General features: G+C 51.2%; 2 protein-coding genes across 7 annotated transcripts in view; one reads left to right on the top strand and one right to left on the bottom strand.

The window, feature by feature from the left end:
- The first annotated feature begins 12,002 nt into the window (after positions 1-12,002).
- LOC133344640 (xin actin-binding repeat-containing protein 2-like) lies at positions 12,003-61,573 on the top strand. 6 transcript variants are annotated; one of them, XM_061554664.1, is made up of 9 exons: positions 12,003-12,120; positions 40,731-40,920; positions 43,393-43,473; positions 44,517-44,630; positions 46,407-46,479; positions 47,070-47,155; positions 48,449-57,560; positions 60,614-60,747; positions 61,401-61,573. In XM_061554664.1, exons 2-8 carry the CDS (start codon positions 40,813-40,815, stop codon positions 60,706-60,708), a joined length of 9,669 nt encoding a protein of 3,222 aa, XP_061410648.1. In that variant the 5' UTR covers positions 12,003-12,120; positions 40,731-40,812; the 3' UTR covers positions 60,709-60,747; positions 61,401-61,573. The 6 variants fall into 6 exon arrangements, with proteins under 6 accessions (XP_061410648.1, XP_061410650.1, XP_061410649.1 ...); XM_061554666.1 differs by lacking the exon at positions 12,003-12,120 and adding an exon at positions 32,150-32,585 and having other exon boundaries at positions 47,070-47,137; XM_061554665.1 differs by lacking the exon at positions 12,003-12,120 and adding an exon at positions 32,150-32,585 and having other exon boundaries at positions 60,617-60,747.
- Positions 61,574-65,825: 4,252 nt separating this feature from the next.
- The window catches only part of LOC133344470 (solute carrier family 22 member 13-like), a 14,026-nt gene continuing 9,338 nt past the window's right edge, over positions 65,826-70,513 (bottom strand). The window contains exons 6-10 of the mRNA XM_061554448.1: positions 69,743-69,837; positions 68,255-68,469; positions 67,816-67,924; positions 66,958-67,170; positions 65,826-66,569 (exon numbers count right to left, since the gene is read on the bottom strand). Coding sequence (XP_061410432.1) covers positions 66,491-66,569; positions 66,958-67,170; positions 67,816-67,924; positions 68,255-68,469; positions 69,743-69,837 — 711 coding nt within the window. The 3' untranslated portion in view covers positions 65,826-66,490. The remainder of the gene's footprint in view (positions 66,570-66,957; positions 67,171-67,815; positions 67,925-68,254; positions 68,470-69,742; positions 69,838-70,513) is intronic.

The following is a 70,513-nucleotide window of genomic DNA, read 5'->3' as shown; positions in this document are numbered from 1 at the left end:
ACAAAACGCCAATCGGTCGGCAAGGAAGAGCGCTATTCAAGTTGTAAGGGAGAAGATGCGTCACATTGTAGCATGCGGTCAGTGTTCGCAGTGCAAATGAGCAGCGTTCAATTTTTATTTTTTCAGGAAGCGATTTCTCCGCGCGGCGCAGACGAGTCCAACACGGCGTCAGGTAAAAAGCGTCGCATCGATCACTAAAACGCACGAGGGCACAAGTTGTTTGATGCGATGTGTTGTGTTGCAGTTCCATGTCGCAAGCTCCCCCGTGTTGTCGGTCGTAACAGTTGTTGGATCATAACTTCGCCACTTTGATCGGTGCCGGTTGGCGAAGAGTCGATTAATTATATTTACGGTATACGGTAATTTTGGCTCGAATTTTGTCACCTGAAGTTCATTCACTGCTTTTTAATGCCTCCTCTGTAAGCCTGATTGCATCGGTCGGATACGTTTTTTTTAAGGACATACAATAATGTGTTTCTATCGATTTTGCAAGGTCATTGCCACACCCTATGACCCGTGACATTTTCTTGTAACGAAGTAATTAGGCTGTGAATTACATCTCCACCCAAGTCGATGCTTTTATTATTTTGTAACTTTTCTTTCACAAAAGCACTGCTAATACGCTCCCGTATTGCGTTAAGTGCGAATTTGGGTGTGCATGTGATTCATGTTGGCCATGCCTCCACAGACAAAGAGCCACGTGGAGTGCACGCGACAGTTCCATGCTGGGGTTTAATGTTGACAGTTCTGCTGTGCAAGTCTCTTCTTCTCATTCACTGCGTCCTAAATATATTTAACGTATAATAACAAGGTCATGTCATCACAGTGCAGCATTTGCCTTATTCTTAAATGGTATCTTTTTTAAATTATAGTATGCGGTATGTTTTTATCAATCTGTAAGGTTGTTAAACATTTTCACGGTTAAACAACACTTCGTTGTGAGAAAACTAAAACGCCTATGGGAAAATCGGTGATGGTTGCACAAATTGCTCATGGAAAGTTTGCATTGAATGGGTGTGCTTTGCGGTGCACAATTTTCGCATCCCCAATGCACCGTGTGTTTATTTTGTCAATGTTCCAACTCGGTAACCAATGAATGCGAAGTTGGCATGTGTCCACACGTTACGCGAAGGCGGGTGGCGTGGGGCTGATTCAAAGAACTCATCCACCTCCAGTTTCTGTATTTTGTCTAAAACATGAAAAACACCGAATCTAATTCATGAATCGTTGATTAACTATCAAAACTGGGAGGGCGATTACATACATGTTAACCCATATGGTTTACCCGTAATTCTTGTACAGAGAAATTGAGTAAACATTTTTTGTTTGTTTGTGTTTCACCCTTGTGATGGGACTTTGTAGGATGAACGTTGAGATTTATAAGGGCACGGTGGGGTGACCAATAAGTTCTGAATTGGTCTGTAATAAGGTAGGCATTAATAAGGAGCTTGACAGGTCTGCGATGATTTGGGCCAAGATCATTGTAGTGCATACACACACACACTAACTCGGACCCCAAAGTCGTCTGGTTTTTTCACGACCAAAGACTCCCAATGTTAGATGCTCCGCAGCACTCAACAAGTGCACTGTACTGAGGACACACAACTCTCGTGGTTCTCACTCATTTCACCCGCTAATGCCCCCCAAAAACCTGGAAATTCATCACTGACAAAAATGTTTATGGTTACGTTCCCATCATTAATTTCTTTATGACAACTTCACTTGCAGTTGAATTTAACTCGCATCCTTGTCGGTTTACATATTTGTACAACGGTCACCCTATGTCTCGTTAATGTTTCTCTAACTTCATTGCATACCCTATGAGCAGTCTAAACATAATCTGCCCGAGGCGATTTGTGCTACAGATAATGTATTGCTTAACATAGATTCATGTTTGTGTAATATCTTCGATTTCTCACCTGACCGTTGTTTTTGCTGCGATTTCTATTTGCTTCATTGATCTACCTTCTTTTATTTATTTTGCTTTGAATATTATTGTGACTTGATGTCATTAAAAAATGAAACTATCTCGCTCCCTTGAGTTCTCACCCCAGTGAAACAAATGAACTTGATTTGACTTGTGGTCATATATTTGCATACGACCAAAGTGCCCGCAATGTGCCCAATCTTGTCATGTGTCGGCAACTAAGCTGGCTTGACCCTGAATAGTGTTTGGATGGGTGACTACCATACACAAACAGGTTGTCATAGTATTTTCGGGGCTGTCAGGGGGACATCAAAGGGCACTGGAGCAAAATGTTTTACTGCCAGACATATGCGCCTCCGCCTTCGACAGCCCACATTGACTGGTACGGTGAAATATGGTCAAGCAACCCCTACGACCCGCACCGCATGGGAATGCGTAATCCAGCAGTGAATTGGTGGAACGACAAAGGGCTATACTTGTACATGTGTTTACCTTTTTAAACGATCATTTGAGAGGTGGCATCAGACCTCCGTTCGCAGCCGCAGCTTAGAAAGCACCACTGGGAGGGTTGTAAGCGAGTGGCAGAGAGTGGGTATCCTCTAACCACGGCCACACAATCACCTGCCACCCGATCAGGTTATAGCTCCTTGCCTTCATTCGCCTACACTCGTGCACGCGCACACACACCCACTCGGCTTTAATGGCATCCGTCCACATGAAACCGTGAGTCATGAGTTGGCGGAAACCCTATCCGCTGGGGCCTCGAGCATTCACCGCCTCCTCGTGTGACCTGCACGGGTCACTGGAGCGAGGCCTGTCTCTCTCCGTGCCGTGCTTGATTTGCTGGCCACGTGAACATGGCCCAAGCCATGAGCCTGTAGAAATGGTGACTACATCCGCAAAACCATGGGGGGGGGGGGGGGGGCTAGAGAGGAAAACGCATGATAGGGTGACATTTCTTGTTCATGAAAAGAGGAACCGTTGCTTGAAATGTCGCACATTGTTACTCATTCTGTTTCAACTTTTAACGGTTTCACGTTGACTGTCGTGCCCCCCCAAAACCACCCATCCACCCCCTCCTGAGTTTTTGGTATGCCCCCCTTGAAACAAGGTCAAGCTACAGAGCTGAAACCATGGCTCTTCAGGTTGAATTCTCATTTCACCCTCGGGTTATTGCCGTGATGTAACGGTCAGCAAACTGGACTTGAACTCCAGAGGTCGCCGGTTGGACCTCCTGGCGCGGTATTTGAAACGATGGGCACGTTTTAGAAAACGCCTCGGCTCGGTCTGCCCAGTAAAATAAATGGATGCACCACAGTCAACCTTGGTGGGATAAAGTGTGGGTACTCCTAAAACTTCAATTACAACTGGTCAGCGTTGAAGAGTGCTCCATGTTGAACTTTTGCCCCGTACGTAGCCTGCCGACACGTGGCAAATGACTACCGTACTGTCGACATTGTGTACACTCTCAAGCTGTGAAACCAGATTGGTCAGGTTGCCAGCAACAATAAGTCGTATACCAAAACGAGAGGTTTGAAAACGGAGATTGTTGATGGTGGTTTACAAGCTCGAAAAATATATATATTTGTTTTAACCTTTGTCATGAGCGTGGCTTTATGACATGAAATACGTAACCGTGTATACTATAGAGCAGGGGTCGGGAACCTTTTTGACTGGGAGAGCCATAAAAGCCAAATATTTCTAAATATATTTCAATGAGAGCCATATAGTATTTTTAACGTATAATAAATTAAATGTCTTACTTTTAATGCGACTTCTGGTCACGGGACCCGTGACCCGAGAAATGTTATCTTTAAAACTAATTTCTGTTTACTTTAAAATGACACAGTATTATTAAGCAATATCACAAGTATTTTAAAATCAGTTCCAAACTGATTTTATTTTTATTTTTTTATTATTATTATTTTTTTCAACTCAAAATTGTCTGGGAGCCATATGCCGTCACCGGAAGAGCCATATATGGCTCGCGAGCCATAGGTTCCCGACCGCTGCTATAGAATAATAGGGCCCTTTGCCTAGGAAAGCATGCATTGGTGTTGATAATTTTTCAGGAAGGAACCTGCATTTGGATGTTTGGCCACTTCTAATAATGAGGCAAACAGAATGCCCAAAGGAATCCCACACACGCATCGAAGGATAACCCAAAGCTCTGAACAGACAGCTTCGAGCATCTCTTGCTGTGCTGCCATCTGGCACCCTAGCCGAGGCCGGAGAACGCCTGCAATTTCCAGGCAGCCTCCCATCCAAGTATTAAGCAGGCGGCTCAAACCTGCTTATCTGCTAAGATCTGATTGTATATTGGATGCATTCAGGTCTATTTGGTATTGGGCAACCATTAGCTCAGTGTTCTTCATTAACTTTCAGAGGGCGGCCACTTTTGCCGATAAGCCATGGGTGCGAGGGCCATCACACATGACACAAACCATTGGGTTTCACAGTACGATGATGGGGGTGTTTTCACATTTGTGTATTGTCGGGGACTGCACTAAGGGCCACCAGGGCCGCCAGTGGTCATTGGGCCTTGCAATGAAGCACACTGCATTAGCCTATCGCTGTGGGGTAGTAAGAGGAAAAGCATTGCTTCTTATGGTTTACGTCGAAGCCTCTTTTATAGATGATGGCAAAGGTGTTTACTTGGCATTTAATTACTCTTTGATCCCTTACAAGCTACGTGAAGTTTGGCCTGAGGATAAGGAAATGAAACGCACCTGCCACGTGTGTTACTCTGTGTGAATGTGCTGAAGCAAATTCTTGGCCGGGTGGCTCGGATGTCGGAGTGGGCCGAGCTTGGCAACCGCTGAGATCCTGGGGTTTGAAATCGGCAAGCCGTTTGCGTTAAACAAAAAAGAAACAGGTTCTCAAGCGCAGCGAGTCGATGGTCTCAGCCTGGTCAAACAGTGTGCTGACTGACATGCGACAAACATTTACTGCCTGTAAAGCTGGTGGGATAGAAAGGTGCTGCTCCCCTCCCCCCCCTACTGTGTGGATTGGAGGGTCACCTGAAGGGCTCTGAGTAGCATTGTATAGTGGTTCTGTGATATCCGCTTCTGCGGGCCGTCCTCTAACACAAAGGGTTACTACATGTATGTTGTGCGAGAGTTTTGAATGGATCATTCGTGTCGGGGCGTAGTTCTGATTGGCACAATCAGGGTCAAATTTAGGATGAAGACGTAAGAAATCTTAAGCTCCCCCCCCCCCCCCCCCAAAGCTTGTGCAGACCTCTGCAGAAACACAGACATTACAATCGTGCATTAACTTGATGAAGCTTGTGACTAAGCCACTGCCCCCCCCCGTCGTGACATGAGGACTGGTGCCAGTGGCTGTGTTGGCTCAGTGGTTAATCTGTCCCCGGCTGCACTCATTCTTTGTGCAGGCGGCTTAGCTGGAAATGACCGCGATTCAGGGGCAGTGGCCGATTCTCATCGGCTCTTCTGCAGGGATGAGAATTTCAAAGCGTCGCGATGCGATAACCTTTTCCTGCCGCTTCTGCTGCTGGGTTAGGCCTGCAAGGCTGCGTCACTCGTGTGAATGTCAGCACCGGCGAATTCCGTTAATGTCTTTGCATGAACTTTGCAAGTGGGATGGTCTGGCAAAGGTGTCATCCATTTTACTTAAGGTTTTATAATTATCGGTTTGAGCTCGGTCGCTACAACTACAACCCACTTGGCAGTGCAACGTCAACATTTAATCGTCTCGAGTCTCGTGTCTCTGCACATCCACGCGCCGTCGGTCATGGCGTTGGCGATGCACATCGCTGCCGTGGCTAGATGTTAACTCCCTCGCCAGGTATGCAGGGGGTCGTGGGTTCAAACCCAACCCTGACATCTGTATAGTTGGAGTTGGCGTGTTCTCCCTGTGGTCGCGTGATTTTTTTTTTCCGGGTGCTCCGGTTTTTCCCTCCACATTTAGAAACGTGCGTTTAGAGTATTGGGCTGCTGTAAATTTTCATATGATAAGCCACTTCGTTTTAGCTCATTTTTGTGGCCAGGTCGCTTCTGAAAAGAGCTATTTAGCTCGGTGGGCCTGATCTGGTAAAATGCAATGTTTAGGTGTTACTCGAACGCTCAACAAAGAAATGTTTTTCTATCCCAATGATTGTTTCGTGTAAACACTTTTGCTGTTGTGTTTTACGGCTCTCATCGTTTGCTCGTCCCCGCCCCGCAATGCCCTCCTTGACCGCCGTCACCTGCCGACGGTCTTGGGCTGCCATCGTCCTTGCAGCAGAGCTGATACAATAACGTCTTGAATCCGAGTGCAGGCACACTGATCCCCTATTCACAGTCCACGCGACTGGGACACGTACATCCACAGAACATCCTCTCTCTCTCCGTGTTCCCCCAAAGTGCTATGTAACTTATTGACCCCAGAGGGTCGAGAGAGGCACAGTCCCGACTCCCAGTCCAGAGTTAGAACCTGCGAGTCGGCACGCGATTGTACTTGGCAAGGTCTTATTTTTTTATCGTCGTCAAAATCAGCCCATGGTCAATCCACTGCTGGATGAAGGCCTCCCCAATTCGTTGGCATCCCTCACGATCCTGCGGTGTAGTAATTTGCCGACCTAGCACCTGCTTACGAGCTGATTTCATCGTTCCATCTCCTTGGTTGTAAATCCTCTCGTGCACGTTCCGTCCCCTTAGCGCAGCCATCGTTAACCCCGTCTCACGTGGTGCCTTGCCCAAGTCCGCTTACTTTTTGTAACGGCTTGAATGATGTCATTAACCGAATTGTTTCTCTCGTCCATGTGTTCCTCTTGCTGTCTCTCGGGGTAATCTCAAGCGTGCACCGATCCGTGCTCGTTTGTGCACTCGCTGGGTTTTTCCATTTCCTTGCTTTGATGATGACGCTTCTGAAAATGGAACAACCAAAAAACTGAGATGTGCACTTTGGTTTTCGTCTCTTCTCGAGTGCAGATGCTCTCGGGTAAGATGCACGAAAACTGAACACCTCGAGACAAAGAGCGTCATAGCTCATCGGATTTCTCCAGGATAAGTGAAGATTTTTGCTTCTGAAAATGCGACGTTTCCATCCCAAAGTGTCGACTTCCCCAAGTGTAGACTTCCCCCCCCCTCCTTCCCTGCCTCGCCTCCCACCACCACCAGATGATGTCACTGCTTCTGCATCTGGATTCCTCGTTGTTGAATGAATTGAACCGAATGTGTAGAATGTGCTCTGCGGAGGGAGGCGGTTTAATTTACAGAGAACGCTTGTTTGCCTTGAAGCATGACAGAAACGCGTGTGTGTGCGCGTGTATGTGCGTGTATTTGCGCGTGTATCTGCAAAGGTGCTCGCTCACAGCACATTCCCCAAAAGTTGATTAAGGCTACATGGGGGGGATCTTTGTGTGCAGTAGCGAAGCAGTTGACACACCGCGCTACGAACCTGTTCATTCCCGCACACGGCCACCAACACCAGTGATGATTATCAGAACCAGTCCAGGGGCCTGCCCTAGGTCGACTCGGCCTCTAAAATGAGTACCTGGTGTGGTGCGTGAACGTCGTCGGGTGTGGTGCTGGCCACCCCCCCCCCCCCCCCCTCGTGTGCCGTGTCGGCCTTCATAGGTGCTCACTAACAGCACTTGCCCCAAAAATGCGTTGAGGCTATGGGCGGGGGGGGGGTAATCTTTGTCTTTGTAATGCGTTGGGGCACTTCGTGAGTTCGAGGTGCACGCCCCGCTTCTGCGTTGCAGGCAAAACACGTGACCCGTGACAGATTAGCAAAAGCGTGACCCAGCAGAGAGATGGCGTTCACTACATATTTGCCTCATAAGCACGTTTTGCAATGTACCGGCCCGTTACTGCGCTAGTTATTGCCTTGGTTCAAGTCGTGACGCCCACGTGAATCTCTGCACAACAAGAGTCTGTTCCTTCAGAGTCTGAAAATAAAATGTCACCCTTCGAACCTCCGTGGCTTTTTATATCCACGTGTTTTTTTTGCAGCAGTGGAATGAGCATGACTGCTGCTGCTGCTGATAATTCATTTGATCCTACGGAATGGTTCCCCCACTGCATTTGAAACAAATTTCAGAATTATCTTCTTGGTTCTTTCGGTAAAGTCACGTAGAAGGGAAGTAATAAAATAATAAAAATAAAACATAATAGTGAGAATTGTTTTATTATGTTTTATTTTTATTATTTTATTACTTCCCTTCTACGTGACTTTACCGAAAGAACCAAGAAGATGAATCCCTGCAGTCACGAAAGCTTTAAATCGAAATTTCAGAATGCTTAAATACAGTAGCGTAAGAACGCTTAGAAGGACGGTTTACTGGATTCACTTTTATGGCCATAAGCAATGCTCTTCCCAGGCCATAAAAGACGCGTGCATATATGTCAGCCCTGTATCCTCGCTGACCTCTGAAGTCCATTTTAAGAATCCATACGGCTGCATTTTCAATTAAATATTACCAGCAAAACTGCTGGTGCAGCACACGAGGGGCGGATGGTTCCCAGTACCTGCAATCTCTCGTGGAAACAATAACCCACCAACCCCGCCCCCCCCTGGTTCTGTGTAGAGAACGTATGCATGTATGTGTGTTGGACTTCTTTCGCGCCGTACGTTGCCAACCGTGCTCACCGGAGGCGCTGGGTAACCCATCCACTGCCATAGTTGTTTCCTTTATGGTTACCGAATGTAAGTCGCCGTCAATGCATTTCAGTAACCGTGGCATTATTAATAATAATAAAGAATAATTATTAACATTTTGTAAGGTGCACTTCATCCGTAGATTTCCAATTCCATTGTAAAACAGTGTACCTAAAGATGATAAACTTTTATTAGTTTAATTTTTTTTTTACTGTCAGTTCGCTTCAGTCGGTCTACTCGCCACCGATCTTTTGGCATCCACGGTCACGTTTCAAATGAGACCATATCCTGGCCTCTTCAGTTCTCACCTGGTTAAACAAGACTCCTGAATTAACTCCATGTCGGACGGTCTCCCGAAGATGGTGTCGGTGGTTATGGAGGTTGTGTGACCATGCTTCACCACGCTGGTTTGGCGCGCGTGTTCGTGAAGTTGGGAGTAGGGTGGGCCAGGAGTCCAGGACCGGTTTCAATATATCACTCGACACAGATGTGTCCGCCTTGCCCCGGAACCATACTCCGGTTGCCGGCTTCGTAGTGCAGTGTGTGTGAATCACTGCGCCGTGATAAGACAATTGCATCGTGATGAAATAAAATAATCTTCCCCGAGGCTATCATGTCTGTTTTATTCTACCGCACATGGAAAATCGAGTACTGTTCCGTAAAATTCCCAGTGCGCCTTTCCACGAAGACTCCGGTGAAACTCTCCTTGTCTGAATCAAGATAGGCAGTTCCCGGGGGCACTAGCTGATCCTATTATCTGCAAAAATATCTCCTAATGCTGCATCTGAGTGGATATCTGTGGATAGAATAATGAATGTTCCACTGCTTCCATGGGCTTATTTGAACATACATCAGCACACTGGTGGTGAAGGTGGGGGGGGGGACAGATCCGCTTGTGACACCACTAGCCACTGATGTTGCGCATGTATGTTGAACTTCCTTCGCTCCGCACGTAGCCAACTGTGTTGATCGGTGGTGCGGCCGGTAATCGGACCCGGCTTGCGGAGTTCTTGGCGCAGCCGCTAGCTGCTTGTGCCCACCGGTCCACCCATATTGTGTTATCCGTGAAATCGGCGCGCAGATGACAAGAATAATCCGGCAGCGGGATAAGACGCTGTTGCGTTTCAGTTTTTAAGTTTTTTTCAGTTTAACATTTATTTGGTATAGCCCTGTGAGCCATTCGGCTCTTGAATCGGGTGCAACCGCAACAAACAAATACATGAACAAGAAAACATCTTAAAGTGACTACGCGCAAACAGAAAAATCCAGCAAAGTCTTCCATAAAAAGCGCCGTATATCAATGCTGTGTGCAGAAATCCCAGTGGGATGCAAGTCAAACAACAACAACCATAAGACAATTTAGATGATCAATTAGGGCCGCGTCGAAGAGTCGCCGCTGGTAACAGGGCTGCGGATAACAACACTTTTGCCTATTTCATCGCGGACCGCGAAGTTTGATCCTGGTGACTCCTCCACAGCAGCGGAAGCAGCTGGCGAGGTGTTTGTCAACCGTGGGGGCACCTTCCGTGAGCGCGTGCGGCGATTAATTTGCAATCGCTGGCTTTGCAGAAGGTACGATGCGCTGCACTGTACTGGCGTCGCCAAACTCGCTTGCATCATTTTGTTCCTTCCTCGAGGCCAGAGGCATTTGGTTGAGGCATAAATAAAAAGTTCCTAATTAATGTGTTCGTTAAACCGGTTTGTAGGGGCTCAGGTGTGGCCGCACGTGCCCTAGCTTCGACTTGTCAAAATCCAAAATCGCAGAGCTCCAACTCTGACCACAATACCTTGCTATCTCGTCAAGGAGTGTAAACCATCATGCCAACTTCGGTCATTCTCACAGTAGTGGCTTTTGGCTCGCCATCGAACAAAGACGGCCACCACATCGCGCACTTTCAGATGCGCGTCTGCGGCCGTCTGGAATGCTCCTCCTTCCAATGTTAGGAAACCACTGGAGCTATGCACTTTTAAACCTGGATTGAAAACTCACTTCTTCACAACTGATTTTTTCGTATTTAGTTTGTTCTTTCCCCGCACACCGGGCACGGTTGGCGCTGCACGGTGAGAATTAAGTTCTACGTACGTACATGCACATATCAACCATATTTCACCAACCGCGCGCACCGTGAAAGCGGCTTTAACGCGTGTGGCCTAGCGAGTCCACGGATGACGACGACGACGACATTCCCTCCGCTGGCGCTGCTGCTAACGAGAGGCCCCGGAACGCCGCGTCGCGCTCGCCGTTTGGGAGGAGGCCGCGTCGACAGTCGTGGAAGCTATGAAGGGCTGCGCTCTCGACGCTTCCCTAACAACACGACTGAGCGTGGTGTGGAAATTTACAGGCGTGTGTTTGGATGTTGGCGAGGGGGGAGCATGTAACGCTGTTTTTATTTTATTTACTGTGGTTTATGAGCTTGGGTAGAGAACATGAGGTCGGTGCTTAACTGCGAAATAATAAGCGGCCGTTGCAGACGGACACTTTGGGGGGGCTCCCACGGAATTTCCATGGGAGCCCCCCAAAGTGTTCGTCGAGTAAAGGTATTGTAGTGAAGCGACTATCAGGGCCATCGTTGCATGCTTGTGAAAATATAAATTAGACGGAGCCTCGGCGCATTGTTGCTAAAACTAATAAAGGATATCGTTATTGACATCCGCGCACTATGGAAACCTTATCTGCTGTTCGTGGCTTGAGTGTTGGCTAGAAGATGTAGTTCTTTCTCGGAGGGTGTTTTATTTTTAAAATTAACTGCAAAATGTAAATCAATATCATTATTTATTCATTACTTTTACCATTTAAAACACGTGTGGTGCGGTCTCATTTCGATTTCTTTGACACTTGTGTGGCCGATAATGGCTTTTAAAAACACGGTGCAGGTAATCTGCTAAATACGTGCTTTTCAGAATCTGAATATTTAAACTGGAGGAATCCAATGGGCTATAAAGCTCTTTATCACCGGTAGACTGCACTGCATTACACACGTCCGCTTGTATTATTTAACCGCTCAAAAAATTCATAGCATACTGGGTAAAACGCAACGGTAACTTCTTATAACGCCTAAATTTTTTAAAGAAATAAAAGTTGTACCCCCCCCCCACATCCCCTGCGGGTGTTAAAGTACAAAATGTTTGCAAGTGCCTGTGTCCCAAGGCTCTGCGGTCTGCAAGTCTGCAACGCGCTGGCCCAACACTGCTGACAAGTGACTCATTTCCTGCCTGCTGCCACCCTCCGATAACCGGGGCGGGTTCGAGCCGCTCCCGCTCCTAGCCGACTTTGCTGCTGCTGCTGCCTCTTGCCCCGTGGCGTCCAATGAGAGAGAGAGAGAGGGCAGCAGCAGCAGCATCTCAGCAGGAAGAAGCCGTGGCCACGGTGGGGGAGAAGGGGATGTGTGGTGTGGGGGGAGAGAGAGGGGAGGGAGGGAGGCGGCCCCGGTGGGTCGGGCTCGCTAGCAGGAGGTGGGTGTGGGGCGTTCCCGGCTGCCCGTGTATTTCTCGTTCAACACGCGGGGGGCCAGTGGCTTTTAAGACGTGACCGTGGTGGCGTGAGCACCTCCGACGCACGCGCTGGCCGACAAAGCAAAGGGAGTGTAAAGGTAAGGTGGCCAGTAGGAGTAAACGAATCATCGTCAACGACCCGCAGAGTATTTGACGGACATCGGCGAGCCATGCGCGGGTGATGACAAGGGAGGAGGGGGGGACAGCCGTGCATCCTTCGCTCGCACGCTTTTTGGGACTCTTTTTGTGGGGTTTTCTGTGTCTTTTTTTTTTAAAGAGCCGCTGTTCGTAGATGCAGAATTCCTCGTTTCCCGCCCCCCCCCCCCCCCATTTTTTTTCCAGCTCCGAGCAGCGGCAGCAGCAGTTAGTTCATTGAAGCCAGTAAAGCCCTCCAGGCAGCTGTGTAAAGCTGGACCCGATTAAGCCGACAGGAAGATGTAATTCGCGGAAAAAGGGGGGTGGGTGGTGGTGGTGGAGATTATTGTTGTGAGCCACCACTCGGAAACATTTGGGGGGGGGGCGGGCGACGTTGCTCACTCGGCTCTGTGCAGACTTCTACTTCTCCACACTGCGGGGGGCTTGCAGCTTCAACTTTGCATTTCCTCGCCGAGATAAAAGTTACCCCCCCAAACACGTTTCGTGTGGGGGGGGGGGGGTGAAATGTGTCGACGTTCCAATTTGCCATATAGGAAAATTCTCGTCGTTGGCAAGCGTGCGAGGAAGTAGCGTGCGTTATTTGTTCTTTTTCCTTCCCAGCCCCCCCTCCCCACTACGCTTTCGTGTGCCCGTTCGCTCATCCGCACGCGGTTTTTGTCGTTCTCGCCGGTCGCTCGCTCGCTCTTGCGGCGCAGCGTAGGAATGTCTCGCCTGCAGCATCTGCCGGGCAGACCCGACCGGAATGCGGCGTTGAGACCTCGACAGATTTGGCCAGACGTGTGGGGGTTGGTTTTTTTAGTTTGCGCCTGGGAATGAGAGAATGACTCCGCGGTCTGCGGCTCGCGTCTCGCGGGTCGGTCTTCTCGTTTCGCGCACGGAACGAGAGAGGATTCCGCAGAAGTGCCCATCATTTTTGCGTGACACCGCAGCCGCGGCTCGTAAATGGGGGGGGTCCCACTGTTGGTCACTTGAAAGGGCCCCCCACTGTGGCACGCGTCGCTCGACGATAGAATCACAGCAGCGGCGGCGGTGGCGAGAGGCTCCCTCGCGTAAAAATTATTCTCGTTTTGTCTGCACGCCGTCGTTCCGCGGAACGGGACGCGGTGGTGCGGGCGGGAGGGGGGTGGGTGGCCGATTCGCTCGAGGCGCTTTCGCAGCGGGAATCCGCGACCGCTCTGCGGAGTTGAAAATTGCCAGACGGGCTTTTGCGCGTGCACGCACATGTCGATATGAACACCGCGGATTTGTGAACGGCAGTGACGGTGGGGGTGGGGATGGGCCCGGTTGGTTTCTTTTTTGTTGTCGCGCGGCTGAAACCCGAGTGAATTAATGACGTTGTTTTGAAATTGAAAGCCGCAACACGACCGGGTCGTGTTTTTTAATGACGTGCGCGGATTTATTTTCCTCCCTCTTCTCGGAAGAGGAGGGGGGGGGGGACTGTTCGACTGCTCGCTCTGTAAGTGGAGCGAGCGGTGGCGCAGTGGTTAGCGCGTTGAACCTGGCCGTCCGAGTTCGATTCCTGGCCCCGGATAACATCTGTGGCGAGTGACATCTCCGCCAGCCCACACGGACGAGCGTGGCGAAGTATGGTCCAACAAAACCCCCATGCTCGACACGGCGCAGGGAGACGTACATCCAGCAATTGGGTTGACAACGGGCGGTAGATTATGAATTGTAAGTTGACACCCTTGCAATCTTGTTATCCGGGTGTGGTGGTGCTCAGCTGTGCTGGATTGCGAAAATCTTTAGAACTCTCGATTGTTAAAGTTCGTTAGTTAACTCCCCGGCAAACAAGCGGTGTGCTGTACTAGTAACTAATTAGCACGTTGTTTACCTGACAAACCGTACTAAATGTCTGCGTGGGTTTGTCGCGGGTTTAATGACACATTTATATCTACGCGATCTAATCCCAAAAACAACTAATGGATATCATCGGTCGTGAAAGCCTACGTGTTTAAACTCCTAAAGCCCTGCTGGGCTGTGCGAGGCATCCTCGAGATGGCTATATATATAGAGCAAGTGGATCCCAGCCACCGTTTAGTACTTGCATGCATTGTGTGACCACCGAGGCTTGCCAGGTGCTGTAGGCACGGAGGAGCGAGGTGTGGTCAGGAGATGGCAGCGCTGAGTGTCACCCCCCCCCCCCCCCCCTTCGTGTGCAGCGTGGTGATGAGGTTGTTTTTCTCCCGGTTTCCTCCCCAAACTCCCCAAACGCTCAATCCACTCCCCGATGTTAGCAGGGCCCTCCTAGAAAGAACCTCGATATTCTCCTCCGTGGCCTTTTCTTCTTGATAAGCAAAGGGCATTGTTATCTTTTATTTTATTAACCTCTAGCCGGCGTGCAGATTGCGCACGAGTTTCTACGCGGAGAGCTTCCTCATATCGACGTGGTCATTCATATGCTGATGCGCCCTGTTCTCATGGCAATGGTCTCCGCTCATTGTCGGGGGGAGGCACCTGGTTCCACTTTAAAGAGCAGACCGCACATCCGCCGACAAAGCGCAAATACACCCACTCAGCTCTCCGCACAGAACGTATTCGCTCGTTCGCCCGCTCGCTCTCTCCCCACGCTCTCGCAAATCGCCCACCCGGCTGGACGTGCAGCCACTTTTGACGCACGAATTCGTCGATTCGAGCCCACTGTGTTAAATGTAGCGGCCTCTAGCGGATGAAGGGAATTGTAGGACGTGCAAATTGACGATCGTTTGCAGCCTTTCGTCGATCCACCGCTGGATGAGGAGGGCCCTCTCGACCGTACATCACGCTGGCGACTGTGGGTTGATGTAAGTTGATGGCGCGCTTAGCCTTGGGAGTATAGATGTAGAGTACAATAATGTATTTAGCAGCACTGCCCGGCGTCTCTCCTACCCACCAAATGGCTCCGTAGCAGCCTGTAACAACCTGTTTTGTGCATGGTGGGTCACGCATCCAAGCACTATCCAGGCTCTACCCTGCTTGGTTTTCGAAATCCGATGAGACTGGGTCCATTCCGGGTGAACTTGTCAGGCAGTCTCGTAATAAATGCGTCAAATTGCGTGTGTGTAAAGAACGTGTGTCTTCGATTCTTATAGATCTCACACATAATGGGTTCATATGACCCCCGCAGCTGCTAGTAGCCGCTACAGTCAGCGCATTTTGAAAAACAAAGAACCTCAATCGTAACGTGGTCACGAATCATGACAGTGTATTGCATCATCAGGGAGCGGTGTGAGTTGCAATGCCCCCCCCCCCCAAACTCTCCACAGATATGTATCCATGTTGAACTTCTTTCGCTATAATTGTTACGACTGCGCGGCTCGAGAATGCGACGAGTTTGCTTTTGAAGGTTCGTTGCCCCGTTTGTTTTCGGTTGTGCCAGGCATGGTTTATTTGAGGCTCATGACTGATTATTTAAGTTATTGATTCCCCCTTTGTTTCGTGGCCGCCAAATGTCCAGGCTCATCGTGAGTTTTGACCCCCCCCCCCCTCTTGTCAGTCACGCCGCGTGGCCGTGTGTCACTGTACGGGAAGACACCAACCCCACAAAGCAAACAGCCTTTGTAGATACAACCCTCGGCTGGCTGCTTGTCATGGGAATAGAACAACTCGCATGAACTCTCGCCTGAAGCCCTCTCGCGCCTAAGCAGACCTCGGCAACGGCATTTAGCTCCGCTGGACGTCACGCGGGTTTTTAGGGGCGGTTGTTTGACCATACTTCACCACGTAGGTGAGCGCAGGTTTTTGTCGTGTAGGAGAGTCCCCGGGGCAACCGCTTAAAGATTTCGCTTGCACGCAGATGTCAGTCGGGACCGAGAATCGAACTTGGGTGGGCCGGTTCATAGAGCTAACCGCTCGCTGCGAGACTGCCCCCCCCCCCACCCCGTAATTACAGCACTTTGTTTATTTATATTGTACTTTGTCGTTCCCAACTCTCTTCTGTTTTACACAAATTAATTTTACTTTCCCTGTTGCCTGTTTATATTCTTTAAAGTATTTGACGCTTCATATCTTCGGGTCTACGAAGCCTCGCAAGCTGAAATTTTGTACACAGACCTCTTCGTCTTGCGTGACAATTCAAGATTTAATTTGAAGTGACAAACAAGGTCCTGCCGATCCTGGGCCTCTTCCTGTTTTTTATTAACATTTTTATTGCACTATTTGAAATATATTAGAATGAATCCAGACAATAGTGAACTGTTGATATTGTCTAGATTGAACTCTTGGAATGAATATGTACATATACACATTATTTTTACAAGATCAACGTTAAAATATATTGGTTAAAAAAACAAGTTTTTCGGTGAGTGCACTTTTAATTTGCACTCAAAAGTAGAAACAATATTATTTTGACCCCTGAATTAATCAAATTTGAGGTGCCGCATAAGTGGGTGGCTTGCATGAAGAAAATTAAACATATCGAAAGGAAACCACCTACTTTAATCAGCACATCGAATTTTATTAATTCCGGGGTTAAAATAATTAATTTTCTAGTTTTGAGTGCAAATTAAAAGTTTGCACGTTGAAAAACGAGATTTCTTCGGAATTTATTGAGTTCTCCCCAAAGTGATTTTTCTCAATCGACCTTCGTCAGTCGCCGTCACGCTCGTTAACACTGCTCGTCAAACTTCATTCCACTTCGCCAACTCTTCTCGCATGTCTCTCCTCAACCGTTAATGTTTAATGTCATTACTTTCTGACTGAGATGTTCTCTTTAAGGAGGGGGGGGGGGGGACATACTTTAACCCAAATAAATTTAAACAAGAATCGGAATCTTTATTTAGACTGGAGATGTCCAGTATGGATGGGTCAGCAAGTTACAACAAATAAACAAAAAGCCGATAGGAGTGCGAAATAGAGAAAATGGTAAGCAAGTCGCTAAATATAAATAAGTTAAATATAAATTAATTATAGGAGATTTATCAATCTTGGGCAAGGCAACAAAAAACAACATCAAAACAGTCCCAGACCACACCAAGATAATGCCACGCAGTCGTAGTCCCTCAGTAAAATGGCACATTGACATTGTAAGGAGCAAAGTTACGGATCACATTTGCAAATGTGGCTGTGTCCTGCGCTAACCTTCTACTCATAAATTTCCTGAAAGCATCTTTAAAAAAATAAAAACCTTAAAAAATTAAAACCTATTGCAAGACTCGCCTGCAAAGAGCGCAAGGATTCGAGTGGCTTTCCCGGATAAATAATTATTAAATTATTTTATCTTTTCTATTTTTCCCACGCACATTTGTCCAATGGCAAACGTGCTGCAAGACAACACATTTATTTAATTTGTGTTGTCTCGTAGCGTGGTTGTGTACGATAATCGAAACAGACTGCCGAGCTGGGCTTAATCTCCAATCTCGTTCTGATTATACTACACGCACGCAAATACACAACGATAAGTAAGTGAATCATAAGTCCGTACTTTGTAATACGCATATTTCCAGTGGAAAAATGTAAACAACTGCGTGTATAAACATTTGCATATAGACAGAACTTATAGGTTTGACAATAAGGGACCACAGCCTCTTCATGGGAGACATGGGATACAGATGAATGCAAAAATAAACAAGGAAGGTAAATTATGCATACACATGGCTTCTGCAAAGCTTTTCGGCACGCGTTTGTCCTCTCCGAGGTATTTTTCGTGATAATAATTTTTAATAATAATTAAATCATTTTCCGGCGATACTAATAATTTTCGATGATAATAACGCTTAAACCTTCCAAGCCGCACAGTGACATCACATCGCACGTCACGTGACGGCGTGAGATGACGTTGCGCGTCATGAACGTCATTTGCCTCGGTGGTCAGAGGCCAGACCTTTTAGCGCAGTTTTTTTGCTCGCCATGTTTTTGGCAAAACTTTAATCGATTTGGGCCTATTTTCCCCGGTGTTAGTCTCTAATAGCAACGCAACTTTAGACTGAAATATCCTTCACCTTGGATTGATGGTCTTTACGCGCGTTATTGTGCCTCGCCGTCTGTTACAGACGGACTGAGCTAATGCATGAATGCGTTCAATCTTACGTGTAAAGGATTAAAAAGACCATCTCGAGGTAATGCCTGTAGCCCATTAGCCCATAAGCCTCGCGGACAAATGTTTTCCATCGGCGTTTGCTCAAGCGGGGCGAGCTGTGGACGAGTTTCGACTTTCTGAGTGTCATCGGCAGTGTGCAATCAGTTTTTGTTTTCTAAAACAGTCATGTTAACGACGAAACCCAGGAACGTTTTTGGACCGGTTGGACGGTGCTGCCAAATCCGAGCGTGGTTCTCCCCCTCCCTTCCTCCCTCCCTCCCCTCTCTCGCCACTCTGCTCAAGATGAGACGCCGCCACTGTAGCGGGTGACGTGCTGTGGAAAGGTGAAATAAATAATGTATGAGCAAGCGGAGAGACTTGACCTGAGCTCCCGTTTTGCTGCAGGCGGATGGCATGGGCCCTCAACGATGCTTGATCGGTTTACAGGCGCTGGCTGTGGGAGGGGGGGTGGCACTGCGATCGTGTGGTTAGCTTTGCATTCCTTCCTGCACGGAGTGACAACACTCGAGCCGCGAGGAAAGTGCCATTGACCGCGTTTGTCGTTGCGAAACGGTGGAAGGGGAAACGCAATTCTCGGTTCGTCTCTCGTCGTCGTCATCAAGCGGGGGATAATGTGTCTCGGCCATCGCAATGCCGCCAGACGGCGTGGGGATGGCCGGTCGGTTGGAAGAGCGACGGCGGAGTGGCAGCTGGACGAGGGAATGTGGCTGAATTGTACGTGCAATCGTGGAGATGGAGCGATGAAATTTACCCACTTGCTGGCACCAGACGCTGATTGTTGTCTCGTCGCGTGACCGTGGCGGCGGCTTGGGTTCAGGAAGGGTGGCGGGGGAGTGGAGGCTTAATCCAGCAGCGGATAGATCGTGGCTGATGATGATCTCGATACATTTAAACTTACTTGTCGTGAGAAAACAACTGTACAAAAGAGACAGAGAAACGCGAGCAATACAAAAATAAGAATGGGAAAAACGAGACCAACAAAGTACAATGTTAAATCGAACGGTGACCGTGAATTGTGTCAATTGGTCACCGTCGTCACTGCTTGGGTTGTGCAGTGAATCACTACTTGCCTCTATTTGCCTAGGGAAGCGATCGGGAGTCTCAAAGACGCCTTTCATGGGAGTTCTGCTTTTTGAATATTTTGCCTGTTCCCTTGTTGTCGAGTACTGTTGTGCGTGCGGAGGGCGGGGGGGGCGACTTTAGTGCGTGGGAAAAACACAAAGCCACAGCTTGTCAGAAATCTGTTTGTTGTACTGCATCCCACAGGTGGCAACTTCCTTGTACTACACATGGGTGTCTCGTGCATTTGACTGCCCCCTCCCTCCCATCTCTGTGTGCTCCACCGACTTCCATCTGGCTCGCTACGCCACCACTGCCAATTGGTTATTTGGACGCGGGGGGGGGGCGTGGATGGTTCAACTCGTTTCGCCGTCTCGCATTGATGTCTCGTCGAGTGGTGCCAAGCTGTCGGCAAAAGGCATCATCTGTCGGTGCCCTGCACCATGACGCTGCGGTGGCGAGATGTTAACTCCCTCGCGTGATATACAGGAGGTCGTGGGTTCGATCCCGACCCTTGACGCCTGTATATTTGGAATTGGCATGTCCCTCCCCGTGGTCGCGTGGATTTTTCTCCAGGTCCTCCGTGTTTACGCTCCACATTTTAGAATCAAACAATTATTCGGCTGCTGTGAATTTCCATGTGTTAAGCCACTTTGTTGAGCTATCATTTGCGATGGCTAGGTCGCTTCTGAAAAACACCTGCATTGCTTCGTGGGCCTTACCTGGTAAAATAATAAAAAGTAGTTTAGTTGAAAGAAATACAAAGTTGACTTTTTGACCCTTGGTCTTCAGAAAGCAAAGTGACGCGCGACGCTGATGGGTGGCTCGCAGTTCGGAGCGGTGAGGCCGGGATCACCGATGACATTCAAGGGGGTTGTGATTTTATTAATGACCCACTTTGGCTTCCACCCTTTAGTGATTTCTTTAGGGGGGGAGAGGTGGTGTTGAGCCTTCTTAATTAAAAGGCAGGGATGCGAATTCGAACCGATGTCTGCTGCCAGACTCCTATGGAATTTGGATTTCCAGCCAAATATTTGCAATAAACGCCACTCAATTTTCCCTTCCCGGCTAGTTGATGGATTTTCAAAGATTCTGGGTCATGAATTCCTTCCAGGATAGTTTTTGTTGTTGCTGTTGCCTCACTATTTTCCGCCCTCTCGTTTGTATATTTTTTTCTCATTGGCTTTTTGTATGCACGTATGTTTAGCTTCTTTTGCACCGTACGTAGCCGAACGTGCTTATCGGAGTTGCGGGAGAAGGCACGCAAACTAAACACAAAAATCAGTTCTTAAAGAAATTGGCTTTCAATCTAGATTTAAAAGTGCATAGGCCCGAGTGGCTTCCTAATGTCGGAAGGAGAAGCGCTGTCCAGACGGCCGCAGAAGCGCATCTGCGGTGGCCATCTTCGTTCGATGGTCGGCCAAAAAAATCCGCTCGTTGGCCGTCACCGGTCGCTGCACCCAAGTACCGTTGCAGCATGGGAATATCATTTCTGAGCAATTTATGGAAAGGCAATTCCGCGAGTCATGTTGCACTCGGCGGAAGCCAAGTGCGCAGGGAGAGTATGCGTGGCCTTCACGTTGGCTTAAAACCGTATCTCTACTCAGTCGTAATTCGGCTTGCCGCAGTCCAGTACGATTTTGTAAAGCGATGATCTAACTTGTTTTCTGCCACAGCCCACGTGCGCTAGTGTGTTTGCGTAATTGCCGCACGTGAATAATTGAGTGTCGCATGCACGATGCCTTGCATGTATGGAGGGATCGATATCAGCCGGTGACTTTCTTTAGATGCCGTAGTTGTATGGGCAGCGCCTAGTCATGGGTGTGACGACGCACAAAACTTGTGCTTATTTTGAATATACTGCCATTGCTTTGTGATCCATACAGCCAGAAGAGACCGCTACATTTACCACGATTGTACGTGTTTCCTAGTTTTTTTACTTAAATCTTCATTATTTACTTAAATCGCCACCCAAAAATCATGACAATTTAATCGCTGCGAGGGATTCGTGAACTTGTGACCCTTCCCTACAGCAACGAAATGAAAAGCTGCATTGTATAACGACTGAAATTACTACATTTATTATTTTGCCGCCTGTTTTAAAACAATGCCCTTTTAAGGTGTGAAGTAATCACAGTTAGCAGCACCTGCGTTCACCACCACCACCGGAGTGGCAAGAGAAATAGCGGTTGTGGGTTTATTAGAAAAAGTCCACTCGAGGAAATTTGCCTTTCCAACTTCTGCATCCCCATGCACAAGATTGTGTCGCAGAAACAAAGGGAACCATCCCCAGGTGCTCTTCCAAGGCATCCCGAATTTCGGGACTGGCTCGCTCGCCTTCCTGGGTGGGTGACTGGGTGGGTGCCTGGTTGGCTGGGTTGGCGATTGGTTGGGTGTGTGACTAATTGGTTGTGTGTGACTGTGTGGCTGGGTGCCTGGTTGGCTGGATGGATGACTTCTGTGCAGTGCGTGCGATTGGGCTGGCTGTGTGTCTGGGTGGGTAAGGGAATGGGTATATCTGGGTTGGCTGCATGATTGAACCCTTTGCTGGCTGGTTGAATTGTTAGCCGGCTGCTTGGCTGGGTCCCTGGTGGGCTGTGTATGTGGCTGGGTGGTTATCTCGCGAGTTGGTTGGTTGGTTGGCTGGGTTTCTTGAGTGTGGTTGCGTTGGTGGTTGGTTGTTCCATGGTTTAATATTTTGCTCGTTGGTTGATCGGATAACCAAGCTGGTTCGGATGGGTGCCTTGTTGTTAACTGGGTGGGTAGCTGGGTGGGTGGGTTGATTTGCTGCGTGGTTGATTCCTGTGCTGGCCGGTTTAATAGTTAGCCAGCTAAGCGGATGTCAATGCGACTATAACAGTCAGCAAATTGCCTGCCCCCAACATTGTGTTCACATGATTCAGGTGTCTGGCACACGCCTGCTTGCCTGACTCTTCACTTTAAAATTGACCAGCTACACATTTCGCTCCTCGCGTGCGTCGGCAGCGTTTAAAGTCGGTTGAAATTAGTTCACGATCAACGCCGGCCCACTTGCTGCCCCTGCCCGTGTGTCATATCGCGGAGTCGCGCGCTTATTTTTGAAGTGTGCGTCGCCGCTCTCACCATGAAGCCGGTTTTAAAAATAGACGCGCATTTGTCCGTCCGTGTCAGCCCGTTAACCGTGCGCGCGCCTTCGCCGTGAGCGATGAGCCGTGTGTGGCCAAGCCCATCTGGGACACGGCGAATTTGCAAGGAAAAACATTTAAGTCCCCGCCGCCCTCCCCCGAAGCCCGCTCGGTGCGTGTGCGCAATCCTCGTTAATTACCGTAATCCGCTTAAGCAGGAGGAGTCCTCCTGTGGGGCCCTGTGCTCGACGAGGCTACTGTGTACACCGGGGGAGGGCGCGTGCACGCTGTCCACAACCTGAAACTCCCCTCGGCTGCCGGCGCTTCTCATCGTCGCCGCGCGCCATGAGCTCGCAGTCGGCCGTGCCGCGAGCGGTCACGGCTTTCGCCGGCCCAGCTGTGCCGCGAGGGGTCACGGCTCACGTGGTTGCGGTTTTGAGCCGAGATTCAAGGCCGCAATGACTTGGTCTCGTTTTTACCATCCCCATTGATTTCTCGTTTTTAGTTTTCGGTCTCGTTTAGTTCACGTTTTGGTTCCCCCTGCCCCAACCGCAGGGTCCTGAATGTGATGTAATGTCAGCGTGCGCGCTCGTGGTGTGGTTTACTGAAATTGTAAATATTCGATTGGTCACACGGCACCGTCCTGAGGGGGGAGGCGGTGGCAGCGGGGGTGGGGGGCTGCGTCATGAGCGTAATAATAATTGATGCGATGAGATCCAGGGCAACTCGTATCATCACTCATTCTGTTCGGCGCTTGCTGTCTCTGACGTTGCCTGTCTGGTGTTCCTTGCCCCCCATTTCGCCATGAGGTTTTGTATGCCCCCCCCCCCCCCCACTGCTCTTAATTCAAGGTCATGCTGACAGGCCTGCCACCGATATACAAGTGAGTTGCAGAAAGTCTTGGGGAGGGTGAGAAGAGGATGGTGGGTGGGGTGGGGTGGGGAGGTATGGAGAGATAAATTGGTTTCGTTTTTTTTAAAGTCACAGTTGCTGAGCACAGGCCCAAAGGGCCGATGTGCCTTTAACGAGCTGTAGATTAGAGTCGACACGTTCCTTGAATTGAGCGAGGTTATTTGAGGAACTTTGGAAAAGGCACAATGATGCGAGGGAATTCCAGAGTCGAGCAGTGCGACGGAAGGAAGCGGAAAGAGAGAGGTGTTGTGTTGTGACCCCTTGTATGTGTGTTCGATCACCGCAAGCACTGCAGAGAGCTTGCAGTGATCGAACACATAATGGGATGAGACGATTTCGTCGGTGTGATAAACAGTCCTCTCTACACGAGCTGGAGGAATCAATCGGCAAGGCTTGGACGAACGGTAACCATGGTTGTAGCAATGGAAGAGTGCAGAAGTGCGTCTGTGAGGACTTCAGCGATGGATATTTTCACGTTTGATATCACAGCTGCCCTGCACGCGTACGGGAGCGGGAATACGTTGTGCGTATGTCGTGTTCCAGGCAGGGCCTTGCGGTTCAAAAACAATATTTGCGCACCTTAAGAAAATCACTAGCTGCCCGGGACGTCTGCCCGTTGGGAGGAGAGAGTGGAGAGATACTCTGCGTGTGGATTGATGTCACCTTCGTCGTTGTATCACGTGATGCCTCCCATCTCTTGTAAGCTTTCTTTTTGGTGGAACAAAAAAAGGTTGTGCCGTCTACATTCATGAAAAGGTTCTTTTGTTTGAAAATTTAGCCAAAACCAAAAAAACGCTGGCGGAGGCTTGCGCGCGTGTATGCGCGTGTGTGTGCGCGCACGCGCATGTGTGTGTGTCCGTGTGCGTGTGCGCTTTTGTTTAAAAGGGCTGACGTGGGTTTCGCGAGCCTCTGATGATGCAGCGCTATGAAAATTAGAAAATTCCTCCGGGTCGCTTGTGCAAAAAAGAAAGTTTCCAAAGTGGTTTGGATAATGGCCTGTAACGCAATACAGCACTCGGGTACATTCATGCGCCAGGTGTAGGCACTTGGGATAATTTTAAACACAAAATAACCAAGAAAATGCAAGGAGTGTTACACAGGCGTTCCCATCATGATCATCATCATCATCATCCATGATCTCTCCACTGCTGGATTAAGGCCATCCCCAAGTCGTTTCCATCCGTCACGATTTCTCAATTTCAACAATCGATGGAGCTCCTTGCACGCGAAACGATTTCGCCGCTCCATCTCTTGCAGAGGGACGTCCCTTGGCGTGTGTTGTCCCCTCCTTCCACTATCGCTTCCATCGCGGATCCCGACCACCGGCCATCCATCCGAGCGACGATTCGTCTCGCCCAAGCACACTTCCCTATCTCGAGTCAATGTCTCTCATTTACGGACTTGTTTTTATTTCTCTCTACTTAACGCGTGCGCACGTTTTGACGTCCCCCAAAGGGAACGGAACCGAAGCTGGAAAAGTGCGCGCGCACGCATGTACGTTGAGCTTCTTTCGCGCCGTGCTTGGCCAACCGTGATTATATAATCGGAGGTGCGGTGGGCAGGACGGCGAACTTAAACGCACGCAAACAAACAAACCAGGAAGCGTTGAGTGAAGCGCGTGCTTGGAATTGCGCTGACAGCCGCTGGTTGCCCCCCCCCACCCCCCGTGACGATTGTCGGTAACAGCCGACGTGAGTGGACGCCTTCGCCGGTTCTCACGTGCGCGATGCACACTGTGTCGGACACTTTTTCGATGTCACGTTTGTGTCAAATAAAGGGGTCGTACAGGGGTCTTTTACCTGGCTTGTGAAATAGGGGAGCGGGGGGGAGGTAATGATGCCCCCCTCAATTCGTGTGATTTTTTTTATTGATTCTTTAGTTCACTATACACATTGAATCGTGCGTGTGTGCAAATCATTGTTTACGCTACAGTGTACGAGTTTGGAACGATGGCGGAGTGGTCTGCGCGCTACGCTGCAAACCAGGCGACCTAAGTTCGATTCCCGTCCACGGCTAACATCAGTGGCGAGTGATCTCTAAACCGGTCCTGGCACCCCACTCGTGCCTGCAATGGTGTGAGCCAGCCTGAATCCAGCAGTGGATTAAAAATGCCTTGTAAATAAACTGTAATGAGTTAAAACAACCCCTGCAAGCTGCTAAAGGCCACTCCATTCACCGCAATCTAAAAAAGAAAAAAATACATTTTTCAAATTGAATTGCGACCATTTACCAATGACCAGTGTGGGTGAATCGGTCTCCCCCCCCCCCCCCCCCCCTTTCTAAGGCATCGGCAGAATTTCCACTCTCCAGGTATCGATGTCTCAACGCCACTGACGCGTTCGCACAGCGTGGAACGCGCACCGGTACAATGTGGAACGCGCGCCGTCACAGCGCGGTTAAAGAGCGGTCGACTATCAACTACTTAAACCGCGCGGCTGAGTGGCGCGGTACAGTAACACGGCGGCGTACCCTTACCTCGGTTTTTTGTCCGCCGCGGGATGACTGCAGACCGTCGTTGCACTGGAAATGTGATTCAAATTTGCATTTACTGTATCCATGCCCTGTAACCTATATCCTGTGTACAGAAATTCCTGGTTGAACGCGGGCTCCTTTTTCCAGGAAACCACCTAACCGCGTTAGATGAGAAATTCCCGTATTACGACTGCGATGTCAACATGAAACGGCACATTTGGCACAGCGTGCTGTAACCGTCCACCCTGCGGGCTGTTGCGAGTTTGTGGCGCGACGGACTCTTGCCGGTTCGGCCAATAACCGGGAAGGTTACCGGTTTTAGACCCTCGCACGGCCGGCGGGGGGGGGGGTGCTAAGTCTGGTTAATGCTCTGATGGGTAGCGAAGCGATGGACTGCGAGCTGCTTGGGAGATAAATAGCGAGTCTCACCCACACCTAGGCATCGGCAAGTTAAGGTAATTTACCCTTTTTATCGGGTAAAAGGGTAAAGGTAAAGGTGTCGACATGCCAAGGGGTAAGGTAAAGGGTCGGGTAAAGGTAGCTCGGAAGAATTACCCGGTAGGTTAAAGGTGCGAAGTATTACCCGGTAAATATGGTACCTTGTTTACCGCTAAAAACTCCGTGGCGCAGTCCGTGGCCTCCATTTAACAAGTATTTTTTTTTTTAAACACGCTTTTATGAAATGTACGAGTAATGGCAGATCTCCACGACTCCAGGAAGTGGCCCCAAAGCTTGCCATAACGTAAGGGGACTGTGGCCAATTACAACCAACGTCAGTTATCCGTGGACAATTAGACCCAAGCCGAAACATAACGTATACAAAAGTTTGTTTGAATTTTTTTTATGATATAATATAGTATTGTCATCAGTATGACATAAATATACCAAGTTTGCAGTCGATACCACATTGGGAAGTGGGTTAAATTTGAGTTACAAGATTTGAGGATACAACAACAACAACAACGGACAGAGTTCAAAGAAAGCATGTAAAATTGGAATCATTGAGAGTATTCCATATGTATAAAGCGCTGTACCTAGCATTTACCGTTATAAACCTTTTTCATGTGTAGTAGTTCCCTAGTAATTACCCTGTAATCGGGTAATTTGCATGGGGTAAGGGTAAAAGGTAAGCTCGTTGCTTTTTACCTTTTACCTTACCTGCTAAAGGGTAAAAGGTAGGGTAGAGTGATTGTATTGTGGTAAGGTAAAGGTAGGCTTGTTTTTTTTACCTTTAACTTTTATCTTACCTTGCCGAGGCCTACCCGCACCTCCGTCTTGGCATAGTTGGCTACGTACCTGAGGTGTGGACTCGAGTCATGTGACTTGGACTCGAGTCAGACTCGAGTCATGAATTTGATGACTTCAGACTCGACTTGGACTTGCATAACAATGACTTTGTCCCACCTCTGCTACGTACGGTGCGAAATAAGTTTTTCCGTGCGTGCGACTGGGTTTTTCTCCTGGTTCTCCGGTTTCTCCCCACGTGATGATGCTTAACACACACCCATGGGTGGAATTTGGCAGACGGCCCACTGTCGGAGGGGAGATGACCCTTCTGAGAAGCGGGCCTCGAGACCCTGCGGAGGCTTTTCCCGAGTGAGTCGTCATCGGCGTTCTTCAAGGGGTTGCACTTTTCTGCACCTGTCCCCCCCCCCCCGGTGCTTTTGCTGCAGTGGGACGCACCGCTCGTGAGGGCCCGCGCCACTCGCCCTCCTCGCGAATTGACGTTCGCGGTTCGATTCCCGAATGTATTTCAGTATTTATTAAAATTTTAACATTGTGGCCTTTGGTGGCTGGAGGGGTGGGGGGGGTCACATGAAAGCATGATAAAAATGTAAGGTGATGTAACGTAGTCATTTTATCAGTCGAATGCTGAATGAAGGCCTCCCCCACGCTGGTCAATGCGGGCTGTTGAAGGGGAAAGATGACCCAGGACCGGTACGGCTATGACCCAGGTCCAGTCTAGATATCACTGATGTTAGCTGTGGCCTCGGAATCAAACCCGGGCGGATGGGTCGAAAATGCAACGTGTGCCGCTTGCCACCAACAACGATGCCACCTCTCCACGTGCGCCGTGCGCACACCCAGCACGGTGGACTCGCTGCAGCGAGATCGCACGCGGTGTGACGCCGGCTCTCGCTCGCCAGAAGAATCGACGAAATTAGCCGGTGGAACCGACGCATCGATTTCTACACCCCCCTTTGTTCTTCCCCCCGTGCTTTTACTGTTTCAATCAATCAATCAAACATTGCGTGCAGAACCGGGCCGGGTGACCCGGGCGTGATTTTGAGTGCAGCTGGTTGGGTGGATGTTTGTATAGTAGCCGGGAGGAGGAGGAGGAGGGGGGGGAGAAGCATTGACACATTGACGCAGTCCGTGTCCTCACTGTAACAACAGGAAGGCAGCCGCAGCAACTCGGAACCTGTCGTGCGGAAATAAGATTGGGTCTCGTGGCCGGTTTTTGAATGTTGCGCAATCTCTCACCCCCTCGCTTTTGCGGCTACCGCAGGGCCCGCAAACGCACCAAATCGCGCAACCGCTCGACGCCTACAATAATTGGCGATGCAGAGCCCGTTGTCGATCCACTGCTGGATGAATACCTCTCCCCATGGTGGTGGTGGTTGTTTTACCCAGACTGCACCACGCTGGTCGGTGCACGTCAGTGAAGGAAAGTATGATCACTCGCCACTGACCTTTTAGCCGTGGCCAGGATTTCAACTCGGGTTGGCAGGTTCCTAGTGCGGTGGGCTAGCCACTGTGCCACCGCTCCAATGACAGCATTCTTTATTTGAATACATTTCCTTTTCAAGGAAAGCCTTGGAGACAGATTGTTCAAATATATGTGCAAAGGAAGTGGTATAATCCTCTCGTCTTGTACAGCAAACGATGAACTTTAAACGGCATTTAACCAATGATTGCATTTATAGTAATATGTATTTCATATGTGGAATAGATCACAGTTCAAAAGAAATTATACACGCTAATTAAAATATTTATTAATACTGGAGGAATCCGATGAGCTATAAAGCTCTTATAATGTCTAAGTAGCAAACGGAATTTTTATTTAAATTCTGACTGGGAAGGAGCGTCATTGTAAAAAAAAAAACTAAGAACAATTTCCCAATGTAGCGTTTACTCCAGAGACCTAACACAGGAATGTCGGGGCAAGTGTTGAATCGCGTGGGTGGTTCCGCACGTGACGTTAACAAACCGGGTCGACTTTGCGTGGTTGGAGCCTGAAGACTGAGCTCACGGCCACGGAGCTTCGGCGCTGCGTTGTTCGTGACGAGCTGTTTGGACGCGTCCTGGGTAACAACTAAACGCTCGCAGGCTGCAGAGTTGCCCATCTCGCGAGCAGCGCGCTTCGACGGGGTCAGGATGCAAAGCGCCCCCCCCCCCCCCCGTCTGCTTTTGCATTCAGAAGTGGGAGTTTGCTTGCTGCATTGCTGGTAAATAGAAAAGTAGCGATTCGTCGATTTATTTTTTTATTGATTCTTAAAGCTCGCGAAAAAAAAAATGCAATGATTTGCGTGTGCGAGAATTTTTACTTTTCTACGAATGTGGCCATATCCGTTCAATGTTACTTCGAGGAAAGAAAGGCCGTGGCATTTTCCACAACTTGCCGCCCACCCTCCCCGTACAGGAAGCACGCTTTCGGTACAAGAAAATAAATTGTTAATAAGGCCGCCGTTAACCAAACTCCACACTTGTTGAAATCCCAGGTGTGCAAAATGACTTTTCACAATTGGGTAATAAAAAAGATGGCAGCACGTGGAGTGCGTAACAGACACCTTCCCGTAAACGCTCGAATTGACCATTGCACCCCCCCTTCTGCCTTCGGAGGCGTTAGGGGCGGCGTGCGATGTGTATGGGGAGGCTGCATGAAAGACCAGCTTGCGGAACAATAGTGCTGTGTTGACGCAAATGGGTGGAGTACTTCTCTTGGCTTGTGTTCGTTTCAACGTACGTGTGTGGTGTGTGACCTCAGGTGTGTGACCTCAGGTGTGTGTGTGCATGTGCACGCAGGAACAAAAGATCAACATTCCTAGCTGCAAGCTTAGCTTTTCATTCCCTCGTGTGAACATAACACCTCTCCCCTCTAAGCCGCATAATGTGCACGGCAGCAATTTTCATGCGTTTTATTCTTGCGATATATATATTTTTTTTACACCAAGTATTTTTCGACTGTCCCATCATCATTGTGGCGCCAGATGGAACGGTGCAGTGAGCAGTGCACCACGCCGTGTCGGAGAATGTCCCCCCCCGGCTCATTCCCGGCGAAGGCCACGTCACACAGCCGCTTGTGCAGTGTGCACAGTCGGAAGGAATGTTTGTGAACTTCTTTCGCACCGTACGTAGCCGACCCTGCTAATCGGAGTTGCGCGGGGGGGTGGGGGCACAACGAACTAAACAAAGAGCAGTTCTAAACGTCCGGATGGCTTTCCCATGCCCCTTGCGAAGAGTTTTCGTCGAATGGCAATTGAACCGAAACCGTTGGCCTCAGAGCTGCGATGAGCCGATTTTTTTTTAAGTGACGATCTAAATTTAACACAAGGGAATTTTGTTTTTATGTATTCACGTTGTCACCGGTTGACTGTGGTGTTGCGAGGCCTCGCTCGCCACGCCGGAGAATTTGGTTGAGTCACGGACAGCGGAAACCCCCAGGGGTGTGGCATGTCGCTCGGTTCCCTGACCCTCCCGAGGTCACGAGGTCACCTCGCGTGGACTCGCGGCACACGACCCCCGGTAGTCTGCGTGCGATTGGCCGAGTGTATTTTGAATGTGTTTTGTTAACTGTAAAGTCCTTCTCTTCTGTTTGTCAAACCTCTCAATCGCTTGTATTTTCCCACACCTTGCCAAAGTACGTTGGGATTTTTTTAGTCGATCTGTAAAAAGTTGGGAAATCGGGAATGTGGGGAATTCCTATTCGCTTGCCTCAATTAAATAACGTAAATACAAGGATAGTTTACTGCACGTGAAAACCTTTGTTTCTTATTCAGTGTTGTTGATTTTCCACCCCACCTGTGCAATCGTAATGGTTAATGAATTAGGCTTGCAGTTCTGCACCTTCAGAAGAATGCGGTATTATTATAATCCAGCAGCTTTGGTTCATATGAGAACTCTCCTTGAGGGCCTGTGTCAACGGCAGAAAAAAATATTGTTAAAACAAATGCCGTTGCCAAAAGCTTGCTTATTTACAACACGGCACCATGGTTGAGAATATTCAAAAATGTGTAACACAACGAATGTGTTGTGGAATATCATCACTAATGACATGGACACATTTATGTTCTATATTTCCACGTAAAAAATAAAATGTGTGTTCGTGCAGCTTATTGGACATTTAGACCACTTTATTCATGCAGTGACCACCTCTGAAAGTATAAACATTTTGTTGAAACAAACAGACTCCTGAATCAGTTGTAACATTTAGTCTCGTCAGCAAGTAGAATTGCTCGAAAATGCCGCTGCTTTGCCAGATGTATTGGCATCAGCGCTGATAACGTGACAATCTGATCGGGGTAATGAACAACTTCCTCTCCGGAGAGAGCATGGCGCATGGGAGGCAGCGCAGTGTTCTGCGAGCGCAGTTGGAGGAAGTTGGATGACTGGCGCTGACTGGCGGTGACTGGCGCTGACCAGCGGTGACTGGTGGTGACTAGCAATGACTAGCGGTGACTAGCACTGACCAGCACTGACCAGCACTGACCAGCGCTGACTCGTGTTGCCCAACGGTGACTAGCGGTGACGAGCGCCACCAAAGTGGCTCGGCAGCGAGGTGTGGGGGGTCCATTCCTAACGGATTAACCGGCGGGCCGGATTAAGCCGAGATTGCCGGCACACGCACATCGGACGGTGAGTAATTCTGGTCATTTGAAGGCCACCCAGTGCACCCCGGTAAATGCGGGTTGTTGAGTCGTAACGTCCCCGTCGCTCGGGATAGCGGCTCACCAGGCTATATTTGAGCACTGCCTGTGTCGAATGTTTACTCCCCGGCGACGTTTGGCCCGAGCCCAAGGTGCTTGCCCAACGACTTGTTCTCTTCTTCGAGACCAAACAAATCCGGTGCCCGTTCGGCGGCACTTTTCGATACAATGCTCGCGCACGCTTGACCGACCGTTAATATTTAAAGGCCGTGCGGTAATGCGACGCTCACTTAGGAGGACCGTCGTGAAATATTAAAATAGAGCGGCTTTTGTCTCATTTGGCTGCGGCAACGCGCGAGCGGATTGGCCGGAGTGGCCGACGGGAGCTGGCGGTCGGGCTGCCATCGCCAGCCGGGATTGGCGGTTTGGGCAGATGGAGGTATTTTGGAAAGGTCCAGGGGCCTCGTGGCTCCGCCTATGGTTGGGGAGGGGGGGGGCATGAGGGGGGGTCGCGGGGGTGGGGGGGGGGTCTTCTAGAAATGGCGTTGGTGTTGGATGAGTGCCGGGTGACAGCATCCTAATTCGTGCCGACCGAAATAACCGAGCAGGCTAATCGTCTTAACTTAGACACGGACGCACTCGTTGCTGCTGCTGGCGGGCTCGCGCCTACGCGCGGCGTGACTCATCCCAGAAGGATAAAACCGGCTGCCGCTCAGACGCTCGCCATCATTTCGTCTGCAAGTTGCTTGTGTGTGCGAGTCCGGAGCCTCAAGCCACTCAGGAATTGGCCTCCCTGTCTTCTTGAACGTCGCGGCATTGAAACGAGAGAAGGAAGTTGAGGCTCCTACAGCTCCTGCTGCTGCTGCTGCTGATTACGACCGTGATCGCTCGAAGACACTGAGAGCCGAAGGGCGATCGGGGAAAAAAGCCTTGAGGTTCAGCGACCGATCGAGGAGAGAGGGCTTCAGACTTTACTGGTAAGAGCTTGAGTGCATGCGTTGAAGTCTGGAGCCGATGTTTTAACTGGGAGTTTTGAGTTTTAAGTTTCAATCTTGTTTCTCTGTGCAATGAGAAGAGAAAATTGGCAAGAGACGGCACGTGTGCGTATGGTTAAGTGCTCGACTAGCAATTGGATTTGTTTTTATTCATTGACCTGGCTTGCCAAATGTACGGGTGGAATTCATGGATTAGGTTTTCTCATTTTCATTTTTCTACTGCATTATCCAAGATTATATGTTGCAGCTTTTAGAAACTTTATATAGAGCGATCTATTATTGCCGAAAAGGGTAAAGCCAATTCTTTTTTCATTAGAGACTTTATTAATTAAAAAACCTGACTATATTGCTGATATAAACTGTGACGCAGATAATCTTTCACACACAGACACACAGGCCCGCAGGTGCTATGCTTGTCCACATAAATACATACACACACCGCAGCAAAAGAACCATTTACAGCCTTTTGTTAATCCACTGCTGGACGAAGGCCTCTTCCCTGCTGTATCAGTCAAGTCATGAAGGGGTTGCTTGACCATACTTCACCGCACCGGGGGGGTAGGACCGGTCCACTCGCTCTGTGACCACGAGGAGCACCCCCTCTCCGACGTTCTCTCTCTCTCTCTGTCCGCCGCGTATCGCGTTTCCGCGGGCGAGTATTTTTGGAGGCTGTTCGCTTGCGGGACGGCGCATGTCGGGACTGCACCCACGGCGGGTTGGGATCGAGGCCGTGTGGCTGAGAGGGCTCCGAGCCTGATTTATGTGGCGGCCCGGCGGTGGAGGGTAGTGGCTGGGGAGGGAGTGGGGGGGGGCTCGCGGAGGCGCGGAAGAGAAGGCCTTGTTTGTGGGCCCCATCGGCAGCCTGTAAATAGACGATGGTCGGCCGGTTAACGAGTGGCCCCGGGGCAAGACTTACATGGCGACACCTCCTTCGTGAAGACGAGAATAGACCGCCTTTATGGGGCAGTCGTGCCCCGGTGCCGAGGCAAATCTCGTGGTGGCGTCGCTGGTAAAATGTGTTAACCCATTCGTTGAGTCGTTCGTTCTTCTGTTGTTCAACTTTCTTCACCGGGTGAAGGGAGCCGTCGAGATCGTAGTTGTATTTTTTTCCAAGGGAGACCTCGGGGTGAGCGATCAACGTCGGGTGAAGGCGCCTTCCGTGCGTTCGCGACTGGCTTTTTGTTATCTACAGCTGCTGGAGGGGTGGGGAGGAGTCCCTTGTGAATTCAATGAAGGCTCGAAGCCAACAACGGGAAACAACGTATGTGTACCTGACTTCCCCTGCTCAATGACGCGAATTACGTATCGATTCGGGGATCAATTTGCCGTGCTGATTTGCGAAGGGGTGTTTTGGTTGGGTGGGGGATCAAATCGTTCAGAGCGCGTCAAGTAACGAACAACAAGTTGATTTGTACAGCCACGCGTAGCGAAGTAACAACAGGTTAATTCAATCTTGACTTAAAGCTTTCGTGACTGCAGGAATTAATATTAATAAGTCTCGTAGATAGGTTCAAAGAAACTAACACAAATAACAAAACCGACGACGTTTCGATCACAACACAAGCGGTCGTCATAAGGAAAAGAGGGGGTGGGGGGGGGTGACGACCGCTTGTGTTGCGATCGAAACGTCGTCGGTTTTTGTTATTTTCTTTGAACCTATCTGCGTGACTTTACCGAAAGACCCAAAGAACAAGTTGATTGTACGTCTGTCTACGAGTAGCGGCCGACGAGCGTTCAAACGTGCGACACTCAATGCCGACCATCCAGCCAGGAAAGGCCTTCGCTCACTCGTAGGACACCGTTCGCAGGAGCGTGTTGCATGGGGATGGTTTGGCCGCTTCCGTTAACGAGCGTTCGATGTAGGAGGAAATCTGAGGAGCTGGCGGTGGCGAACCCGCCACGCGTCTGAGGGGGCGGCGAGCTTGGGGGGGGGGGGGGGGTTGCTGCCGCTCGGCACTGCCACCTCCTGTCAACTCTCAGCGCCATCCATGCCTCTGCACCACGCGGAAGTCCCAGTGGTGGCCAAACCAAAAGCGAAGCATCGAGGATAGTTTGAAAATGGGCGCAGGTGTTACCGTGGCGTCGGTGGCGGGTGGTGGTGGTGGTGCCCAGGTGAAAAAGGACGTTGCAAGCAACTCATGGAGAGGAATGTGCTCCTTTTTTAAAACCACCACGTCCGTCGTGATCATCGTCATCTCCAACGCCGTGTTGCCTTCAGAAAAAGTTGGCTTCAGCTCAATTCCCTAAAAAAATTATCCTATAATAATACACAACCCTTTGTCAATCCACTACTGGTTGGCTGATGGATGAAGGCCTTCCGGCACCACGTTGATCGTCAGGGGTTGTTGACCCTACTTGACCTCCGCTGGTCCATGCGCTTTTGCGAGGGTGGACACCGGTGACCGGTTCCGGTATCGCTCGCTGACGTGGAGGGTATCCGGGAATTGCACGCGGATGATCCGGGTCCGATGACGGTGCAGCATGCGCACGACTGCACCACCATCGCCGCTCCATCGCTGCACGTGGACGCGTTTAGAGATACGTATTTAAAATGTAACTTTGCCATTTGCCTTTCAATAGCGGTAAGGCATTTCACTTGGCCCACATTTTTGACTACCCATTTCATTATGAACGTATCAACCGATTCGCTTAAACTTTAACGGAAGTTTAAAGCGCGGCTGAACGGCGTCACCTGGATTTGCGGTGTTCACGAGGCCGTTGTGGTAATAATCACCTATTTTATAAAGCGCCTTTCATATTGAAATGTCCCAAAGCGCTGTGCGTAAAAAAATAAACTACACTCGCAAGTATCAAATACAATCTAAGCGACGTAGTAAGCTGATAATAACGATGTCATTGACCCGTGCCCACGTGGGTTTAGTTTCCCCGCCTTGCAAAGACTCGGCACACGAGGAGCCCGCCTCCCAATGGTTAATCCTCCCCGCTGCTGTAAACATTCTCCGCTTTGCATGAAACTGTTCCTGTTTGCCATCCTCCAGACAACTAGCATATGTGCATTGTGCACGCGATAGGGGGCCTTTCGTCAATCCACTGCCGGGTGAACGCATTGCCATGCCTTGTTGGTCGTGGGTGTAGTTTGACCCTACTTCCTCACCACCCTGGCTGGTGCAGTAGTTTGTGAAGGTGGGGGAGGGAGGGTGGCGTTCCCCGATACGTTTTGGATAGATATCGCTGACCATCACTGATGCCAGCCACGCCCGGGAATCGACCTCGAAGCCGGCAGCGACGCGGCTGGGCCGGTGCGCGAACGGCCGCGTCGCCTCTGCCGCCAGTGAAGGTCTGTCGAGCGTAAAGGTGACCTCGTTGAGGACGCGCGATGAATTTCTCAAGGGGGAGCGTCTTCTCCCGTCCGGTTCAGCGGTGAAGCCGCCCCGCGGCGCAGGTGACGACTTCTCGCGCGCGACTCCAACGCACGTGCGCTTCGTGGGCTTCGCGCGACTGCGATTCCTGAGAACCCTGAGAATAGTCTGGACTCGTTGCCCTGTGACCCCCCCCCCTTCCCTACACCCCCCCATCCCAACCCCCGTATACTGACGGATTCCAATGGGGTGACAGATTCATCGTCGCTGGCCGGAGCTGTGACATCTGTGTCGTCAGTCGCTCCAACGAGAGCGCCGCGACTCTTCATCGCGGCGCTGACGAGTGTCGTGACATCGATGGGGGGGGGTGATGAAGTGGGGGGAGATGCATATTTTACAGCTAGAGTTCGGAGAAGAGCCCAAAGGAACAAGCAGTCGTCATTCTTATTACAATGCTCTCATACTCCGTGGCAACAAGCGCTTTGGCTGGGGCACGTGTTTAAACACGTTTTAAACGATTAAAACGGTTGATGTTTTGTTCAAGGACTTTTTAATGAATTCACTAGTTCAGAATCGGTATCTTTTAAACTGGAGGAATCCGATGAGCTGTGAACCCCTTTTTTCACAGATGTCCAGTAGGGTGGCCGGTCAGCAAGTTACATTTCAGTTATCCAATCGTGTCCTGCATTAACCCAAGCAATATTTGCCGAGTCTCAAGGCACCCTTTTTGCGGGGGTCCTGCCGCACGGAGACATTCGGTCCAAATTCCGTGGCGGTTAACGAGCGTTGGGCGTTTTTTTTTCTTCCACGAGCCTTACTCCTGCACTCCAACCACTCCTCGCTTCGGCCGGGCAGCATCTACTCGTGAAGTTTTTTGTTTAATGACGCGATCTCGCTCTGATCACTGGAGCGTGTTCACTTGGCGAGGGACGGTAGAAGCGGTGCGGGTTGGACAGCAGTGGGGGGCGGGGGGGGAGCAGCGTAACCCGAGACCCCGAGGGCCTCGCCTGGCACGGCATCTCCTTGCCCCGGGGCTTATTTTTGGGCGCAGCCCGAACGCGCGAGGCGTGGATTTCTGCCCTCCGGGTGGCAGCGGAGGGGAAGCTGAGGGCCATGATGAATGAGTGGGGGGGTGGGGGGTAATGTGAGGGAGAGAGGTGGGGGGGTCTCTCCCGCTTTTGTGTGGCCGTTGGACCCGTGGCACGGCCGTCAGCGCGGCGCTGGGCTGCTGCGTCGGTGACGCAAGCGAGAGAGTAAAAGTGTTCCCCTGCCGCGGCGAGAGAGAGGTGCCAGCGATGAAGTCATAACGCGCAATCATAATGCCTGCGTGCGTGTGGAACGGCAGCACGATCTTGAGCTCTCGCTACGAACTCGGCGATCCGAGTTTGGTTCCCGGCCACGGCCGGCATCGGTGGCGAATCTCTGAACCCGTCCTGGGGGTGGGGGTGTCTGTAAACATAGTGACCGGGCCGGTGATAGTCGCATCTCCCCCCCGTGTGTGTTCCATGCCGGCGTTACTAGGTGCTCGTAAACAGCAAGCGTCTGTAAAACGCGATGTGCGTGGCTAAGGCCCCGCTTCTTGTAAAAAAATAATAATTTTTAACAATGTCCACAGCGGTAACTTTGTTTATTTTGCTAAATGTGTTTATTGGCAGTCGAATTCGCAGTTGGCGCGAGTTGCGCGTTCTTGTGAATGCTATATCAGCATTGTCCACAATCGCTACAGAGCTGCACACATGCGAAACTAATTAGATGACGTGGGCGCACTTGCAAATCTCGTGATGGTTGGGTCATTCTTTATATATATATATAAAAAAAATATCAAATGATTAGTTTTGGATAGCATCGTTTCAATGCAAGTTGCGTCTCGCAACCGCTGATGAACCACGGACGAGCTGGACGGCTGCCATGCTGCGAGCTGGCGCCAACAATTCGCTCTGCGGTTCTCTATATATTAAGATGTTTTCGGAAAATTAGTGAGTGTTTTATACATGTGGAAGAAAACCGGAGCACCCGGACAAAACCAAACACGTGTATGGGAGGGGGGACAACTCTCCATCCCATAGACCAGGGACAGATTGATATCAGTCCACGCTTTGCTGTTACTGCATTCTGCTGGGTGGACCAATGCGGTGGGATTGTGGGATTTTAAAAACTTGCACCGTTGTCTCAATTGCCGCAGCCGGCAGATGGAATTGAACCGGCGGCCTGTGGATTGCAAACCGAGTGAGCTAACCATTCCACCAGAACAGCTAATGTGTGAACGTGTACGATGTGGTACGCTGCTGCTATGTAAACGTAAATCATGCTTTCATAAAAGGTCTATTAATGCATGCACACGTCATGCTTAGCATTGCGTAGCTTGCAAGCTTGGGTATTTCACATGCACTCAATATCACGTGCTCTGTTAACAGATACGCGTGCGTTCATAACTAATTGAAATACTTGGGTTTTCAGCGAGAGAAAGAAAACACAGTTCGCAACGAAAACTAAATCAATCGCGACGTCAACCTCGAACTGCCGGCTGCTTACGTGTTGCAGAATTCAAATGTTCAGCTGTCGGTTATTAAAGAACTTATTAATTTTTACTTATTATTTTCAGTAGGCAAATCTAAACCACACGCAGATATTTAATTCGTGGCGACATTAACGGCTGCGTTTATAATACCGAAAATAAGACGCGTGACATCTAAAAGTGACGGCCATAAAACTGCCAGAAAATTCCACGTGATCGTAATGAGGGCGGACGGGCGGGCGAGGGTCTTTATATCCGCTCTGTAAGGGGACACGGTCCGGCAGTGTCGTGCGGCGTGGGTTATTTACGAGGTGTCGCGCTGGAATAACTTCGTGGCAGAGGCGAAACGGCGGCGCGCGACCGTGGGGGCCCTCGGCCGAAAAATCACCGATCCCGCCACCGCCCCCGCCACCGTAGCCTCCCGCATGCCGGCTACGTGACGGGCAACCGTTATTTCGGGGTGCAATGCAACCTGCCTTATTTTTGGATGTTTTTTTATATTTAAAAGTAAAGCAGTAAAAACCCTAAGAAAAAAACAACTCGTGACAAAGTACGTTCTCGAAAATTGGCGCGGCAACCACAAAGGTCGAGCGCGTTGGAGAGAGAGAGAAATGGAAATAGCGCTCTTGCCCAAATGGGTCCCCGTTCAATTAGTTTTTCGCTATTCTAAATCTGCGCTACCGGGCGGCCAGCAGCACGCGTGTTCGGCGATCAAGTTGTTCGTGGGTGAAACGCATTTTTGATCGCAGCAACATTGCCGTGCTCGTGACCCGACGTGTTCGGGCTTCGAGGTCGAAGTTCGGCTAACGTCTGTGGATACTTTGCGTATACGGGAATTTTATCCATCTTCTTTGCGCGTGCATTCTCAACAATTGACGAAATGCCAGTCGTGCCCAACTAAACATTTTGACTGTGGCTATTTTTTTTTCGATAAGGCCTTTTTATTTTTTGTTATCACTTGTGGTAAAGACCGCTGGTGGTGGTGTTCGAGATTACCACATGTTTTCCGACACGACAAATTATTTTTAAAACATCAAGAGGTCATCCGTGTTAAGTTTGTAACTAGCTCGTTTCTCGGTGTCAAAAGACTATCGGCAACCTTTAAGTGTTTGTGCGATGGTACAATAACAACAACGCCCACCGCATTCTCGGTTGTGAATGAAGATCGCACAAACGCTTTCCGAACGCTCAAAGTTCCGCGCGTGGCTATCGAGTCGAGTGGGCTCTGGTTTCTCTGGTGGCGTCAACTATGGTGGCGACAGACATTCTAATTTGAAGTTAAAGCCATACTAGCTTTGACTTCAAATTTCTATTTTACCAGGTAAGTATATAGTTATGCACCTCTTTTTCAGAAGCGATCTGGCCGAAAATGATAGCTCAACGAAGCGGCTTATCATCGCTTGGAAATTTATAGCAGCCAAATACTCAAAATGCATGTGGATTTTACATGTGGCGGAACAATCCAGCAGGACCCAGAGGGGGGAAAAAAATATCCACGCGACCACAGGGAGAGACGCAAACTCCAAATATCCAGCAGGTGTTGGGGGTCGGGATTGAACCCACGACCTCCTGTAATGCCAGGCGAGGTAGTTAACATCTCCTAGCCACCGTGGAAGTGTCGCACCGTGACGAAAGCAAACAAAGCATCGGGATTTTCTTCCCCCACTCTTTTGTGGTCTTGTTATCAGTCTTGTTCCAATTTGTTACGAACAGCATCGTGTCAGCGGGATGACACCGTTCGTTCGCAAAGCGTCTCGCAGCGATTTGCGGGGGCGGAACGTGGCGAACGCGACCAATCCCCGCCCCGGGCGCTTCTGCAGATCAGTGCGACCTTGCCGTCGAACACTCCGGAATCGTCCGAATCGGCAGTCGTTTACCCTTTACAGTCGTGTGTGTGTGTGTTCGTTTCGCACCGTACGTAGCAAGCCAACCGTGCTAATCGGAGGTGCGGTACAAATCGGAGGTGCGCTTTGTTAACAGGATAAGTCGATAGTTTGAAATGTTTCTGTGTAATGAATGCCTCATCGCCCCAGCCCTGCTTGGATAATCTACAAAGTAGAATTCCACTGCCCGACTACGAAGCATTACCCACGATTAACCCACGTCTTTCGAGAGGCGTGAAGTGTACGGCCGACCTGGTGTGCGCGGCGGCTCTTGCTCGCCCCTCCGCCCCCCCCCCCCCCGGAAGTTGAACGGCGCACTCCGTTCTGCCCCCCGCGGTCGCTCCACCCCCACGTCGCTCACTCCTACCGCTCCGTTGTCTCCCCCCGCCCTCACGCGTGTGCCCAACAGACTGCCGGGATTTTTGGAGAGCGACCGGTGCGCCCGCTATCGGCAGAGTCCCGCCACGTGCACCGCACGCCCCGCACGCGCCATGGAGGAGGAGCTGGAGGGCGTCTCGCTCAAGGAGCGCATCGCAGCCTATCAAGCGGCACTGGCCGACGGCACCGCCACCGCCCGCACCGACACCGCCGGCGGCACGGTGAGGCCTCGACCGTATTTGAGAGTAGCCCTCTCTTACCGTTGTCTCGACTGACATTGTTAGAGTTTTCCAGGTGGGTCGAGGGTCATAAACTATGAAGCTGGCACTGCTTAATAGTTGATCGATTTAACCCACCTATTCCAAGTGGTAGTGTGGTGATGGTCTCAGCCCGGTCACCAATTTGGCTCAACTCAAATTGTGAAAATTCTAAAATATCGGTTTGACTGTCATTTGGTCACGTGGGAGAAGACGTCACTTAATGGGAAGTAGCTTCGTGATGCCACCTCCTCTGGGCCATTCTCTCGCGGATGCATCGTTCGGCAACATTTCCCAATCGATCATCCTTCTCGCGATTTGATAACGATCGCAAAATCACGATGACGTCGAGGTGGGGGGGTGAAAACTAAATCCCAACGACAAGGATAAAGACGGGTTAAGCCGATTTTAAGAACTTTTTGTGGAGCCGTATCTGCATTGCCCCCTTCTGAGGGCTGTTTTCCTTTCCCAAAATGAAACCGGCCGGCACCGATGCGTGGGCCGATTTAAACAATCGTGATTTTTTTTTTTTTATTATCGGTGGGAAATTCCTTCGCGCGTTCATTCTGCGTGCCGGCCTGTTTTAGTCTGCGTCGGGGGCGAGTTATATCTGTCGGCCGAGGGGTAACTGGCGGGATTTTTTTTAGGCACTGGCCGACGTGGGTGTTCACAAGGGAACGGCCTCCCGTTTGAATGTTGCCACAGCTGCTGTCGATTTGAAAGACTTCAAAAATACATTGCGAGTTGTCCGAGGCCGTGTTTAGCGCCGGTCTCTGTGCGCTGCGGCGATTTTTGCAACAACAGTTTAATCTATTTGCTGTGTGTGAACGGCATCGTTTCTTACGCGTCACTCAGACTTTCTCTCTGCATTGGCGGAGGACCGTTGCCCAAAATGTTGCCAGATTTTTATTTAAAAATATATTGGTAATAATTATTAGCCGGTTTTGGCCAATTCTGACATTGGGTACGGTATTTTAAGTCTGTGTATTTATACGTGCACCTGTTGTTGATGATGGCGATGAAGAATCAGCTATGAATATTCATGTGTTTTTTCGTCTGAGACGAAGAGTATAAGAGAGCATGCGTGCGCGCGCGTGCGTCATTCGTGAGGACGGGACCACAAAGAAGTTGAGAGGGTGTCTAGGTGGACACGGGTCATTGATCATTAGTGAAGCGGAGTTTAAAGCCATGGAGTCTTTATTTTTTTTCTTTTCATGGCCCTTTCAAAGTGAGGTGGGGGGGCGGAGGGGGGTGGGGGGGGGGCGGTGACCTCTCACTCGCTCGCTCGCATTCTCTCCCGCCCTGCTCGTGCGCACGTCCGCTCTGACCCGGGATGGAATTAACCGCAGCTCATCGCTTCTTTCCCGCTGCTTTTCCCCTCGTTTGTCCAGTGACGTTTTAACGTACAGGTGTCGACGGCTTTGCGTGCTCGCTGCGCGTGGGCCGGCGGTCGGCACGATTCGTCTTGCGCATTAAGCTACGAAAAGTCGGCGACCTTCCCTTGTTCCATTCCAATGCCGTGTGGCTAACATTGATGGAGAGCGACATCTGAACCGAGTCCACCGACACCTCTCCTCGGTTGGCTCGAACTTAAACGAGTACCTGGTGCGATGTGTTAATCGTCAGCGCTGGCGAGACAAAGATGGGCGGGGAGGTGGTGGGTGGGCATTCCACAAATCAATTTAACGGGATGGCCTTAATAGATGCCCGTTAACAGAACTTGCCCTTTTGATCTGCGGGGGGTAACGGGGCATCTTTGTTTTGTCTATTCTTTGCTTTGCGGTGGTAACCCATGCTAGGTCTATCGTATTACAGCGGCGCATGTGGGCTTTCACCCTGCCACGTGGTGGTGGGGTGTGTGTGTGCGTGTGTACGCGTCTGCGTGCTTGGGGAGCGCCTCGTGCCACAGTTAGCGCCGCTGCACTACGAACCCGTCGAGCCGGGTTGAGTGCCCGCTCACGACGAACACCAGCTGCGATTATCTGAACTGGTCCTGGACCTCCACTTAGGTCGACTCGGCCTCAAATTAATAGCTGGTGCGGTGTGTGAACATTGCGATATAGGGAGACGAAGGGTGTGTTGTTGGCCACCCACCACCTCGTGTCGGACTTCGTAGGTGCTCCTCGCTATAACAGCACTTGCCCCAACATTCTGTTAAGGCTATACGGAGGGGGTGTGGGATCTTTGTCTTTTTTTCTGCGTATGTGTGTGCGCTTGCATGCATGTGTGCTTGTACGCATGCACACGCAGACACGTATGTACCTTAATACAGGTTTTTTGGGTTGGATTGCGTATATATTTATTACGCGATCTAACCCAAAAAAACCTGTGGTGGATGATATTTGGTCGCGAAAGCCTTACGTGTTCAACTGGCGTATGTACTTCCTTGTGCGAGCCCTCACGCTCGTGTCTATCTGTGTTGCTGCCGCTCACCAGGTGAGGGAGGTGAGTGGCGAGGCCACCGACGGGTTTTCCGAAGTCTCCCAGCAGTTCCAGCGTGAGCATCACTCAGTGCAGGTAACTTGGTGATGGACGCCCCGTTCGCGAAACAAAAAAACGAGCATCTGCCTGTGCCTCTTCGCCACGTTACGTTGGAGACGTTGAGAAAATGTGACGGATGGCCACAGGTTTGGTTCCTTTGAGCCGGTGGGCCTAGATGAAGCCGGAGAGATTTTCGTAACGTGCGATGCACGACGCCTCCACGCATCGGTACATCTATGATGGGAGGGTTTGCTCTGGGCCAGACTGCCCAACAAGGCCGCGTTGAGGTGGATGGTGGCGATGGTGACGATGTTCTCACGCGGTATGAGAAAGGGTTTTTGATTAACTGTGGGCAACGTTTGAAGGACAAAATATAACTGAAAATACTTCTCGGGCATATATTATCAGAATCGGAATATATGATCAGTATCGGAATATTTATTTATATTTATACCGGAAGAATCCGATGCGCTACAACGCTTTTTTTTTCCACGGATAATACACGTGAGAATACATCACGAACAATTAAGGTAAATTACTTAAAAATATATATCCACGTGTGTTTTAGGCTCATGGAGCCGCGAGCTCGTGGGAGGGAGCATTCAGCCGGTGGGGAAAACGCGACCCCAGGGTCGTTGTGCAGACAGACTGCGAATAACAAAATAACTTGACGGACAATATTTTATCCGTCCCTCTATATGCAAATAGAAAAAGTATTATATATTTATCCATCACTGCATGCGTGTTGACTGCACTAATCAGGTACTAGATGGGGGGGGGGGGGGAGTTTTTTTAATCTGGCAACAACACCATGTTTATGAAAAAAAAAGTGAGAATAAACGTAAGTTTAGCGTGCGAGGTCGCTTGCTTCTCTTGCCAGGGCCCCCCCTGAACTGCCGGCCGCGACGCTCGTTATTTCTCACGTTACTTCTCTCGTTATTTCTCACGTTATTATTAGACAGCGCCGCGGTTGCCCGCCAGTGTGTGCGCCTCCCCCACCCCGAAGGTATTTTGGTTGTTGTTGGGCCCTTGCCGCGGGCGAGTCCATGACACCCTGCGTCTGCGTTGTCGCCCGGCAGCACGTGACGAGCAGCAGCAGCAGCAGCGAGGTCCATGTCGTCTCCAAGTCGGTGGAGCAGAAGGAGCAGCACGCCTCGAGCATCACCTCCTCGTCCCAGCTGGAGGAACAGTCGGTGAGCGAGCGGGCGGACGAGCAGGCCAGCGAACGCCTCGACTGCCTCCATCGCGAACCCCCCCCCCCCACCTGCACGGTCACGGTGGTTCAACTCTTCAGCTGCTGATCGGTTGCCCACTGCAGTTGACGGAAGAGGGCCTTGGTTGTGGAATTTCTTCTTCCACTCGTTTGTCCCACTCACGTTGGGGGGGTCCGCTGTCTTTGCCAACCTTCTCCACGCTGCCCTGTCCTGCAATGTCTCTCTTTCCGCTCCTCGGGCCACCGTGTCCGATCGCACCACATCATTCCCTCCACCTCTTATTCTGTTGCCTTCCTCTTGATCTCGTTCATTTCACTTGCATCACTTGCACCTTCTGATCCACATCATGTTTCTGTTGTCTCTCCGCATGACCGAACCACACCAGCCCTTTCTCTCTCATCTTCTCTGTAATTTCTACCACCTTGAGTCTTCCTCTCACTTCTTCATTTCTCACCCCCTGTCCCCTTCCTTGTTAAACCCAACATCCACCGCAACATCCTCATCTCTGTGACTGCCATAGCTTGGTCCCCCCCTCTTTCTTGTGCCCCAGCACTCGGCCCCATACAACAGCACCGACCTCACCACCGTCTTGTTCACTATTTCCTTCAACTAAACTGGGGGGGGACCCTCTTATCGCACACCGCACCACACGGCCTTGGTTGTGGATGGAATGTGCCAATTTGGTGTAGATCTAGTGTACAAGTGCAGCGCTCTGCCACCCCCTCTTGCCCCCTGCTCCACCCTCGCTCCACCCCCCCCCACTCCCCCTCCACCCCCTCCCAACAACCAGCAGTGTTGCCCTGCGAAAGGGGAGAAAAAATATATGTCTATCTAATCGGCGACGGAATAAGAATCCCCGTATTGGTTTACTGTGTGAAATGCTTTGGTGAATTATCTGGTGACGTTTTTTAAGGCAGCGGTTATTGTCGAAGGTGGGTTTTTTGTGTTTGTGCACCCTACCGAACACCAAAACAACAAACGAACTCGGCGTCACGTAAATACATTGTTTACACGTCACCGGATAAGTCACCAAGCGTGCCGAACGGCGTAAGCGGTTTACGAACACGCACGCCGGGAACGACTTCCATATCTGCGCGATGTCCTCCTCCCGGGCAAGTGGCCAGAATTGTCGCTTGTTGCTTTGACGGTTGTTTGTCTGTCGCCGGGCCCAAACCCAGTTAAGTCGCTCAATCGCCAACACTGGCACGCGTCGAGGAGAGAGGGCTGCTGCCGCCGCCGCTACCAACTCTCGCTGTGCCTCAGCGCCACCTACTGCCGTGCCAGAGAGAATTCACTCGGAGCCACTCGCCGTGTGTGCAAATGCCGGTTCCATTACACGCGCGGCAGCAGCGGATGTTTCCTTCCTTCATTCAACACCCTTGTGACCTGCGAGGGCAAGGGGACCAACAGTGAATTTTCTTTAGGAAACGGCGGTTCTTCCGTCATGCTTAACGGAGTCCGAGAGGCTTTTCTTTGGATTACGCGCAATTGCACGCTTGTGCCGAGATTAGGTGTAAACGTTGCACGTCCCGGCCGGCGCTACTGACCAGCGGGGGTGGAGTGTGATCAGGCAACCCCCATGACTGACACGGCATGGGGATGCCTTTATCCAATGCCAACACATGTAGTATTGATGGTTTTAATGGGATGTATTGGTGGAAGTGTTTCTGTGCTTTGTACTATGGGTATTAAATGACACTCTTTGTTACACGTGTAGTAATATGCAAAATTTGTATCTTTTTTTTTTCCTCGAAGGCTTCAAAGTCTGAAGATAATGTTCATACTTCAAGATCAGTTTCCTCTGCTCACAAGGCCAAAGATACCGATTGTGAGTATGGCGCACATACTTTTAATATTTGTTGATGGTGTTAGTTTTTGTAACGCAAATACACTGCAAACTCGATGTGAACTTCTGTAAATGTCTTTTGTAAGATTTATTGTAATATCCGTCTGTACCAAAATGCTGGCACTGATAATATCACAGTACTTAATGGAAGCACCATCAAACTAGGGGTGTAATGGTGCATCGATTCATCGATTAACATCAATTATTGTCACTTAAGTCGATGATGCTCACATTGGATTGGTTTGCACGTGGTGTCTGCGCCCACTCTAACGTGGCGCTTTTCCACCCGTGTTATTGTTAAACCAAAATAACCAATTCTCGAATGGATTCGCCACCCTGAATCGAACCGATTTCATTCCGCTCTCTACTGCGAACCTGTCAACTTTTTGCTCCATCTTGCCCTTTGCTCGTGAGAGAACTGACCATTTGACACCGCGGCATCGTTCGCGACCCTGGCGAATGGTATGGGCCGTTTCCGATATCACGCGTTGGCGGCCACAACACGTGTTGCAGTTTTTTTGTTCGTGTCGTTTTAACGGAGTGTGCGCGTGGTGTTTTTCCCCACCCGATAGCACCCAGTGCCTTTGACCATCAGGCCAAAAAACAGGCCTCCGATGGCGACGCGGTGGATGCATCTAAGGTGAAGCGGTTGCACAAGGTGTGGTTACTAACGGCTTCTGTTTGCACTGATTCTAACATGATCAGCAAGATACCAGCGCAGCGGAGAGTAGTTGTCGTTCAGCGTTGTTGTTTAACGTAACGCTTTAAATCGTACCGTAAGCGTGGGCTTGCCAGGAATTCACGTTTTCATTTCGGAGATGCTTTGTTGTCTTGGCTAGGGTCGGGTAATTTATTTTGTGCTTGAACAGGTATTTTTCTTTTAAATATTTAAGATGAAATTGATTAACTGGGTTTTGTCACTTGTTATTGAATTTCTTTAAACTTAAAGTGTAAAACAACCGTAGAGTAATTGTGTTTGCCAATATACGGGGTTTGTGTGTTTTTCAAATTTGATACAGTACAGTACGAAGGTTTTTGGGCCAAAATGATTGTGACGCGTAAAGTTACATGAAAGAAAGTCTATTACATTTTGGTCGATGAGAATTAAAACATCACAAGCAAAACCCCATAAAAGCATCTATCCCTAGCAAGCCTACTCTACAGTGTACGTCCTAACTTAGCGCAGTCACGTTTTAGATGAGCGCTGGTTCTCGTGTTTAGTTTTAACGCTATGACGTCTCGTTGAGTTGCAGTGTGGATTTTTTGCCGTGTGTGTTTGCAGTGTTTTTTTCTCCTTTGCACTGCTTTTTTATTATCCCTACGCTTCCTTTCCTCCTCCTCCTCCGCTGCCTCTTATTGCATTCTCCTTTTACTATTAAGTCCCCAACTCCAAATGGGACTGTAGCGCCAAACGTTCATAAGCCTTGCGCGGCGGAGCGCCAGGCAACCCTGAGAAGAGGAACCCGGTGAGGGGGTGGGGGGGCAAGGAGAGCAAGCGTCAAAACCGATGAGCCAATCCCCGTGTGAGGAGCTTGCCGACGCACCTTCGAGCCACCAAGCGGAGGGGTGGCTGCGGCGCCCCCTCTAGGCCAAGCCGCTGACGAAGTTGCCTCTAGGCCAAGCCGCTGACGAAGTTGCTTTTTGAGTGCGGCGGCGGTGGAAATCGGAGGGCGTGTGCCGTGTGGGTTGCTCCAACAAGCATGGTGTGTGGAGGTTTGTTTATTCGCAATTTTCAAAGTGACAATTGCTCGTTTGTGAAAAAAGTGACAATAAAACGGAAATGTAAAATGTGCATGCTGTGCATGAAAAGTTTGCAGTGCAGTGAACGGTCGCATCGCGTACACACACGTCCGCGGAGCATGAAACTTTGACGGCATGCCCTGGAATGAAGAAAACATTGCGTGGGTTTTATCCATGATTTAAAGTTCCAATCTGGTTCTCTCCACTTAAGATGGAACACAAAACCGAAGCCAGTGCTTGGAAATCGCACAGTGTCTTGCGTGCAAGCGTGCAAGTCGCCACATCTGCAGGCGCTGCATCATCGGTTTCCAGCCACAACGGAAGCATGGAAACGCTTCCTCCTCCGCCCAGCGACCTCCTTCGCGGCTCCCTCGACTTCCTCCCACCTCCGCCGCCACCTCCCCACCAGTCCAGCAAGTCTCAGACTCCTGTGCGGACCTCGGCAGCCGCCTCCCCAGAGCCGGGCTTTCTGACGGTGCCCCAGGAGAGAGCGGCGATGGCACCATCGCCCGAGCCTCACGCCCGTGTTGCCTATCAGCAGCAACGCCAGCTGAACGAACTGCGGAGGCTCTACAAGCACATCCACCCAGAGGTGCGCAAGAACCTGGAGCGAGAGTGCCTGCGTGACCTGGTGGGCTCCTCGCAGGGCGGCGGCGCAGCGCAGGCAGGCGACCCGCAGCAGACACGTTGGCTGTACGAGCAGGGCCTGGCGGGGCCGAGCCCGCCGCCCCCACCACAGGGGGACCGCGAGTGTCTGGAGTGGGACGAGATCCTGCGTGGAGAGGTGCGCTCGATGCGCTGGATGTTTGAGACTCAGCCCCTGGACACGATCCGCGAGCCCAGCACGCCCGACCCGAGCGCCGGCGGCGGTGGCGGTGGCGGTGGTAGCGGCGATCCGATTCCATGCGGCGACGTGCGCTACACAGCGTGGAAGTTCGAGACCCAGCCGCTGGACAGCCTCGCCGTTCACTCAGCCGACAAGGCGACAAAGATGCCGGAGCTGGCAAAGGGGGACGTGCGCACCGCCACATGGCTCTTTGAGACGCGGGCCCTGGATGCGCTGAGTGGCGCCGAGGCCACCGAAGACGTGAGGAGCACGGTGACGGGCGGGGACGTCAGCATGGGCAGATACATGTTTGAAACTAAACCAATTTCGTCTTTGGCCCGGTGGGAAGAGGAAGAGTCGGACTTGTTGAAGTTGAAGTCCGAGCTGGAGGAGATTTTGGGGGGCGACGTCCGTAGATCCGTGCAGCTGTTCGAGTCGTACCCGCTGTGCGCCATTCGAGACAGCCAGGGCCACGTGCACCGCATCACGTCCGTGCGCAGAGAGGAGGTGGAAGAGTGCAGCCTCGGCGTGGAAGGCTCCGTCAAGTCGGCGCGCTGGCTCTTTGAGACGAGCCCGCTGGACAGCATCAACGCGAGCTCCTCGGAGCTGCGGATCGTGCGGGGTATCTCCATGGAGGACGAGCAGAAGGGCGGCGTGGGCAGAGCCCGGTGGCTTTTCGAGAACCAGTCGCTGGACACGATCAAGGAGGACACGGAGGGTGCGGAATATACGAAGGTGCAGAAGGTGATCGAGGGCTCTGATGTGAAGCGACACCGCTGGCTGTTCGAGACCCACCCAATGGACACCCTGAAAGATATTGCCGATGAGGATCGGCAGCAGAAGGAGGAGGTCATCGGGGGAGATGTCAAGTCCTCCCTTTGGCTGTTTGAGACCAGGCCCATGGATTCATTTGGTACTTTAATGGAGGTGGGAAAGTTGAAAACCGTAGAGACCTCGGCGGACGAGAGAGGTGATGTTCGACATGCAAAGTGGGTGTTCGAGTCGAGGCCGCTCGACCTGATACAAGAGGAGAAAAAGGAGATTGTGAAAACGGTGCAGCGCAGCGGTAGCGAGAGGGGGGAGGTGAAGTCTGTTAAAGAGGTGTTTGAGACCATTCCTTTGGGATCAATCCAGGACACCGAGAAGATCACCGAGTCGGCAGGCATAATAGGAGGGGATGTGAAGACAACAAAATCTCTGTTCGAGTCCGTTCCACTTTATGCCATCCGGGACAGCTCTGGCTATTACCACCAGGTTCAGACCGTGAGGAGGGAGGAGGTTTCAAGCGGAGATGTGAAGAGCTGCCGCTGGATGTTTGAGACCAAACCGTTAGACCAGTTTGACGAGGAGAGCCTTCAGAAAATCCAAATCATCAAGGGCATTTCCAAGGAGGAGCTGCAGGCGGGTGACGTGAAGACAGCCAAGTGGTTATTTGAGACGCACCCCCTGGACACGATAAAAAACGCAGATGAAGAGAGCGTCACCCAGCAGCGCACGGAGGTTCACCGAGGCGACGTCAGGATGTGTCGCTGGCTCTTCGAAACTCGACCCATGGACGCGCTGTATGAAAAGGTAGAAAAGCGAGAGGGTGAGAGCGAAGAGGAGGTTATGAAGGGCGACGTGAAGACGTGCACGTGGCTCTTCGAGAACCAGCCACTGGACACGCTCGTAGCAGACGGCGTCGCACACAAGCTGCAGGTGCGCTCGCTCAGGCAGGAGGACGTGGAGGGCAGTGATGTGCGCACGCGGAGGATCCTCTTCGAGACCGAACGCCTCGACAGCATCCGCGGCGGCTTCGAGGAAGGGCAGGACGTGAGGCGCATCACCAACATCGACGTGCAGTCGGGCGACGTTTCCCGCGTCAAGTGGCGGTTCGAGAACCACCCCCTCGACACCATCGTCGGGGAGTCTACGGGACAGAAGTTGAAGACGGTGCAGGCGGAGGACATCGAGAGAGGTGATGTGAACAAGTACACGTCCTTGTTTGAAACGCAACCGATTGGAGCCATCGGGGAAGATCCGGACGCGGTGAAGCTGAGGAGGACTGTCACCGACGTGCAAGGGGGCAACGTCCACATGTGCTCGTGGCTCTTCGAGAATCGGCCGATGGGGACCATACGCGAGGACCCAGAGGCGGCGCAGTTGGTCGGCACGGTCTCCGACGTTGTGGGTGGTGACGTCAAGAGCGGGCGAGTTGTGTTCGAGACTCGGTCGCTTGATCAGATCCGGGGCGACGGGTCGGACGTGTCCGACGCGACGAAGGAGGAAGTCATCGGGGGAGACGTGAAGTCGTTCACCATGCTATTTGAAACGCAGCCCCTCTATGCCATTCAGGACCGTGAGGGTCACTACCACGAAGTGGTGACGGTCAAGAAGGAGGAAGTGATGCGCGCGGACGTGAGCAGCGCGCGCTGGCTATTTGAGACACGGCCGCTGGACTCCATTGGCGCGGGCCAGGAGGTGCACGTCATCCGTGCGGTCACCCAGGAGGACGTTCAGAGTGGGGACGTGCAAACTGCCCGGTGGCGCTTCGAAACCCAGCCGCTCGATACGATCGCCGAGGACGGGAAAGTGTTGATCAGAACGGTGGACGACGTGCAGGGTGGCAATGTGCAGTCAAACACGCAGCTGTTTGAGTCGGATAGCGTCGATCGTCGGAAGTTCGTGAGAACGGTCAGTGTCAGCGATGTGCAGAGAGGGGACGTCCGGACATCTCGCTGGCTTTTTGAAACAAAAAATATCGACGAAATTGGGGAAAGCGCTTCTGAGAAGCTGGACTTCACCAAAGTTATAAGAGAGGATGTGAAAAGTGGCGATTTAAAAAATTCTCTCTGGCTGTTCGAAAATCATCCCCTGGACAAGATAAAGGAACAAGATGAAGAGACGACTGTCCGGGCGGAAGAGATCCAGGGTGGCGATGTGAAAACCACGACCTGGCTGTTTGAGCGCACCCCATTGCACAGGCTCGGTGATTCGGGCACGCACGTTGAAAGGCCGGAAATAGTCGGCAAGAACATTCGAGAGACCCTGCGGTCGTTGATCAACTGCAACGTGGTGGATTCTTCTCGCGGGATTTTGCTCGAGTCAAGCGACGTGGGCAACGTCAGAATGGCCATGTATAACCTAATGAACCCAGAGGCTCAGCCCCAAATTCAGAAGGATGAAATAATTCGTGGGGATATGCATAGCATTTTGCAGCAGCTGCTCTCCAGGAAGCGAGAGGACCACCAGAGCATTGTGATTGATTCGGAGGAGAGGGGAAATCTTCGGCAAACCTTAGAGAGGCTGATGCACCAGTCCTCTGAAGCCAGCACCGAGCGTGAAGAAGTAATCCGAGGAGACATCCGCCAAGCGATTGATCAACTTTTCAGTCAAAGCGATGCATCTGGATTGAGGAGAGGCATCCTTATTCAAGAGGGCGAAACTGGCAACGTCAAGATGACCATCTATTCCCTGCTGAACAGAGAAGAGGATTCCAGTCGCAGGGAAGAAGACGTGGTGGCCGGAAACGTCAGGGGGGCGATAAACAGCCTCATGACCTCGGCTCAGAGTGACACTCGCCATCAGAAAGTGCAGCAGGACGAGATACAGGGAGGAAACGTTCAGTTCTTCACAACCTGCATTGAAAGCGGAGCATTGGATTACCTGAAGCTCCTGCAAAAGCAAGGCACCGAGGAGGATGACGACGAATCAACTCGCCGAGCGCAGGAGATCGACATTGTTCCTGGAGATGTCCAGAAAACCAAGCACCTGCTGGAGCTGAGTGCCCAACAAGCTGTGGTTGTCGAAAAAGAAGAGGTGACCAGGGGAGATCTTCAGGCAACGCTTCGATCACTCGAGGATGCCGTCAACACCAAGACCTCGGTGGTCAGGGAGGATGTGATGAGAGCCGATCTCCGTGCCACGCTACAGTCTCTGCAGGAAGCCGTGAACACGAAGGTCGAGGTCGCAAAGGAGGACATCGTCAGAGGAGACCTGAGGGCCACTTTGCAGTCCCTGGAGGAGGCTCTGAATGCAAAGGTGGAGTCTGCGAAGGAGGACGTGGTGAGAGGCGACCTTGGGGGAGCCTTGAGGTCACTGCAGGAAGCCCAGCTGGCGGTGAGGGAAATCAGCAGAGAGGAGGTGGTCAAGGGAGACATCCACGCCACGCTGAAGTCCCTGCAAGAATCCATCGACTCCAAGGAGGAAGTGATTCGTGAAGAGGTGGTCAGAGGCAGCATTCGAGATGCGCTGGCATCGCTGCAGGAGGCGGTGAATTCCAAGACGGAAATGGCAGAGAGGGAGGAGGTGGTTAGGGCAGACCTGCGCACGATTGTGCGGTCTTTGGAGGAATCCCTCAACTCACAAGTTCAGCTCGCCAAGGAGGAAGTTGTGAGGGGGGACGTTCACGCCGCCCTCCGTTCGCTGGAAGAGGCGCAAAAGGCAGTGAGGACGACAGTCAGGGAAGACATGGTGCGAGGGGATTTTAAGACTGTGCTGCAGTCGCTGGAACGTGCCGTCAATGCCAAGGTGGAGAGCGTGCGGGAGGAGGTTGTGCGGGGCGATCTTCAGGCTGCAATAAGGTCGCTGGAGGAAGCTCAGAACGCACAGGTCGCCGTCGAAAAGGACGAAGTGGTGAAGGGGGACATTAGGTCCATTTTAAGGTCGCTACAAAATGCCGTCACTGCCAAGAGTGAGATTGCAAGGGAGGAGGCGACAAGAGGAGACATCAAGCAGGCGATCCGCTCACTGGGAGAAACAATTAATGCTAAAATAGAGATGGTAAAAGAGGATGTGGTGAATGGAGATGTCAGGGCTGCCCTGCAGTCACTGGAAGAGGCCAAGAATGTGGTGAGAATGACCGGGAGAGAGGACATAGTAAGGGGCGACCTGAGGAAAGTGCTCCAGTCGCTTGAAGATGCCGTGAACGCCAAGGTGGAAATGATTAGAGAAGACGTGGTGCGGGGAGACCTCCGGACGGCGCTGAGGTCTCTGGAGGAATCGCAGCGTTCGCAGAGCGCGGTCGAGAGAGAGGAGGTGGTGAGAGGAGACATCAGGAGTATCCTAAGGTCTCTCAACGAGGCCGTTAATTTGAAAACGGACGTGACGCGAGAAAACGTCGTTAGGGGCGACATTCAGATGGCGATCCGGTCCTTAGAGGAAGCGATTAATGCTAAGATAATGATGGTTAGAGAGGATGTTGTAAGAGGGGACCTTCCAGCTGCCCTCCATTCGCTGGAGGAGGCTGTGAACGCGAAGATAGAAGTCGTTCGGGAGGAGGTCATCCGCGGAGACCTTCAAGCCGCACTGAGGTCTTTAAACGAGGCCAAAAATGCAGTTGCAGCCAAGGAAGAAAAAGACATAGTCCGTGCAGATCTCCAGACAACTCTGCGGTCACTGCAAGACTGGCAGAAAGGCAGCTTAAAGGAGAGCGATAGAGAGGACGTTGTCAGAGCTGATCTGCAGGCGACTTTGAGGTCTTTGGAAGAAGCGCAGCAGGCTGTGAAGGTCGCTGAGAAAGAAGAGGCGGTGAGAGGGAACTTGAAAGCAGCATTGCAAGGTTTAGAGGAGTCGAAGAAAGCGGTCCGAGAGACTCAGAGAGAAGAGGTTGTCAGAGCGAACATTAAGGCCGCAAAAAAGAGGCTGATCCAGTCGCAGAAGAAGGACATAAAAAGGCAGGTAGATATGGAGGAAGAAATTCAGAATATCCAAAAGCAGGCTTCGCTTGAGCAGACTGATCAGAGTGACCATGAAATATTTCAAAAGGTCGTTCAGAAAGAACAACCTACTTCCACAATCAATGTAGATCTGACCACCGACACCCGTAACACAAAATTGAGCGAGCAAGTTGAAGAAACGAAGCATATTACAAAAGAAGAGGATGCCCTCGTGAAAGGAGTGAAGCCCAAATCTCACCATTATCACAGCCAAAGTGCATCGCGGAAGGTGGGAAAAACCTACGAAATGATCTCCGCAGAAGAATTTGCTCGTCATACTCAACAGCAAACCACGCACAAGAGAGATGAAATGAACCGACAGGTAGAAGTGCAAATCAAGAAACAGGAGACGGATCAAACAGACAGAACCGCTGGTAAAATAAAGGCTGAGAAGTCTGTGCTGGGAGATGAAAAGGCCAAAAGCCACCTCGTCGGACATTCTCCATCGCAAAGCAAAGTGCAAGTGATTAAAGTTAAAAAGATCCAACCGTTGGCCACCGACACGAATATTGCAGCAAAGCATAACGCAAAATCTGAAGTCGATCAGCGGTCATCCATCCAGGGAATCGCAAGTTCCAGTCAACAGCAAATAATTAGAAAGAGCGTTGTTAAGGAAAGCCGTAGGGTTACGAACGTGTCCGAGGAGAGCACGGTCAATGTGAGCCACAAGGAATCCAAGACATCCCACAAAGACACACACAAGGGGATGGAGGAATGCGCGTCGCAGCAGGTAGTCGGCATGTTGTCCTCCTCCGAGCTTCAGCATAAGAGCAAGGCGAACGTTTTTGGAAAAGATGTGAAACAAAAAACCACTGTGAGCCTGCCATTTGGCTACAAAAAGAAGGCCGTGGAGCTGAGCCTGCTGCCTCCACCACCCCTTCCTCGGCCGGTACCCTTGACCGAGGAGGAGCTGCCACTTCCGCCACCACCGCCTCCCATGGAAGTGGATATTGACTGCCCTCTGCCGCTGCCTCCGTCTGCGGCCGAGGCCCTTCCGGACGACTTGCCTCTGCCTCCTCCGCCCCCGGCTTTAGTTCCGCAGGCTGCCCCTGTTACCGCCCAGCTATCCAATACCAAGACGCAGTCGAGTCGTGCAGCTAAGAGTTCATTCAAGGTGAAGACGATGAACCTCTCCACTCCACCGCCCTCCCCGTATGGGCCAATACCGTTCAAGAAGAAGAACTACCCGTCTACTCCTGCGTCTCCCTCGACGAGTGCTGAGACGTCATCATCGTTGATGTCATCATCGGTTACGATAATTCCCTTGACAACGCAGGTCACTGAGGTAACAAAAGTGAAGATTTCTCCAAAACGTGCCGATGCCAAGATCGACGTGAAGACGGCGACGTCGCTGTCGACTTCGTCGTCGTCCCAGCAACAGAGAAGCTCGACGACGAGCGAGATGCTGGTGCGGACGCGCACGGACACCGAACAGACGCAGAGCGAGCACGCACAGGTGACGCAAACGGGGAGCGCACTTGGGGAGTCTAAACAAAAGCAGAGCGTGCAGGTGACGCAAATGGGGAGCGCGCGTGGGGAGTCTAAACAAAAGCAGAGCGCGCAGGTGACGCAAACTGGGAGCGTGCATGGGGAGTCTAAACAAAAGCAGAGCACGCAGGTGACGCAAATGGGGAGCGTGCACGTGGAGTCGACACAGAAGCAGAGCACGCAGGTGACGCAAATGGGGAGCGCGCGTGGGGAGTCGACTCAGAAGCAGAGCGCGCAGGTGACGCAAACTGGGAGCGTGCATGGGGAGTCTAAACAAAAGCAGAGCACGCAGGTGACGCAAATGGGGAGCGCGCGTGGGGAGTCGACTCAGAAGCAGAGCGTGCAGGTGACGCAAACGGGGAGTGCGCACGCTGGTGCCGTCGCATCGGCGAGTGAAGAGCATTGGACACGGCCCAGGGTGGCGATTCCGCAGGCCGAACCGAGAAAGCCAAATACTCCCACACATGGCAGCCTTCCGGTGACCATCGCTATTCCCACGTCTCCCCTGCCGAGACCAAAGAGCGCCAATCGAGGCTTCAAGACGCCTTTAATGATTGCAGAGGAGAACTTCAGGAAGCAGCAGCTGGAGAAGGGAAAGTCCGTGGGCGCCTCCCCTCCGAACTCGTTCGTCGCTGATGCGATGAGCGAGCAACAAGGACAAGTGGTCATCGTCGCACCGCTTGACCAAGACGTGTTGGCCGCTTTCGACGTGTCGTCCGTTTCCAACGCGACGGTGAGCAAAGCCACCGTGATGAAGAAAGAGGCGGCGAAGAATATTTCGCAGATACTGAGCCAGCACATGGGCGAACCGAAGGTCGTTTGTGTGACCGAGGACCGGAAACAAAACGTAATTGAGACTCACCCAGTGCCTGAAGTAACTCAAAAACAGGAGCAATCCCACGTTACTTCCACAAGGAAGGTTACTCTGCACAAGAAAGAAGAGGGTCAGCAGAACATTGAGAACAAGCCAAAATCTACGGACAAGCAGGATGAACTTCGCAAGCTTTACCACTTGTCGGAGACCGGGAAACAGCCCCTGCAGCACCAAGTGCAGATCTCCTCGGGCGCGGCTCAACAGCTGCACCAGCAGCAGATGGCGTCGTCGTCATCCCATCGCGTCGTGACAGAACAGCACCACGAGGAGCGTGTCCAAACGTCTCAGCAGTTCTCCTCCAAGACGACGACGCAGACCAAAATCAAACAGCAGCAGCAGCAGCGGACGGAGCACGGCCAGGATGGATTCAAAAACCGAATGACTCCGGAGCAACTTGGCACATTCGAGAAAAAATCTGTCCCTGGCGGGGAGCCTCGAGGTGAGTTCAAAGCCGACAAGCGTGACGCTTCTGCTGGGGGGTTTGCTGGCAACTGGGAAAAGTTGGAAAATGGGTATAGGGCTGTAAGCGCAGAGATGTTCGGCAAAGCAGAATCGCCGTCTGACGTGATGCTTGAAAGACCCCTAGGGCACAGGATTCGCACCATCAGCATCGGCTCGAGCAAAACGACGCCCGAGCCGCCGGCAAAGACGATCGACTCCAGTTCGATCGCAGAAGAAATGGTAAGTGGCCGACGGTCTGTAGAGGAGAGCGTAGCCTTTCAGCGCCGTGTGACGTCTCCGTCTCCCGTCTTCATCACCATCGAGTCCACGGCTCGAAAGCCAACGGACTTTAGACTGCCATTCCGAACCCCTCCGTCTCCTCCGCCTCGTAAGTTCTTCAGCCCCGTGCCGCCGCCTCCGCCCCTAGCCCTCTCCCCGTCCCAGCTGAGCGCCCGCACCCCGTCGCCTCCGTGTCAGCTGTGGGCCACGTCGCCCTCCAACAAGCGGCGCTCGGACCAGCTGACCAAGCTGCGCGACGCGACAAGCAAACTCTCGCAGGGCGTCCCCTCGAGCCCTCCGCAGCTGAGCCTGGGTCACGTGACCACCAAGCGCTCGGAGATAATCCCGTCACCGCCGACGCTCCGGAGGCAACTGAATATAGGTGCGGCCGTGCCGGATCTTCCACCCGCGGTCGGCAGGACGCAGGCACCTGGGGCTAGCGAGGCAGGATCTCCCCTCACGCCGGGCAAAGTGAAAGACATCAAGGGCATGTTCGAAGAGGCAAAAAGAATAGAGGATAATAGAGCATATGTCCGTAAGGAGCCGATAGGTATCTCTGAACGTTTGGCGCCGGAGCCAGATTGCACCGGCACGCCCAGTCCAAATCCTCCACTTACTCCTTCTCCACATCCTTCAGCACAAAACGAAATGCCCAGAGTAGACTTTACGGGACTTGTTCACAGATTTGAGAGCCCAGAGCACACCGTTTACACCCGGAAAGACCCCATCGAAATCCCCGAGCGTTTGGGGAGTGACAGTGAGGACGAGTTGATGCAAAAGAAAGGGCAGCTGGAACAAATCCCCACCATTGACATGAAGTCCGTGAGGACCAGGTTTGAAGGCAGCACCCAGAGCAGAGTGCAAGCGTCGGCCTCGTTCCAAAGTAGCTCGCACAGCAGCAGCAGCACGGTGCTTAAGCAGCAGAGGCAGGCGGCGGGACATTTCGAAAGTGACTTCCGAGGGTTCGAAGGCGATGTTAGTGACCTCTCCGACGGCTCCCGTAGCAACACTCCCCAAAAAGGCCCACTGAGCGACCGAGCCCTACACAGCCACCACCAACTGCCACAAGTCCGGCCCGCGAGCCAGCAGAAGAACCCGCCGCACGTCGTTGCCGACACGGCCGAGAGGTCGAGCGCTCGCGGCAAGAAAACGTCCGCGGTGGCGGTAGCGGTCACGGCGACGTCATCGGCGTCGAATCCTCCCGGGCGGCAAAAGCCCCCAAAGTCAGAGACCCCCATGCAGCCATTCTCCCCTCCCTGCTACGAGGACGCGGTGACAAGGAGAGCGCGCGACCTCCGTGGAGAAACGGCCGTCTCATCCGCCTCAGAGCAGCTAACCGAGAGTCACACGTCCCTGCTGAGGAGCATGGCAAACGACCTGAGCAGCCTGGAGCAGAGCCTGCAGGAGGCGGAGCGAATGCTGTGGAGCCTGGGCGGTTCCTCGGAGCAGGCGGCTAGCTCCGCCGCCGCCGCCCCCCCTCCCGCAACTGCCAGCCTAGCGGCAAGTCTGTCGGCTGGCCCAAGGCCCGAAGCCAGCTTGGCTTCGTCTCGGATCGCCCCCAAAACTACCGGTAACATAAGACTGTGAGCGGAAGAGCATGAAACCCGTTGGGTGCTGCCTCCCGGGGCTGTCCTCCCCCCTCCTCCCCTCCCCCCAAAAAGGCTGACGGCATGACGAGGATAGGTCTAACGTTCACGGCACCCGGCGATTACTGCTTGCTGAACTTTCTCTTTTATCGAAGCTCCCTATATATATTCTTTTCCTTTTTCGTGCATTGCTTTGCCGTCTTGGCTTGGTCTGCTGCCGCTTGTAGTGAACTGCAGGCGCGGTCCAGTTGTGTTTTATATACTGCTTTTGTTACGTTTTGGTTTGACCCAGTAGTTGTAGTCGATTGTGCAATGTGATGGATGGATGTAGTTTGTTGCGGATTTTGTGCGAAGTGAAAGTGCATTGTGTTGTCAAATGTAATTTTTGCTGTAACTGCAGTGGTTAAAATGACTGTCTCATTCACACTCCCAGAACGTTTCTGTCCTATTTATAAATTTGTAATATTTTAAGTTGGTAGTTTTTGTTCGTTCCAACACTGGGAAATATAACCCTGCAATAAGTTAATGTAAAAAAACAGAACAATTTTTTGGTTGCATTTTATTCAGCACAACTGTAGAATATCATCCAAAAACATGGAAAAGGTTATCCCCTAATATTTGACTTAATATGCTATTTAGACATTCCGTATATATCGTATAAATCGACATGAGGGAGCAGTTGCGCAGTAGGTTTCCGTGCACCGCGCCACGAACCTGGTGAGCCAAATTCGATTCCTGGCCATGGCTAACGTCGGTGGCAAAGTGATGTTTGAACCGGCCCTTTGCCAGGGCCCCCCTTTTGTTAACTCTCACCCCTTACCCAAAATGGGGAAGTATGACCAAGCAACCCCAGTGACAGGCATGGCATGTGGAGGCCTGCAGCCAGCGATGGATTCAACAAAGGGCCGCATATGAACTAATTAAAAAATAAACATCCGTGCTTGTGTCGTCTTTAAAATATTTTTTTTTACGTTGAAAAAAGAAAAGGATAATAACAATGATGATGATGATAGATGGGCTGGTTTAAACAGTCATGCGTTAGCGATTTGAGCGGTGGGAATGAGACTCTGCCACTGCTACCACGTGGCTCCGGTGGCTGTGGTTGGCACTCGCGCTACCGCGTGTCCCAGCGCCCACGGGGGTGGGTCGCCCTCGTTAACGCTGGCGCGCGACTGATCCCCGGCAGAAGTTCCAGTCTCAACCAAAAGAGGTCTGCACGGGCTGTCAAAAGACAGTCTATCCCATGGACCGGCTGGTGGCCGACACAAGGGTCTACCATAGGCTCTGCTTCCGCTGCTACCACTGTTCAACCTCGTTGAGGTGAGGGGAACCCGCATCGTTTTGCTTTACACAACTGACAACCACAACAACCACAACAACCACAACAACCACAACAACCACAACAACCACAACAACCGCAGACGCCACTCGCCATTGAAGCCGCAGAGACGTCGTCGCGGCGCTTGTGCCAGGCTACGTGAAGGGTCGAAGGGCTTTGCTTGCAAGCGGTCGAAGAACAGGCAATTGGTTTACACATTTGAGTTAACAGTACACAACTGACGCTCGCACGCAAACTATTTTGTAAACAAAAAAAATCCATATTTTTTTTCTAATTGCGTCATTCGCTTCATGCGACGAGACGGGAAATATCCGTTTGGAATCCGTCATACCCATAGTTGACAAGCACCCACACACACACATTTAATCACATCTCATTTTCAATTACCGTGCTGTTTGTAAGATTAGCCAAATATGGGGGTGAGGCGGGGAGGGGGGGGAATATTTTCAAACACCCGCCAATTAAATTAACCATCGGGGGACATTGGTGCTATTAAAGCGTGGTCATCAGACTGTCCTTGCCTGATGCGCCAGTCTTAATCCATTGTGTCCTGTTCCACTTGTATGCCAAGGTTTGTGTCGTTCTCTTTACGTGTCACCATCCTCCTTGATCACGTTTTTTTCTGCCTTTGCAGCCTCTGTAGCTATGCATCTCTCCATGGAAACGTTTACTGCAAGCCGCATTTTCAACAACTCTTCAAGGCCAAGGGAAATTACGACGAGGGCTTTGGCCGCAAGCCACACAAGGATCTCTGGGCCCAAAAGGAGACCCCCAGCAAATTCGCATCCTCCGATTCGTACTCCGGCGACGCGGCCGACGAGGATGATCCCCCGCGCGACGACGACAACAACGACGACATCGACGCTGCTCCCCGCTCGCTGCAGAATTCCCTCGCTGAGCCTACCAAGGAATCGGAGAAACCCCTCTTTCTTGACCTGCCTGCCAGAGCCGACCGGAGCTCGCTCCCCAAAGATTCGACCGAAGACGCAGACGAGCCCGTGCCAGGCAAGGCGTCGCCCGTGCACGCCAGGGAGCGGTCGTTCCAAAACCCCGACGTCTCGCCGAGCTCGGGTGGCCGGGTGGTCGACTCGTCCGGAGAAATTGTGGAAAAGTCCAAATTGAAGACCACTTGGCCACCGGAGAAGACCACCGAGAAGAAAGCTCCCGCCGTGGAGGAGGACATCAAGATCGTCAAGCCCACGTGGCCTCCCAAGGGGGAAGCAAGGAAGACTGAGCCTCCGCTGTCGCCCACGCTCACGATGAAGAAGATCGGCGACCTGCCCATTAACAGATACTGCGAGAACACCGAGAGCAACACCAAGAAGGCGGGCCAGGTCAAGTACGAGATCCTGGACGAAGAGATGCCCTCCGGCATCTTCAGCAAGATGGTGGGGAAGCTGAGGGAGATCGCGGAAGACGGGGGTGCCTACAGGGTGCGAGACGGCGCCTCCAATAGCCCCTCCGATCATGGCGCGCAGAAAAAATGCGGCAAGGCCTCCCCTCTGGGCGCCCGGAATGGAAAGTGCGAGCCCGACGACTGTGAGAACGAGGATCCGGAAATGTCTGCGGGCGAGACGCGGGATGGCGACCCGTCTTCACCGATGTACGAGTCGGTTGATGGCGTCGAGGCGGTGGAGAATAACGGCTTCGGGGAGGACTAGCATCGTCCTGCGTCGCACCGTCGCACCGTCGCACCATCGCCCTGCATCGCACCGCGTCGCACCGCCGACGTCACTTCCAGCGTCTCTACAAGCCTGCACGGTGTTGCTGATCATGTTGTCATCTCAGGGTGGGCACCGCGGGCAGACGACGTCGCGATTGTTCCCCGCTTGGCTTGTCGCGTCGACGGAGCTCGTCGACGCTTACGAGGTGGATGCTTGCAGTTCATTACAAATGATGATAATGGTAATGTTTTTATGGAAAAAAAATCTTACCGCTTTCTTTTTAATCCGTGATTGCATTGACGGTGAATAGCTTACGAATATTTAGTCACATTCTTAAAATAATTGTCGTAATTATTTTCTTTGTCCCACAAGATGTTGAAAATGCAGCAGGGTCCATATTTAATCTTTTTTTAATGAAAGAATTTTACTTTCACGATGAGGCCTTTGACAGCAATGTTAATTTTTTTTTAACTCTTTTGACCGATCGGCTTCTTCCATGGGAAGGTGCATATGCCATTCGCAGTCGTGCGCCGGGATCCACACGTCCGCGTAAAACGACGCCAGTGAGGACAGCGTCGTCACTCGGCCGTCTATTGTGGGGTTTATACGTACGTAGTTTTAGTTGGGATTTCGTTTGCAATCTTTGCACCTGGAGTGCACTGTCTTTCCCCCTCCCCTCCCCGACCCCCCCCGGCATGAATTGCAACGGTGTGTGTGGATTTTCAGGCTTCTGTCGTTCGATGACGCTCACGCTTGTCGTTTTTAAACCCAGTTTGTAAACGTTGCACAAATTTAGTACCGGGAAGAAAAAAAAATCGTATTCTTAACGTTAGCATGTGCAAGATATCTTAGGAACAATGATGACTTTGCTTTACAACACGCAGTATTAAATAAACATGTTTCTTTATACACAGCACCGTGATGATCTCTTCCTTCGTATGGTGGGGGATGCGAACGGATCTTAATGGAACGTACAAGTCGTAGCGGAATGCACCGGTATATCCAAATGGGGGTGAAACAAAAAAAAGGTGGCTAAGTGGCTCGGAGTTTAGAGCCTTGAGCCGCCACTGCTGAGAACTGCTGAGTTCATATCCAGGTGGCAGCCACCTGTTTCCTAAACCGAGTTCTCAAGTGGAGCAAGTTGATTGGTCTCGGTCCTAGTCCACCAATGGCTGCACAAACAATACATGGCGTGAAATTAATTGGTAATGCACTTAACTTCCCAAAATCACATCTCTGATATTTAAAATATCGGTTTATCAGAGGTCGCTTTCACGGATCTCCGAGGTCATTCCGTGATGTCCATCGCCAGGTAGTATTTTCTACCATCTTCTTGGTTCTTTCGGTAAAGTCACGTAGAAGGGAAATAATAAAATAATAAAAATAAAACATAATAAAATACAATTCTCAGGACGTTTCGGCCACAACGTAAGCAGCCGTCCTCAGGTGAAGAGCAGGGCTGTCGGAAAGACAGACGTCTTCAGACGCTGTCTTTACCGAAAGAACCAAGAAGATGAATCCCTGCAGTCACGAAGCTTTAAATCAAAATATTTTCTACCACTGCTTTGGGAGGTCCGAATTGGATGCTTGGTCTCGTGACATAACGACGATCGTGAAATGCGGTGAAAAGGGCAAAAACACAGTAACATTGGCCCAACGTTGAATGTTTACGAACAATTGCTTCGTGCTGTACGTAGCCAACCGTGCTAATTGGAGATGCGACAATACCGCGTTGTCCTGTCTACGCGCGGGCGCTCGTGTACAACCCCCCCACACAGGAGTCTGGCTAGGAGCGCACGCGGTGTGCAAGGCCCCCCCCCACACCACTCGCCCGGCTGCTGCAGTGCTCCCAACAAACACAAAAGCCATCAGCTGCGTGCGCGACTGCTCCCTTCCCTCCGAACGATTCGTCTTCACATTCGTACGTGTGATGTTGGACTTGCGACGTAGTCAGCCGCGCTAAATCGGAGGTGCCGAGGGTAGGACGACAAACGACAAAAAGAGCAGTGCTTGAAAGAAGTGAGTTTTCAATTTTTAGATTTCAAAGTGCGTAGCTCCAGTGATATCGGAAGGAAGAGCGTTCCAGACGGCCGCAGGAGCACATCTGAAAGCGCGCAATGCAGGCGCCCTCCTCCCGGGGAAGGACACTTGGGGACAGCCGCCCCAACCCCGCGTTTATTTTTGTGTGTGCGCGTGTGTTTGCAATGCGTTCCCGGAATTACAGGTGGCCCGTTAAACCAAAGGGGTGTTTCTCTTCATTAATTAACCTCAACCCAGGGGGGGGGAGGGGGGCGGAGGAATGTCTCTTCATTAACTCCACACAGAGGGGAGTGTCTCGGTGCAGGGTGTAAACACGGGGCAGGCATTCCGGAGATTGGTCCGGCAAGGCTCTTCGGCGGGGAGCTAACTGCCCGGTTAATCATACACGCAACGGCGACACTGGCGAATATTGCTGAGAAAGTCAAACCGAGGGGCGTCCGGCAACGGTTTAAGCACGTGACCTCGATGGGTCATCTGTGCTGCCCCCCCCCCCAACCCTCCTCTCCTTGCTGATAAACTCTTTTAAACAGCCTTTAAAACAATACTTTTTATTAATCACCAGTGGGTGGGAAGCGTCGGTTTGCACACTGCACTCTGTGGACCTGGCAACCCGAGTTCGATTCTTGACCACCGCTTTTCCAACCCGCACTGACCAGCACGGTGAGGAATGGTCACGCAACCTCAGTGATTAACGCAGTGTGGGGGAGGCCCTCATCCAGCAGTGGATTTTAGAACTCTCCACATCGTGACCTACGAACCTCCTCCTCTGTACCCAGGACCAGGATCGCCACTGGGGGGGGGGGTGGGGGGGACATGGTGCTCTACGCTTCAGGAGTCTCTTGTTGAGTTGTTTTTTAAGGCTTTACAGCTAAGGTTGACCACGTTGATTCAACGTTGACCACGTTGATTCCACGTGGCCGACCACGTTTACTCAGCCAAGGTTGACCACGTTTATTCATTAAGCTCTATACTCTTTGGTTCTTTCGGTAAAGTCACGTAGGTATAAAATAATATTTCCCACGTGACTTTACCGAAAGAACCAAAGAGTATGGAATCCTGCAGTCACGAAAGCCTCAAATCAAAATCATTTAAGCTCTGTCTGCCCATCTGTCCGTACATAACTCGGGGGACGGACGGTGAAAGGGGGCACGATAACTCTTGTAAGGGTAATCCTGTACGAATGAACCCGCAGTGGAAGAGTCGTGTTGCTATCAGGGACCTACCCTATTGAAGCTTTACATAATCCATACACGCAGCCAGATTTATTCTTCCCCCCCCCAACTTGTTAATGCGTAATCAATGTTCTTACGTGCTTTATAAAACAAGCTGATTCAATGGTTCAGTGGCCGGGCGGCTCAGCGGTCCAAGCCCTGGAGCCAGCAGCACTGGGCTCGTTGCCTCGAATCTGGTTCCATCCACCCGTGGTCAAAACTGGGTCCGAGGGTGAATTGAGCCGATGGTCTCGGCGTGGTCTCCAATTTTTCGCGCGGCAAACAAATGTGTTTAACTCGGATGGTCGATTTAATTTGGCTAAAAATTACAGATCTGACGGTGTGACGAATGTGCTCTGCAGGGCACAGCGCGTGAAAGGGTTCGCCGTTAGCGTGGTTTGTAAGGCCGACTTGAAGTGAATCAGAAGTAGTTCTGTTTCATCATCTTCCACGGCCACACCCTGGCAAGGTGGTGCTCTGATAGGTGCCGGAATTCCAAATAAAAACGACACTGATGACGTGTTACCAACAGTACGAGAATTGGGCAGAGAAATTAAACCGCGTCGGTAAAACAAAACTTGGGGGAAAAAAGATGACTTCTCGACATCAAGCGTAATTTTTGTTTTATTTAAAATCGTGAGGTCCGTTGGACAAATTGTTAAAATTGCACATTTTCAGAGTAGACGGTGCCAAAGCATTGTTGAGTCTGTAAACATCAACCGACCGACAGTTATGTCCACGTTTTAAAAACAATGGTACCATTGTAGACTTCCACCGCACACCACTCCCTCTGTAGCCCCTCGCTCCACTTAGAGTCTCGTCGTGAAAACCTTGAGGCTGCCCTTCGCCGCGCCGTTCTGCGCCTCTCCTGCCTTCTTCAGCTTGGCCCTACATGACACCAGACACAGGCACCGCGGTCAAGTGAGCAATATGCACAGAGGACTTTATCCATCCAGGCAGAGAGCGGACCCTGACTGCCTCCATCACGGCAACAGCCAAGTTGCTTTCCCAAATCTCGGCAAATATGACCCCGAATGGATAAATGGAATGGCAACTACAATTCAGGTCAAAGACAGAAGTCCTCGAGCTACCAACGGTTCGTTGCTCAGTAGACCAAATGATTGTCCATCAGAAGCACTTTTCAACAAAACCCCGTTGTCACCGACAAGACGTGACAATCGCCCGGTGACACTTTTCCCCGTGACGCACGCCCAACTTGCAAAAGGTGTTAACCCCACCCCCCCCCCCCCCCCAAAATAAATTGTTGGACACGTACGTGTGCGCGAGCTCTGCTTTGGTCGGTAGAACGTCGGGCAGCTTGACGTTCCTGGTCTCCGGCAGCCACAGGCAGAGCAGCGAGCTGACGAGCACGCCGACGCCCACCAACGTGAGCGGGATGACGCGGTGGTAGGCGCCGAGAAGGGACACCATGGGAGCCAGAATTCCACCCAGGCTGCCCGACATTGCCGACATCCCCAGTCCGTTTTGTCTGTCGAGACGACGTCAACGGTCTGGGGTAACTGGGCCGTCGTGTCGGGGCCACGCTCGCGCACTTGCGCGCGGTCGGCATTGCACGCGTGGAACATTGTCAGTGGAAACGGTGCGTCTGGTGGAGGACACTGCTGTTTATGTGACGCGTACATGAACAGCTCTCGTCAGGCCTCATCCAAATGCTGGATGAGGGCCCTCACCGGTGGGTGAGGGCACGGGCAGCATAAACATGGGAACATAGAAGTACAATACGACAATATGTTTTGATGCGCTAAATTATTCTACCCACAAAGTCGCTGTGCAGTAACACACTTGGGTCATTTACAGGCAACTGTCGCCAACAAACGTGTTCACTCTGAGCATCCATTGCAACTCGGTACGATAACGGCATAGAGTGACGGAGTCGTGTCCAGTCAGGGACAATGGTGTTTTTTTTATATCTATCGTGTTTGATGAACAATGCTTGGTCTACAAGAAAGGGCAGCATCTCATGTGCCCCCACACGTGTTCGTGCTGATGCTCGTGTGGACTCCCGTTCAAAAGCACCAAAGAAAGCTGAACTCCGATTATACGGCGAGATGAGGCGCGCGAACGTTGTACTTTGTCCGCGGGGCTGTCTATGGGGATGCCCTCTCCCTCCTACCGGTGGGTGGTGGGGAAGAGCTCTGTCGAGTAGACCAAGAGGACGGAGAAAGCGCACGCCATGCACGTCTTCACCAAGACCGCCATCACCGTGGTGACCACTCGCAGGTCTGTCCCAATGCCACCAGCACCGACACAATCACGGCCATCGCCACCACGAGCACGACCACAACAGCAGGAGGGGAGCCCCCACCGTTATCCGTGGTGATGTTGTGGGGCAGTCGCTTCCACGCATGAAAGGATAGCGAAGATCGTGTATCGTGTTGCAAATCGCAAAAGGGCTGGGAGTGGCGGGGCAGTGGTTAGCGCATTCTGCAATGTACATGGCAGTCCCTGGGGCCCTAGCCCCCCCGCCCCCCATCCACCTTCAACCAATAACCCACAGTGACCAGTGTGGCGATGCAGTGTGTGGTGGCAACTTGGACAGGGTGGCCTCTCACCATCAGGGATGAGCGCGAGGATGATGCAGGCCAGGCCCCCGACCAACTGGACGGTGAACATGCTCGGCCGGCGACCGAAGCGCTCCAAAAACCACGGCAGGCAAAAGCGGGCCGGCGATTCGGTGACGCCGAAGATCATCTGGGTGAGGTAGATGCTGAGGCCAAATCCCGTGGAGCTGAGGCTCAGTTTGTAGTAGGACATGCTCACCATCAACCTGCAGAGAGGTTCATGCTTCAGCAGACGGACAAAACAATACAGAAATAAACAATTATTTCCATTACGCCAAGAGTCTGTGTGGATGGCAGATTTTCGTTTTCCTTCTTGGTTATTTTGTCTCCCTTCTCTGCTCGTGATGTCCATCATCACCCTCTGCTTCATTTGTTTCACTCCAGTCACCCACCTCCTCATTCGCTCTTCTATCGCTACGACCTTTCGCTACCGTTCCCATGTAACCTCACTCATCGATGACTACCGCCACGTTGAACACTCGGTCTACCAGACTGGCTGACTGTATCGTCTCGTCCACGCTGTTCAACCACCACCACCACCACCAGCCGCATTGAAAGTCCCAACACTTCTCTCTCTCTCTGCTTGTTTCCTCTCAATGTCCGACTTTGGAATTGCCTCCCCCATTGTCTCTCACCCCTCCCCCCACCCCGGTTCCTATAACTGCTCAAATTGAGGAATGTCTTCACGGTCATATCGCGCCGGTTGCTGATGGGGTCCCTTGCCATGTTAGTCCTTTTGGTCAGTGCACAGCAACCATGATTTAAATAAACACACAATCGTGTTCCCTCTTATTATTGCCTCTAAGCTGTGGGGTGTTAGGCGACTGCCCGCCCCCAAACTCCCCCCCCCCCCCCCCCCGTATATGTAATGATTTATTAGGATTTTGATTTAAAGCTTTCGTGACTGCAGGGATTCACATTCTTGGTTCTTTCGGTAAAGTCACGTGACTTTACCGAAAGAACCAAGAATGTGATTTATTAGGATGTTATTGTCGCTTGTTCACTTAGGTCACCCTTGCCAGTGCGAAATAAGTTCAACGTCATACTACGGACATACACGTGACGAAAACAAAACTTAGTTCTGGGAAGGTTTTGCTCAAAATGTTAAGATAATTATAATAATTAGAATGTTAACTAACTGTGACAATGGGGAGGAATAATGGGTTCAGGTGACCCGTGAGGCCACTATCTTCGCAAGGATACAAATAATGTATAAAGTTGATTCTTTAATCTTAATCACGAGTCTTGACTTGGAACTGATTTAGGCATTCTCCAAATGATATGACACCCCCCCCCCCCCCCGTAATTTAAAGCAATCGTCAGAGGTGCGTCTTGTCATCCAGCGCGTCTCATAGTGCGGAAAATGTCGGCAATTGAATCGTGGGACGTGGAGGCAGACGGGAGCCCCGGGGCGGAGGGAGGCTGGGTGGGTGGGGGAGTGGATTTGTTACCCTGCTAATTTTGACTGTGACATCTCACCAGAGGTAGAGGATGGTCAGGGTGAGACGTCGCATGTGGAACGTTCTAAAGAGGTCGAGCGCGGACGTCGAGGACTTCTTCTTCTCGATTGACAGCTGGAGCAGGGGGACGCACAAAGACAGTGATCCCCCGTGTCGCCTCAAGCAGACTGTGTTGTTTAACACGTCGGCTTTCACGACCATTATTATTCACAATAAAGGTTTTTGGGTTAGATCGCGCAAGTGTAAATGTGTCCGTAACCCTCCACCACCCGACAGCCAATTAATAAGGGACTTGTCACGTAAACCAAACGCCAATTAGTAACTAATTCAGCCCACCGGTGTGTTGGAGAGTAAATCCACAACATTTACAATTTGAGTAGTACGACGTTTGAGACTGTTTTGGCAAGTGCTGTTAACCTTTTTTTGACTTAAAACTTTCGTGACTGCAGGAATTCATATTCTTGATTCTTTTGGTAAAGTCACGTAGATAGAAAACAAAAAATCTTAAATAAAATAATAAAATTAAAATTAACAATACAAATGTATTTTTATTTTCTATTCTATTTACGTGACTTTACCGAAAGAACCAAGAATATGCTGTTAATGTTAGCAAGGCACACGATGGGGTGGTGGGGGGGTCAGCACCGCGCCCGGCCGCACACTTTGTTTCCCCAGTAGCGATATTTGCACATTGCACCGGATACTCATTTTTGAGGTCGAGTCGACCTAGGGGAGGCCCAGGACCAGTTCCGATATTCGTCACCAATGTGGGCCGTGAACGGGAATCGAA

This window comes from Lethenteron reissneri, chromosome 20 (genome assembly GCF_015708825.2).
Source record: "Lethenteron reissneri isolate LAM-NWPU_2019-01 chromosome 20, ASM1570882v1, whole genome shotgun sequence".
Classification (NCBI taxonomy): domain Eukaryota; kingdom Metazoa; phylum Chordata; class Hyperoartia; order Petromyzontiformes; family Petromyzontidae; genus Lethenteron; species Lethenteron reissneri.
This window is presented reverse-complemented; position numbering and strand designations above follow the sequence as displayed.

Bases quoted from the DNA above. Each gene is read 5' to 3' on its own strand.
- LOC133344640 (XM_061554664.1), top strand. From the start codon at position 40,813: ATGGAGGAGGAGCTGGAGGGCGTCTCGCTCAAGGAGCGCATCGCAGCC. The intron at 40,921-43,392 runs GTGAGGCCTCGA...GCCGCTCACCAG, and splicing joins CCGACACCGCCGGCGGCACG to GTGAGGGAGGTGAGTGGCGA. The intron at 46,480-47,069 runs GTGAGTATGGCG...CCCACCCGATAG, and splicing joins CAAGGCCAAAGATACCGATT to CACCCAGTGCCTTTGACCAT.